The sequence below is a fragment of the Artibeus jamaicensis genome, unplaced genomic scaffold, assembly GCF_021234435.1.
Source record: "Artibeus jamaicensis isolate MK-2021 breed Jamaican fruit bat unplaced genomic scaffold, CSHL_Jam_final contig_475, whole genome shotgun sequence".
Lineage (NCBI taxonomy): Eukaryota > Metazoa > Chordata > Mammalia > Chiroptera > Phyllostomidae > Artibeus > Artibeus jamaicensis.
Window position 1 is genome coordinate 3,079,700 of NW_026521852.1, and position 70,548 is coordinate 3,150,247.

Sequence of the window (70,548 nt, forward strand, 5' to 3'; positions counted from 1 at the left end):
ACAAGCAGAACAGAAACAGACTCATAAATACAGAGAATATTTTGAAGGTTTCTAGATGAGAAGGGAGTGGGATGATGGGTGAAAATATAAGGGATTAAGAAGTACAAATCAGTAATTACAGAATAGTTGTGGGGATGTAAAGTTACAGCATAGAAACTATAGTCAGTAATATTCTAATAACCACGTATGGTGTCAGATGGGCACAAAAGTTATCACATGATCACTTAGTAAGTTATATAATGTCTAATCACTGGGCTGTACATCTGAGACTAATACAATATTTATGTCAACTGTACTTGACAAATAAAAATTATTTTAAAAATTCAACAGAGAAATTGTCAGTTCAGATAGCATGGAAGGGGAGTTTGAGTAATGAAAAAGAATCATAACTTAGAGATAATAATAGGGGCTACAATTTATTAAGTGCTAACGTATCAAGCACCATATTTTCTTATTTTATTTAATGTAATTTTGATCATTCTCATGTTACAGAAGAAGAAATTGAGATTCAAAAACATCGAACAACTTGCCTAGCTAGCGAGTGGAAAAACCAGACCTCTAATCAGGCCTGTGGGGTGCCAAATCTTAGTGGGTGGGGTGGGGGCTCATTTTAACTAGATTGGGCTGGATACTTGAGAGAGAATATAAGTAAATGGAACTACAAATATTTATTGAGCATCTATTACATGCTAGGCTCCTTTCCAAGCACAAGGAATACAGCAGTTCCTCCTGAAAAAAAAAAAAAAAAAAAAAAAGGCTTCCCCTTATCTCTACGAGCCCCAGAGGGAGCTGGGAAAGAAGAGGGAGAGTGGGAGCAAGGAGAAGCTAAAGGAAGAGAGGGGAGAAGGAGGTGGCAGGAACTAGCCAGGAAGGGAGAAGGGAAGCCACAGAAAGGCAATGAAGAGAGGGAAGGGAGCCACAGCCCCTGCTGCCTGGTCCTATCAGCACTATCTCCTCAGGGGGAGGAGCTGGCATTTCAGGGAAGGAGATGGAACTCAAAAGATCCTGAGATAGCTGTCCTCCTAGTGATGTATTTGCTTAACCTCTTCTAAACCAGGGGCTGGTAGGGGCCCACGGGCAGCGGGGGTGATGTGGGGGAAGCCTACTGGGGAAGGAGAACATTATCCCAGGCCTAGAGAGACCTAGACTCAGGCTGTGAGTCCCTCACTGCACAGCCTTTCCCTTTACCTGCCATGACGCTTCATACCAAAAACATTCCAGAAGCAGGCTTAGAGAGGTGACATTGCACTCTGGGGGAGAATGCCAGGGCCCTAGGAGTATTTAGTGCCACATGAGCGCCTCCGGAATGTGAGCAACCCAGACAAAGACCAGGGCCAACTCTGGGAGACAGGAAAGGGCCTTTGGAAACCAAGACAAGAAATGTCTTGGCCAGAATCCTCTCCCGATCTCAGCCCTTTCCTGGGGCAAGTCCATCCAGGCTGTCCCTGAGTGGAAGCCCCCTCGCAGAACCAAGTCTCCCCTGTGTGGACGCAGGAAAGTGACATGGCAGGTTAGCCTGCCCCCAGGACGACCCTCTTCACGGAGGGCTGTTTGGCCCTCCTGATGGGCTCAGGTAAATGAAATGGCGATTGAGGTGTGTCGGGAACAGCAGTCCTCTCTGCCAGGCACAGCGGCCACATCCCGCTAGAGCTTCTGGACGAGCTCTCTGAGTCAGAATCTGAAGACAGACTGGCAGCGGAAGCATGTCTCGAGGTCAGGAGACTGGACTGACCCAAGACAAAGGAGTACCTGAAAAGCTAAGGCATGTTTGAGCAGAAGAGGAGACTGGGGGGAAACCACATAATGGGTGACAGAAAGTGGTCTTCTGAAAAAAGGGAATAGACTTACAGGCTCATGGCTCAGAGAGCAGGACCAAGACCAGTGGGAAGGGGCTAGTGAGACCCAGGATTCAGCTTGTAAGGCAGCCCCTACAGGATGTGTTCATTCATTCTTCCCATAAGTATTTATTTACTGAGTACCTACAGTACATACTGTTCTAGTCCCTCAGGACACATTCGTGAACAAAACTACAAAGACCTCCACCTTCACAGGGCTTTCATTCTAGTGGAGAAAGATAACAAAGCAATAGGCAAAATAAACACGTAAATTAGTGTATCACTTTCTGCCAGTGGATACCTCCAAGCAAGCATCCTTGAAGTCTCCCCTCCCACAGTTGTCATGTCTCAGTCAGAGTCTCCCAAGTGCCCCCAAAGCTGCGAGAGCTCTTCACCCAGGGTTTGAGCTCTGAAGCAACCAATGAGAATCTGTGTGAGAAGCCAGAGGCATTGGGTTTGTCACCTGTGCCACTACAGAGGCCATGGATGCAGCCAGGAGTACAAGGCTGCATGAGGCAGGTGGAAGAGCTGTGGAACGAACTAGTGAGGGCTGTCTCAGGAGAAGATTCTCAAAAGGCCCGGTAACCACGGAACTGTGAAAAGATTTTTGTCATGGTGTTGAACACACTGAAGAACTCCATCTAAGAGCTTAGTCCGAACAGTGTGGGAGAACTGATGTGCTTGAAATCCTCACTGGCCCAGGCAGGCAGTGGCAAAAAGTGAGAGGCTCTGTCTAAGCAGAGACGGCTAGTGCTTCACACGTCCAAGGTGGTTCTGGAAACTCCCATGTTGGTCGTGGAGGTGGTTTTGCTGAGAATGCCAACTTTGGTCACTGAGGAAACTTCAGAGGTGGTGGCCAAGATGGTGGTGGACATGGTGGCAATGGGATCACTATAATAAATTTGGTGATGGTAGAAGCACTTTGGAAGGTGGCAGAAGCTACAATAATTTTGGTGATTGTAACAATCAATCTTCAAGTTTTGGACGCAAGAAAGGAGGGAAACTTGGAGGCAGAGCTCTGGCCCCCATATTGGCAGAGGCCAACACTCTGCCAAACCACAAACCAGTGTGGTCATGGCAGTCCCACCAGCAGCAGTCGCTGTGGCGGTTGCAGAACAACACTGAGCAGGAGCGGAGGGCGAGAGAAGTGACAGGGGATGTACAGGCTGCCACAGGTTTGCGAACTCAGCGGAGCTCAGTGGTGGCAGGGCCTGGCCGCCGCAAAGAAGACATACTTTAGACAATACTCACGTTTGTGGTAAAAAAAACCTGAGGACTATATTTGTGACAATTGCGTAACAGGTTATTTTTGCTTCTGTTCAGTGGAAAGTGTAAAGCATTCTAAGAAAGAGTTTAATGTAGATATTTTTTGGGCACTCGTGTTGTTGATTGCTAAATACGACGCCAGTCATGACTCTGATAGACGTGTCTTTTAAAAAATGTGTGGTGTAACTGATTGGTGTGCTCTGTGGGTTGGGTGTCATCCTGCAAACTGAACCAGAGACCTCTGGTTCGATTCCGAGTCAGGGCACATGCCTGCATTGCAGGACAGGTCCCTGGTTGTGGGCATGCGAGAGGCAACCAATCAACGTTTCTCTCCCTCTTTTCCCCCCTCTCTAAAAATAAATAAATAAAATCTTCCGTTTTGAAAAATGTGCTTTGTAGCCCTGGTTGGGTAGCTCAGCTGCTTACATCATTGCCCCAATATGCCAAGGTTGTGGGTTTGGATCCTAGTCAGGGCACACACAAGTATCAACCAATGAATGCATAAATAAGTGGAACGATAAATCGATGTGTGTAACCCCTTCCACTTTCTCTCTCTAAAATCAATTTTTTTAAATGTGCCGTGTAAAGTTAGTCCATCTGAAGCCATCAGTGTGAAGTGGGAACTCCTTCAGGGTGATGCCATGTTCCATTTGAAATGTACTTACAACCCACTGGGCACAGATGTCACTTTCTTCAGAAACTGTGGTGGAGTTGAATTGGCAGTTACTGTGTCATGACTGGGAGTTCACCATTAAAAGTTTATTTGGTTATTAATGATTGTTGGCATATCCTATGTAATATATCTAAATTGAACGAGGGCACCAGATAAAGTTATAGATGGGAAATAAGCTCGAGTAACATCTATTATCATATCCTCTTGAAAAAATTAGATGCTATATCAACAGGTTATAAGTACCAGGTTATAAATGGGAGTGGGGCATTGAGATGGTGGGGACAGGGAATATAATTTTAAATAGGGACAGTCGAAGAAGAACTCACTGAGATTGCGGCATTTGTGCAAAGACCGGAAGGAGTGGATGTTTGGAGGAACAGTGCTCCAGTGGAGGGAACAGCCAAACATAGACTTTCTGGTGGGAGAGATCAGGCAAGTTGAAGAACAGTCAGTGAGGCTGGAGCAGAGTGTGTGAAGGAAGAGTAGCAGAGGCAGGGTCAAGAGAGATGGGGGTCCTGGCTGGTGTGGCTCAGTGGACAGAGTGCTGGCCTGGGAACCCATTTGTCACCGTTCGATTCCCAGTCAGGGCGCATGCCTGGGTTGTGGGCCAGGTCCCCAGCTGGGGGCGTACGAGAAGACACTGACCAACGAATCTTTCCCACATTGATATTTCTCTCCCTGTCTTTCTCCCTCGTTTCCCTTATCTCTAAAAATAAATAAATAAAATCCTTTTTAAAAGAGAGAGAGATAGGGGTGGGGATCATCACATTAGGCCTGGGAGCCATTATACAGGCTACGACTTCTATTCTGAAAGACAAGGGGAACCAGCCTTCAGCAAGGTGGGTGGCATAATCTGACTTTTTATTTTATTAAGAAATTCCTCTGGCTGCTGTTGAGAAGAGCAGGGGAAGAGGGAGATCAACTCCATGATCTCTGGCCGGAAGTGTCTGGTTAGCCCAGACAGGGGATGGTTGCAGGTGGAGTGGGGGTGGGGCTGGGAGCACTTTGGCCGCAGGCAGGCGGCAGCGGTAAGAGGCGTCTGTGACCTGGGGAAGCTGCAGGAGTTGGGGATAGAGATTTAGGAGTGGTCGCTGGAAGAAATTCCTGCTTGGGGTGGAAATTTGGCCTAGATCTCAGAAGTCTCTGAGTCGTAGAGTCTAGGACTTTATTGAACAGCAAAGCAGTCGTTTACTTAGCTGATCAGTTGCTTAAGAAAGCTTAATAGTGGGGGAGGTGGGGAGGCAGATTTGCCTGGTTGGGACTGTCTTTCTCCAGAGGAAGACCAAAGAGTTTTCTCTTAGGGGAGAGAGAAGGTTGGGGGAAACGGTCCTTCATATATCTGGACCTTCCTGAGACCCAGTTCTTCTCCATCTATACAATGAGGGGCTGCATTAAAAGGCTTCTCAAGACCCTCACCTCTGTAACTCCACCACTGGACACCTTGAAATGCTTTCACGGATTTTATAAGAACATTAGAAACATCATCCTTTGGCCGAGCTCTGCCGAGGACCTTGGCAGAGGGGGTGGGAGTTGCCTTGTACAACTGAGGCCCCCAGAGGATGAGCCAGCTCTCCAGTTCCCAGGCTTCTTCCAGCCTTTCAGAGCTTCCGTCTTCAGATCACTGGGGAGCTTGAGCACAGCCCCCTGAGGGCCCAGGAATCTGCATTTTAACAAACCTGGCAAGTGGCTCTGACCACACCGAAGTGTGATAACTTACTCCAGGTGAAGGCCCTTCACCTGCCTCCACCGACCTTTTGCCTTTAGAGGAATTTCGTTCTGCCAGGCAGGCAGCTTCCCTCTGGGGTATGACCTCTCATTGTTCCTTTCTTTCTCTTTCTCTTTCTCTTTCTCCTTTCTACCTCCTTTGGCTCTGAAATCCTCGCCTCATTGGCTACTTCGCAAAGGAATTCCCATGCTTATCATTCTCTTCCCCCAGCCTCCAACCCTCACCAGGGCTAATCCAGTTTCTCAATTCCAACCAATCTCCCACACCCACCACCACCCCATTTTTAGGTCAAACTGGGGGAATGAGCAATCCTCAGTGGGGGAGGGGCTTAAGTCCATAAATGGGCAAAAACTCTGACTTCAGGTTTCAGCCTCTTAGAAAGGGCCAGCCAGTCTCTTGCCTCTGTCCCCTCCCCCAAAGGAATTTCCAGAGGCAAGGAAGGCTGCGGGACTGGCTTTGACTAATGGAATTCTAAAAACAGCAGAGCTTTTTAGGAGATAGGGCCGGTCTGATGCAGCTTCCGTGATAAACAGACACAGCCGGCCGGGATTTTCCCAGCCTGAGGAGGCAAAACTCCATTTCCGGTGGAAGTGTTCAGCTCTGCCTTTAGAGTTTCAGGCCCAGCCAACACCACCTCCTCCCTGCTCTGCACCACCTTCTCCCTGTGGCCACAGTTGCGGATGATCCAGGCTGCATCGAACCTGGGCTCTGGACATGTATCGGTGCAGCAGGACTGACCGCACACCCCACCTGGAAGTTGGGGAAAGGAGGCGATGACCTTTGGAAGCTCCCCACCTCTGGACTGTGAATCACCCTCCTGGCCGGGTCTGCAGAGTCTCTCAGCCCTCTGACCCTTGGCCTGTGATGACTTGTGTCCAGCAAGCAGGGCCCTGGCTGGTAGCAGCTGGCCAGCCACTGGCATGGATCCCCCATCCGCTAAGGGACTTCTGGATTGTTCTGCCTGCAAGCCCGGGGCCCAGTTCTCTGTGAAGGGAAAAGTCAGTGGAGAGGCTGGTGGGCACTGGGGGGTGCAGGCTGGCCCTTTCACGGAGCTTCACATTGTGGCCAGGTTTCCCTTGAGACCTTCCACAGTTCAGGGTCTGCAGCTCATTTTGCTGGTCAGAAACCTTGCCACAGGCTTAGGAGACGCCAGGGCAGACTCACCTGTCTCCAGGAGAAGAACAGATACAGTCAGAATGCCAACTTATTGATTTATTATGAAAAATAGAACTGCTGTCAAACCAACCAGATACTGGGGGTTGCTGATGAGCACGTTCACCATCTGTTGGCAATTTCATACAACGGGAAGCTCAAGTTCAGTGGGAAGGTTACACAGAGTGTGAGAGCTAGGCAAGGAGAGCTAGCTGAGTGGTCTTCATGGCATGCCAGCCTCTCCCCTGCCAGGGGGCACCAGGGAGCGGCGTCAGCACGCCCTTTACCCGCACAGTCCCGGAGAGCACCCCACACACAGCTGGTGACACAGAGACAAGCTCCCTGGCTTAGCACACTCTTGTCTTAGGCAGAGCACACTGCCAGGGTCACCTCCACAGTCCTCTCGCACCAGTCACGCCGCTGCCAGGATTAAATGCACGAGGCACAGACGTGCTCCGTGACTACAACCTGGACAGAGAAAACCTAAGGAGCGAGAGTAGGTATTCGATAAATGTTTCATAAAGGGCCTCCACCCGCTTTCCTGGCCCCAGCCCCTTACCCCCTCATAAACTGTCAACAGTTTATGAGGGTGTAATCTGATAGTTAAGTCAGTAAAAACCTACCCCCTCATAAACTGTCAACATGTACTGAGACCTTACCATTGTTCTAGGTGCCATGAAAAATACAGAAACAATAAAGAATGGTCCTCTCCCTCCAGGAATTTGTATATAATAAAGTTGGAGCTATGAACTAACACCTCCAGGAGGACCGTGAACAGCACAGACAGGGCAGACAGGTGGCACAGAACACGTGTGAGACGCTCGAGCCCTGGGGGGCTGGTTGTAAAGGAGCCACTGGTGTGGATGGGAGGTAGACCACTGACTGTTTTGGGCCCCCACTCTTCGGTCACCAGATTGGTCAGTAAAGGGATGAGCTTGCTTGGCCAAGGCTTTAGGTGCCTAGGCAGGGTCTCACTTGAGGGTACTCGGCTGAAATGGGACGGTCCAGCTGTCCTTCCTCACAGCCAGTGTTGGAGTTTTCTTCCACTTAGCCATTACAGAAAAGGACAGTAAGGGTCATAAGGAGCAGAGAACAACCAGGGAGAAATGAGGAAGGGAGTCAGTTGGGCAGCCCCCGCTTCCTCACCAGCCATGTTTGGGGGTGGAGAGGGGTGGCGAGCAGCTGACTCTGTTCCGAAGGAGCCCGAGCCACCACCACCAGCTCATCTGCTCGTACCTTCGTTAGGTGCCTCTTAAAGCCTCAAGATGAGGCAGAGTTGCTGCTCTCTCTCTCGCTCACCTGAGTCAGCTTGGTGCTTCTCGACCTGTGCCCCTTGGGTCGGAGTCTTCTTAGACCCATTTTTTCATCTTCGCTGAGGCACTGGGCAAGACCCAGCCTCCCACCCCACTACTCATCTCAGAAATAAGAACCGGTTTGGAAGCACGTTAAATGATGTGTGCAGTCTCACACCACCCCCTTCCAAGTTAACTTTAAGAGGTGAAGGAGCTGGTACTGATCACCACCGAAGCCCCTGGCATTGTGCTAGAGCACGGGTTCTAGAGTGTGGTCCATCTAGAGTGTGGTCCAGGGACCCCTGCAGGGAAGATGCCCAAACTCTTTCAGAGGATAGGCAAGGTCAAAACTGTTCTACTAACAGTATGAAAACATTGTTTGCCTTTTTTCACTCTAATTCTCTCATGAGGGTACAGAGGAATTTTCCAGGGGCTTTATAGTGTACGATCCTACAACAGACTGGATGCTGAAGGAGACACACGGACCCAACGATGTGCACGTACTTGACACTAGTGAGTGTGTGCTGGTGCAGGTGGTGAGTCTCACCCCTGGCTGTAGCTCAGGTGGTTAGAACATCACCCTAATGCACCAAGACTGTGGTCCCCAGTCAGGGCAAATACAAGAAACAACCAATGAGTGCATAAAAAGTGGAACAATAAATTGGTGTCCCTCTCTCTCTTTCCCTCTCTCTCTAAAACTGATTTAAAAAAAGATGGTAAATCTTATGTTAATGTGTTTTTACCACAATTTAAAATATAAAAAAAGTTTTAAAGAATCTAGGTCTTTAATTAAGCCATATTTAAAGTCATTTGCAAAAAGTATAGAACGATGCCACTCCTCAGTAATCGTTTTTGTTTTGCAAAATCTAGTTATGTCATATAGTTTGTATAAACATCTAAGGAGTTATTAGTTGCTTTTAAACTGTTATTTTAAAATAAATTAATAGTCTTTTTTAAAACTTCTGTTTTAACTTCTAACATGATGAATGTCAACTTGCCCACACAGAAACCCCTCAAGTGCTTGCAGTGTGGTCTTTAAGAGTCGGGGGATCCTGAGGCCCCAACATCTGGCAGCCGTCACTCTGGGGGAGGAAACTCAGCAGGCAGGGCTGCCGGGTACCACTCAGGATGCCCACTGAGGTGTGGACTTCGGACAAACACCAGGCACTTTCTTAGTATGAGGCTGCCTGGGACAGCTGAACTGAAACACTGTCGTTTACCTGAAAGTCGCACTGAAATGGGTGTTCTGAATTTTTATTTACTACACTTGGCAATCCTGAGGACAGGAAAGGTTTAGGTGAGACACTGGGGTTCTGACCTAGGGAAGGGTGGAGAAGTCTCCATTTTGGACAGCTTTAAGAAAAGCACGTGCAGCCCTGGCTGCTGTGGCTCAGTGGATTGAGCACTGACCAGCAAACCAAAGGGTCACAGGTTCAATTCCCAGTCTAGGGCACATGGGCACATGCCTGGGTTGCAGGCCAAGTCCCCAGTAGAGGGTATGTGAGAGGCAACCACAGATTGGTGTTTCTCTCCCTCTCTTTCTCTCTTCCTTCTCCTCTCTAAAAATAAACAAATAAAATCTTTTTAAAAAGTTTAAGAAAGAAAAGACAGAAAAGCGAGTGTGCCTGAGGCCCGCCAGAGCAGGCCTCTAAACACTTAGGGCTCCAGGGTCCAGCCTGAGGAAACAAACCTCTTCCCTGAGCGAGGCCTGTGCGACAGTCACCCACCCTCCCGGAAATCCAGACGGCCGGGATGCCAGACGGCCAGGATGAGCAAAAGAGGAGGCAAGGGAAACACATCATCCTCAATGTTGCTGTTATCAAAAGGGGGAAGTGACATTAGTGGGCCAAGGGTGGGTGGGGGCAAGAGACGATGTCAAAAGCATGAGATTCTGCTAAAAATAGCTGTGGTTGCAGCGGGGGCGAGGCCTGTCAGGAGGCTGGGCAGCAGAGTGCATCGGTGTGGGAAGGCTGTGTATAACTACCACCGGGGGTCGGGGGCCGTCAGAAAGGCACACTTGGGGCTGGCAACAAGCACCGGCCAAGAAGCAGCCTCAGCAGCAGCCCAGCAGAGGAGGGCAGCAGCTCCTGGCATCCGCATGGGGGGCTCGAAGAAGCTCTTTCCATGAAAAGAAACAGGGGTTCCTCAGAAATAAGAGTAGCAGGGAGGCTGCAAGGCATGTTTTTTCAACACGTGTGGAGCATCGACTCTGTAGTTGGCATTGTACTAGGCCCTGGAGATCCTGGATTGAATAAAATGTGGTTCCTGCCCCCTGAAGCCTGGAAGTCCAGTGGAGGAGACAGTTGCACAAAATCAATAAGAATGCATCTACTGCGGTACGAGTGAATCACCAAGGGCCCGAGCAGCCACACACATGACAAACCTGAGCCCCGCCCTCAGCAGCTCCCCAGTCCTGGCCCAAGATGTAAACTTGTGGAGGACAGAGAATCGTCCAGCTGAGCACCACACTCCCAGCTCAGGACCCCTCCTCTGCCCATTTCCGCCAACTGTCTGGAGCAGAAGGAAATAATCCAGTTGGGACAGAAATGACAGTTTCCTGAACCTTCTCCCTCACCTACTGGAGCCTGGAAAATGCTTTTAGATTCTTCTTCAGAGGGTTTTAAAGGCCATTATGGGCTTCCAATTAAGGGAGGGGGTATTGAGGGGAGCCAGCTGTCTCTGACCATGGTTTTGGACCCAGCTTGGAGTCACAGAACAAGTGGAAGCAAAAGACACTACACCATTTCTAGTGCCTGGAGCCTGCTGCACAGACATGGCTGGAACCCTTCTTGCCAGCGGCTGGAGTGAGATACTGGGTTCTGAGTTGCAGCCTGCCAGGGGCACAGAGAGGTCAGATAAGGGCCAGAGAGGGTCTGAGTGGGGTCTGAACCCAGACCCTGCGAAAGGAGCAAGGTCCTGGGCCAGAGGGATGGGGGTGGGGGTGAACTGGCCCTTGCAGGCTATTTTCTGGGACAAGTAGAGGGGTTTTTAGGGAACAAGAATTTCTTGGAAACTTGAACACTAACTTCAAGTAGTCAATTTTGGTGCCTGTATGTAAACCTCATACACTCAGATACTCTCTCTGTCCTGACTTCCACCCCACCACACCCCCCACTACATTTACTCTCCCAGATGTGTGGTCCTGCCAAGAGGGGTGTCTGCACCCTTGGGGGAGACGGGGGTCAAAGGCTCTTTGTCTGTCCCCTAGGTTCCTGAGGTTCAGGCGTGTTTTCTGCCCTTATCCTTCCCTTCCCACGGGCCGTAGCCTGACAAGCTGCCCCTTCTCTGCCTTTGCTGAGGAGGCTGCCAGAACCACAGCTCACCACAAGGCCGGGCCAGTCGCACTTCTGTGCTGCAGCAGCAGGAGCCCGCTGGGCAGTCCGGGCCAGTGTCCGCAGCAGCCACGTGGAGCTGACTCGGTGTGTCTTCCCCACTGTGCTGGGCTTCTTTGAGGCCCATATGGGTAGAAGAGTCTGGCCAGACTGGCTGTATGACCTTGGGCTAGTTACTGCACCTCTCTGGACCTTGACGTCTCGTTTGTTCTGTTATGACCTGGGTCCTCGCGGCTGTCTGAGATGAGGTATGTGAACGTGCTTTGTGAGCTGTTGAGCACAACGTTGGTCTGAGAGGCTGTTTCTCTGAATTTGCTCTGGGCCCAATAGTTTGGGCAGGAGGCTGTCACAGAATCTACTTTTCAGGCATCAGCTTATAGATGGGAACCTCTAACCTGGGGTCCAGGGATGGTCTGCAGGAAGTCCTGGTGTCATTTGCGGAACTCTGAGCAGGTGCGTTTTTCTAGGAAGAGGGTGGAGTCCTCCCTCAGATCCTGAAGGGAATCCATGAGTGAAAACCTGGTAAGAGGCACTGCCTGACCATCTGCCAGAAAATCCCCAGGAGGCAGGAGGAGGGGCCTGCAAGTCCTTAGAAGCAGCAGTGACACAGGCTGGGGTGACCCATACGCACCCGTTCGCCGTGGACACGGAGAAACAGCCACTGGGTCCAAACCTGCGGAGGACATGCTCACTGGCCCAGAGACCTGAGCGGGCCAGCGAGGCAGCGGGGCTCCGCGCACCGAGCTCAAGTCTCGGACGTGACATCTGGGTACCACTCTCTGTGCTGACCTGGCCTTGGTTGACACCATGTTACCGGGATAACGTGGGTAAATGGAAATGTTTCCAGGGGACACAGGCCAGCTGTCTAAAGGTCTTGAAACCAGTCTCAGGAGGAATGACAGGAAAAACTGATTTGGCTCAGAGCAAAGAATTATAGAGCAGATGGGGACTAGGAATGGACACTCGATTCTCGTGCTGAAAGTGGATTCTACAGAGAGGCAGACTCAGCAAAAGGAAATACTTTTTTAAAGTATATTTTTCCCATTACCATTTCTTATGCTCTCCCCACCAGCGATTACCACACCGTTGCCCATGTCCACGAGTCTTCTTTCCTTTTTGTTTGGTCCCTCCACTTCTTAAGTGCCCCCCATCCCCCCACCCTGCACACCCCCCCCCACCGTCGTAAGTACTTTCCTGCAGTGAGCTCTGTCCCACATGGGGTGTGAAAGGACTGGGACTCCCCGGTGCCTCACATATTTGGTCTTTCAGAAGGGAATAAATTTGGGGTAGGGTCTGAGTTCTGCCACGGAAGGAGAGGAAGAAATGACAATGGCCAACTTCCCTGGGGCTCAGGGAGAGTGGGTGTTGCCTGCAGAGGAGAGAAGGGAGGGCTGGCCTCCAGCCTCCTCGGGAGACGATCTGGGCTGCCCTGAGCTGGCCAGAGGGGGTGGGATGAGAAGATGGCTCATCGGTGAGTCACCTGTGGCCATTGTCTGCTCCTTCTCCCTCTAGGGGAGGGCAGCTGAGGGAGGCAAGGCATCTGGCCAGCTGGGCCTGTGAGGGCAGGTTCCACACTCCTGTTCTCGCAGCTCTAGGGCCACTGGGGCTTGGCTCCCTGGCCCTGCTTGTCCACCACCCAGCAAGGCAGGGACGGTGAGCTGGCATTGGTGGGTGGTGAGGGCCGGGAGGTCCAGCGCCACTCTCTCCTTGCTAAGGGCCCGGAGGCCCCGCCTACAGGAGAAGCTGCCCTGCCCTGTCTGGCGCAGCAGAGGAAGCTGGCAGGCGTGCCCCCTATAGTGAGCACACCTGGGTCTGAGCGGCACACCCTCCCCACCACACCCTTCCTAAACCTCCTTGCAGACCTGTTCTTACCTAGCAGGCCTGCTGAGCACCCCACCCTTCCTCAGGGCCCCAGGGAGCCTGGGGAGAGTGAGGGTAACTGGAGGTCAGTGCCCGAAGATGCCTCTCCTACCCCTCCCCAGGGTCTGGTCTGGTCTGAGGGACAGAGTCACCCTCAGACCCCCGTCAAGCCCCAGTCTGGGTTCCTGATGCCTCTTTGGGCTGCAGCTCCCAGAAGCTCAGGCTGCCAGGGTTATTGTACATGTGAGGGAACTGAGGTTCGTAGACCAAGACGTGTGCATGGGGGGGGGGGGGCACGATCTGCGGAGGGCGGAGGGCGGGCCCAGGAGGGTGGGCTCCTGACGGGGGGTGGGGGGGAAGGCTGCGGTTTGGGGCCTACATTCAGTTCCGCTGCCTTCCTTGCTTCCTCCTTTCCCGGTGCACCTGAAGGAAGGTGTCCCAGAGCTTAGGGGCGAGGCTGGGAAAGGGGTTGCCCTGTGGGGGCAGCAGCACGGCCTTTGGAGCCCGACAGACATAGGTTAGAGCCCTGGTTCCTGCCACGTCCTGCCGGTGGGGCCCTGAGAGGTGCCTAGAGCTTGCTGTGCCTCAGTTTCCTCATCTGTAAAATGACAATAATAACTATCTCCGCACGCAAAATGTTTCACGTCTATCATCTCATTTAATTCTCACAGCAACCCTTTGAGTTAGATATTATCTCCATTCTTCAGATGGGAAAATGGAGACCTAGAGAGGTTGGCCACCGTGAGTGTCTGATTCAAGACCCCTGCCCTGGACCCCCTGCTCTTCTTGCTGCTGCCCCCAAGGAGGGTGGCTAGGAAAAATGATGGGGTGAGTGAGATGAAAGTACACAGGCACCTCCCCGGGGCCTGATGCAGAGGAGGGAGCAGGGCTGAGTGCAGGAGAGGGGGAGGAGGCTTCGAGGGCAGAGGGTGTTCTCGAGGGTGCAAAGCAGAGGCCACCTGAGTCCGGGGACCCACCCAGAGGACTGTCGGCTGCCCCGGGGCACTCTGGGTGGGTGGAAGGAGAGGGACTGGAAGCCTCAAAGGCAGTGCAGGGAGATTTTGTGGTCAGAGCCGCCCCTTGACGGAGGGTGACTCAGACTGGGGGCAAGTCCCTGCTCCCCCGCTGGGTGTGCGGTCCTCTGGGAGGTGTCTCAGACACACCTTCACTATCCGTGCCGCTGTATTGCCTGTCTGCATTTCTCACAGCGATTTTGTGTTATTTGAATTTTTTTTAAAAAGAAGAAGAATGGCCCTGGTCTATCGGGCTCAGTTGGTTGGAGTGTTGTCCCATAACTGAAAGGCTGCAGGTTCGATCCCCCATCCAGGCACAAATGGGAGGCAACCAGTCGATGCTTCTCTTCCTCAACAGTGTCTCTCTCTCTCTCTCTTCCTCTCTCTCTCTCAAAAGAAGAGGAGGAGGAAATGACTGAAAGGACACACTTCGTTTCAAACGCTGATAATGGGAGGAACCACCTGGGGTTTGGGCTCCCGTCTTCAGTGTTCTGCAACAGGTACTAATGACACTCGGAAAAACCGTCTTTGAAGAAGATCACACAGGTGACACGTCCTGAGCCGTGCCGTCCAAACAGACACTCCCGCCTGACGGAAGGTGCCTGTCTGTGCCAGCCGGTGTCGGCGACGCGGCCCCGCGGCCACTGAGCACTGGGAGTGCGGCCGGCTCGGCCGAGGAAATAAAACGTTAACTTTATGTGACTTCGACTAATTTCTTCAGTTTTTGTTTTTCAGCTGTAGTTTACATTAAATAATATTCTGTGTATCAGGTGTACAGCATAGTGCTCAGGCCAACACATACTTTACAAAGTGGTCCCTGATGTTTCCGGTCCCCGCCTGGCCCCACACGCAGGCCTCACACTGTTGCTGACTGTGTCCCCTGTGCTGTGCTTCACGTTCCCGTGACTGTTCTGGAACTAGCAGTTAGTACCTCTCACCCCTCACCTTCCTCGTCCAGTCCCTCAACTCCCCTCCCCTTAGCGACTATCAGTCTGTTCTCTGTGTCTGCGACTCGGCTTCACTTTTTTTGTTTATTTAATTCTTTAAATTTCATGCATAAGTGAAATCATATGGTATTTGTCTTTTTCTGGCTGACTCATTCCACTTTGCATAACACCCTCTAGGTTCATCGACGCTGTTGTAAATGTAAGGTTTCATTCTTTTTATGAAAAGATATGAATATTATGTATTCATAGAATAATATTCATAGGATAACATTCTATTGCATATATGTAGCATAACTTCTTTATCTGCTCATCTATAGATGGGCACTTGGGCTGCTTCCATATCTTGGCTGTTGTAAATAATGCTGCAATGCACATACCGGTGCATATATCCTTTCGAGTCAGTGTTTTGGATCACTTTGAATATATTCCCAGAAGTGGAATCGCTGGGTCATAAGGCAGATCCATTTTTAGTTTTTTTTAAATAATTTTTTTAAAGATTTATTTATTTATCTTCAGAGGGGAAGGGAAGGTGAGGAGGAGAGAAATATCAATGTGTGGTTGCCTCTTGTGCGTGCTCCACTGGGAACTGGCCTGCAACCCAGGCATGTGCCCTGACTGGGAATCGAACCGCGATACTCTGGTTCGCAGGCCCACGCTCAATCCACTGAGCTACACCAGCCAGGGCCCATTTTTAGTTTTTTTGAGAAAACTCATACCATTTTCCACAGTGGCTGTGCCAGTCTGCACTCCCACCAACAGTGCACGAGGGTTCCATTTTCTCCGCATCCTCGCCAGCACTTGTTGTTTGTTGGTGTATCGGTGACAGCCATTCTGACAGGTGTGAGGTGATTTCTCATTGTGGTTTTAATTTGCATTTCTCTGATGATTAGTGAAGTTGAGCATTTTCTAATACATCAATTGTCCATCTATATGTCCTCTTTGGAGAGGACATATAGATGGACAATTGAATGTTTATTCAAATCCTCTGCCCATTTTTTAAAAAATTCGGTATTTGGTGTTTAGTTGTATGAATGCCTTATATATTTTGGGTATTAACCCCTTAGTGGATATATCATCAGCAAATATCTTCTTCCACTCAGTAGGTTATTTTTTCACTTATTTTAAGAGCTAGGGGAAGGGAGGGAAAAATACAGGGAGAGAAACATCAATGTTCAGCAACAAACATCCACCAGTTGCCTCTCGCTCGCAAACCCCCAACCGGGGACCTGGCCCACAACCCAGGCATGTGCCCTGACTGGGAATCAAACCACTAACCCTGTGGTCTGCAGGACAATGCCCAACCCACTGAGCCATACCTGTTCAAGCTATTTTTTATTTTGTTGATGGTTTCCTTTGCTGTGCAAAAACTTTTTAGTTTGATGTAGTCCCATTTGTTTTTTCATTTGTGTCCTTAGCTTAAGTAGATATATCAGAAAAAATATTGTTAAGTATCAGAGATAATTTTGACTAATTTAAATTTAATTTTAAATAGCCCTGGCTTGCAAGGGTTCAATAAGACTGACTGTGAATGATGACGCTGGGCCTTAGGGTGGGCTTTCTGCCCCGTCTCCATCTGAGCCTGCTCTGACAGGTGCTTCCCCCGCCACCCTCTCTCTCCTCCCTGGCTCCAGAGCTTTCTCTCCCCAGGGCAGAGTCCTGACCCCTCTGCCTCCCTGCATACCCCTTACCTTCCTTCTTTAACCATGTGCCCAGACCACGAGGGTCCCTCAGTTATACCCTGCCCCCCTCCAGGTCTGGTTGTTATGGTGGGGGCATCTCCTGCAGCACCACCTCACTGTGGGGACAATGCAAGTCATCTCCCCTTTTTGGGCCTCAGTTTCCTCATCTGTATAATGGGAGCATTGGCCGGAGATTCCATGAACGCCCCATGGGTTCTCACCTAGCTGCTGAGGTTACAAGGTGCCATCACTGGGCGTGGCCAGGTGTCCTGGGCACTGCTGGGCACGAGGGACATATGTGAGGTAACAAAGAGGACTTTCTGTCTGGAAGGCTCATGAGGCACTGGGACGAAAAATGGGTGGAAAATGGGTGACAAGGGGTGTACCCTGGAGCGAGGGCAGTGTTGCGTCCAGACCCCTCCAGCAGTCAGTTGCCTTCCTCAGATCACATCTCCATGTGAGAGCAATTACCAACTTGCATTGTCATTTACCCATATTTGTCCCCGTCTTTTAGGACAGATTTCAAGAGGTTTGAAGAGAAAGGGTTTTTCAAGCTGACCTCAGCATTCTCCATGCGGTTCACAAAGCAGATGTTCCTACAGTTTTGACAAACAGGTGAATTGAAGGGCCCAGCCTTGGGAAAAGATAGAAGAAAGTCAGTGGAATTTGTGGAAGTGTTGTCTTCCCTTTGTGACTCTTGGAAAGTGTGTTCACCTCATGCCCACAAACCCTAACCTTCTCCTTCTCTGGCAAAATAGAGAAAAAGTGTTCAATGGGATGAGCTAATTCATACTAAGATGTGAATGGCTCCAGGTTTACCCCCACTGGGGGCACCTGCAGTTGTATATTGCAGAAGCAGCAATGTTAACCTAACTGTAGGTATCAAACTTCACTTCCAGGCAGCGGCATTGTCAACAAGCTCAGGCTTCTTCCTGGTCTGCCATTCACCCACTGTGTCTATGAGTAAGTTTTCCCCATCATTGTGAGACTCAGTTAGCTTGCCTGCAAAATGGAGTTGAATGACAAGTCTTTAGCCACCCCATGGTGTTGTTGTGAAGATAAAATAATTGGTATATGCAAAAAGCATTTGCTGGCTGGAAGATCTTGGGTAGGAAAGGGGCTTGATATTGCCATAACTTTGGCCGAGGCAGGGCCTGCCCACACCTTCAAATCACACCTGAGCAGATGATGGCTGTGTATAGGCGCCGCTTCCTTTTTAATCTTCCAGCTGCCGACCAGAGAGGAGAGCCCTGGTATCTGTTGCATCCTTGGCCTCCCCGCTGGGGGAAGGTGAGAGGGCAGCCAGAGAACCAGCCTCCCTCCCCTCACACTCCCGGAGTCACCAGTGCTGCCCTCCCCCCAGCGTCCAGCGGTGGGACCCCTCTCGCTGTTTCCCCCACTTTTCCGCCAGTGCGCGTTCTCGCTCACAGACCACATCCAAGCCGCACCCTCCCACCACCACACCGGGAGCTGCAAGCAGAGTCACCTTCCTGGATCTTCTTTCTAGAGACTGACTAACCTCGCCAGTCTCTCCATCCTGAATTCCCCATTTGTGTGGAGACGGGGACCCCGAGGCCCAGGAGGGTGCCTGGCCTGCCCGGTGGTGTCTGTCACACAGCATGTCTGAGTGTCAGCCACGTGCTCCGCTCCTGCCTCTCCCCCAGCTCCCCGCAGCCTCCCTGCTGCTCCCAAACACAAACAGGCCCTCCGAAGCCCCCGAGGCCCAGGAGTTCTAGAGTGAGGGTCTTCTTCCCTCTCTGAAAGATGCCCTCATTCCCACTGCTTCTCCCTGGAGTGGACTTGGAAGCCCCTTCCCCCGAAATGGCCGCACATCCCCTTACAGCATTCTATGCCACCTGCAAAGCCAGGCCCTGACGAACACCAACCCCTACAAGGGGAGACTCTCCCTCCTCGCCTCCTAGCCACCCCCAGTGCTCTGAGAAACCTCCCCAAAGCTCCCCGGCAGAAGGAAGTTCTCCCTCCTCGGACCTCCCACCCCGGCTTCTGTTGCAGCATTGATTTCTGTATCAGAGAGGGGTGTGTGCGTGTGTGTGTGTGTGTGTGCGTGTGTACCAGCTGTCCAGTGTCTCTGTAAAAGAGAACCATGTCTTGCTTTCCTTTGTGACCCCAGTTCCTGGCACAGAGCAAGTGCTATAAACCATGTTTTTGCATTCATTTGCTGGGTGGTTTGGGGGTCACACACCTGGATTCTAGGATCCAACTGTGACGAGAGCTCCAAGACCAGCAGAGCAGGAAATAGAGAACAAGAGATGGGACCCCGCCTCGGCACCTTCCGCGTCAGAGGCCACGTGGCCATCTCTCAGGTCACCCGCCCCTGGCCTGGCCCCACTTGGCTGAGAAGGTGAGGAGGGGCAGCGGCCAGGTCCGTCTGGGTGGCTTGTCTCTGGCATGAGTTCGTTTAATGCCCAGTTTCATGGGAAATTCTTCCTCCTCTCCTCCACTCTTACTGTGGGGGCTTGGGGCTGACCTCAGCTAGAAAAAGAACAAGGGGACCCAGCTCCAGCTGAGAGTGGGGGGTTTCTGCCAGAGAGACTCAGCCTTCCTACAGAAGACCAGAGAAGAGAGCCCTCAACCCAGCCAGGGACTCAGCTCTCTCTAAAGTGTTTACTTTGGTCTTATCCACAGTGAGCTGAAATTGCAAGAACAACCAAAGTAAAATAACAAGAGAACCTCTAGGCGGGAGGTCAGCAGGCAGCAGAGCTTGTGGGATCTTCTCTGGGTGCTTTTGGCAGTAGAGCCAACTGGATGGGTGGCTGCCTGGAGGCAGTGGTACGGCAGAGGTGGCCTGCCCAGTACTACTGGGCCCAGGAGACCTCAACTGGACAGTTAGTTGGCCCTGGGAGGGTAGGGGACTAAAGACAGAGATCGGCTGCTGGGGAGGGAGAGATCTCCTGGGAGGACCTGAGTGTGACAGCCACCAACCTGGACTGCCCTTCTGGTCAGCTCAGGTCCTGCCAGCAGGTCTGGATGTGCTGAGGCAAGCCCCGGCCTTCCCTCCCTCCCCACCGCTGCCCCAGCGTGCCTGGCAGGGCCAAGCTAGCTTCTTCTCACTCCATCTGGAACTGGCTACCTTCCTTCAGGCCAAGAGCAGGTCAGAACCGTCCCGGGCGCCCCAGACGGTCCAGCAGCATCCTGACAGGTATCTCCCCCAGGGAGAGATCTAGGTGTGTTGGGCGAGGGGCAAGCACCCACATCTGAGATCTCCTCTGAGCCTTAGGAATGGGCTCCACGTGGGTAGCACGGGTATCATTACCATGTTTCAGATGAGGAAACTGAGCCCCAGGGCTTCACAGCCAGCAAGAGGCTGAGCCTCATGGGCCCAAGCCCAGACCTCTTGACGCTGGTAGCCACACCCACACTGCGGCCCGCAGTCTGGAGGAGGACACCGTGTGCTGACCTGCTCCGGGACCAGCATGCGGGCAGCCAGGCAGGCCTCAACAGTCCTCTGTCACACTGGCGCTGACCCCTTGGGACTGGGATGCCTTCTGTCTGAGGCCGAAGGGAAAGACTCTCAGCTCTCAGGGAAGGTGTCTGAAGCCGAGACTCCTGCAGTGACCCTCAGCCTGTGCAGCTCTGCAAGGTCCGCCTTAGCCATCCTTCTGCGAAGGTTCCTCAGCACCTGAGGAGGCCGAGTTCAGGAAGCAGGAGCAGTCGTGAGTGCCTCCCGTTAGTCCTGTCAGGTGTCAGGTACCCGGCTCAAGTCCTGCAGAATGTCCTTCGAGTCCTGCAGAAGGTCCTCTCCCTTGCCCCCCAAACCTGTGAGGCACATGTCATTTGCTGTCCCATTGGCCGATGAGGTGACTGGTGTGAGAGCAGTTGGAACCTTGTCTAGAGAGAGGGGCAGCTCTGAGAGAGCAAGTCTGCCAGCTCCCAAGCCCATGCCCTAAGTATTTTGGAGTCCAGTTTCCCACTGCTGGGGACGTTAAGCCTGCCGTGAGGATCCTTGCAGTGCCTCGGTGATAGCTCCTCTCTTCTCCCACCCTGTGGCCCCGATCTCTTTTCTCCTCTGTCTCTCCCCACCCTGGAATCAACCCAGAATAATCCGGATGGCAGGGTGAAATTACCTCCCGTTGCCCGTGCTTTTGAGGAATTCGGTGTTTGCTCAGGCTGCACCTGCTGCAGCTCCAGCGTCCACAAGGTTGGCAGGGAGGGCCAGCTCTGCACGGGCCCAGTAAATGTGCCAGCTCCTGGCCAGCCACTTGCCCAGGTGCTGCTGCAATGGCAGAGCATCACGTCCAGGAAGAGGTGACTTCTAAGCTGCTCCCACCCTGGGCAGGTCGAGGCTGCAGGGGTGTGCGGGCCTGGCTGAGCCCTCTGAACCCGCAGTGTGGGGCCAGGACCAGCAGCACAGATGCCCTGGGAGGAGCCTGCCTCTTGGCCCTGCAGTCTGAAGGAGGATGGTCCCCCACAGAGGAGGCCACCCTGTGCACACCTGGCAGGAGACGGAGGCAGACTGAGTGGGGACAAATCACCCCCTTTTTACAGAGGGTGGAGGCTCCAACACAAGCATCAGGGACCATCAGCGGAAAAAACCCAACTCCCAGTTAGGGGAGGGCTTTACTAGACACCACACTGTCTCGATGAGGCTGACATGGGCCTGTTCGTCCTTTTTGAAGAGATGCCTCTGGAGCTGAAGCTGATCTTAGCTCTCTTCTCGGACTCTTTGCTTTGCAGCCTCAGAATGGGCTGAGAATGATGTCTTCCCTCCCCCTCTCCCTCCTCCCACCTCCCTTTCAGTGTGGACTATGGCTGACAGTGACATTAAGAGCCAGTGCGGTGAAGGCACCTGACCTTGGGGAAGAATGCAGAAAATGTCTGCAGCTTGGAGCAGCTTGCCCCCACCTGGGGCCCAGGAATGCAGGCTTCTGGCCCAGCGGCGCCCTCCTCCCAGTCCCCCCCAGGGAGATGTGCATGCAGTTGGAAGAGAAGGGGGGTAACACTGTTGGAGGCCCCGTGAGGTCACCTGTAACTGCCCAGTTACGGCAGGCAGAGGCAGCTGTGAGCATTGCCTCCCTCACGGCACCAGCACAATGCCATTTATGGTCTTGTCAGGGCCAGGCCCCTGACTCCTGGAATCCCCTTAAGCCTGAGGTCATGGACACAGCTAAACTTTTGACTTCTCAGACCTATAGAACCACAGAATGTCAGAGCCCTTTGAAATCAGCAGCTACTGCATCAGTCCCACTTTACAGATGTGGAAACTGAGTCCCAGCGAAGAATAGGGAGTTGGCCACAGGTATACACTAATTACAGGCCAGGACTTCAGTGTAGGTGCTTTCCCCACCTGCTCCTGCTTCCATAGTGCTAGAGGCCAGCATTGCCTTCTCTCATGAGGGAGATTCAGGTGACCCCCTAAGCTCCCACAGGGTACTTTGCTGGACATCCAGTGACTTCTGTGGATGCCCTTAACTGCCAAGGAGTGGGAGATGCAGCCACATTGGGCCTGTCCTCTATATTCAAGGCAACGCTGTAGCTCCTGGTGATCTGTGCTCTGCATGGACAGCATCGGTAAGGCCGAACTAACTCCAACAGAAGCCTCTTGGGGGCTGAACCCTAAAAATTAAGGACTCTGCTGCCCTCTCGTGGTCACCTCTGGGCATGACTGCTGCCATCCAAGCCTCTGGCAGCTTATCTTCTCCAAGCTATGGAAACCTCCCTTCCCTTCCTTTCCACTCCCTTCCTCCCAGAAAGCACTCCAAGACGGCTGGATGGGGTGAGTGTCATCTCACCTCCCTCTCACCTAGGCCAAAGCCTTGGCTGAACAAAGCAGATGGGAAGGGTGGAACAGCCCTTGTTCGATGTCAGATCCTGGAGGAAGAAGACCTCAGGCCGGCAGGTGAGATCCAGCTGGTTACCCGGACACCTGAGTGTGGGAAGAGACGTGCGGATTCCATGGAGAAGCCTAATCATTCAACACAAGACGGGATGGTTGAAAATTCAGAGGATATTTATTTCTTGGGAAGGTCCACAACAGCTGGAAGCCACTCCCCTCCCTGTCCTAGGGGATTTCTCTCTCCTTTTCTGAGAAATCCCCTCTCTTCTTGGAAGTGCTAATGGGGAGGCTGGGATGTGAACAGAAACCATACACAACACTCTAGAGCCTTAAAAAAATAAAGCAATAAACCACCTCTTCCACACAAATACACACATACAAAACAAATAGACATAAAAGAGAAGCTTTGCTCCTCCTATCCTGGCTCCAAGGCTGCTTGGGAGAGGGGCTGCGGGGCTCTGCCCTACTTCTCCCAGCCAGGATTATTATCCAGAAGCCGAATGGTAAGCAAGTGCCCGGCAGCCCAGAACAAGCCCTGGCTTCAGTGAGAGGAAAGGGACAGACCTCTCCCTGGAGCTCAGCAGGGATTAGGTACAACTGAACAAATAAATAAATAATAAATAGAACCCAAGTGGTCCCAGAGGCCTAAGGGCCCCGTAGGCTGAGGCTCAGGGCCCCTGGGCCTGTTTCCCTGAAAAGAGCAGGTCCAGTGACAGGCGGAAAGAACAACAGGGAAAACACAAGTCCAAAGCCACACCCACCTGACCTCCAGAGCCTGCAACCTTTGGCTCCCCAAAGGGCCCAGCCCAGAACCCTGCCTCAAACCAGCTCTGGAGGAAGGAGGGGTGGGTGGGCTGAGACTTCCCTCTGGCCCAGAGATGCCCTACCCTCTCTGGGGCCAGCAGAGCCTCCCATCGCCCACCCTCCTCGTCTTAACCATCTCCACAGGGGGGAGCTGTGGCTGCCACCAGGCGGGCTCTCTGCTGGGAAAGCTGAGGCATGGCTCTCTCCTGCTCCTATTCTCACTGGCCTCCAACTGGCAGCATTCAAGTCAGCGGAGATTTCTTGTGCGACTATAATCCAAACAGTCCATCCTGGTGACCTCTGCTCCATTTGGCCACAGATGTCCCCACTGCCTCAAGCCAGGGCTTCCTTCAAAGGCTCCCTTTAGGCCAACAGGTACAAGGCGTCAGACGGAAGCAAGAACAGAGAAGGGACAGGAGCCGCTGGAATGGACGGTTTGGGCAGGAAGCCAAACCAGACACGTGAAAAATCCAAGGGAGCAGGGAGTCCCCAGAGGGGGCCGGGGGAGCACGGGGTGGGGACCAGCTGGCCACTCAGCTGGGCAGCAGCACGTGCTCCAGGAGGTAGGTGAGGGAGTCCCAGTGCTTCCAGAGGAGGAAGAGCATGAGGACCAGGAGGGCGGTGCTGGTGATGCGCAGGCGCGTCTTCATGAGGGGCGTGATAAAGTTGGCAATGGTGGACACGAACACCAGAAGCACAGCCATGAGTGCCAGGATCACGTTGATAAACTTGCCCAGCAGCGCCCTGGCGTTGGCGTTCTCCACACCCTCCAGCTGCACCACTTGCTGCTGCTGCTGCTGCAGCTCCAGCTTCGTGACCCGGGTCAGGCAGGACTCCACGGCCTCCTGTGGGGCAGAGGGGTGGGTCGTGGGAGGGGCCGTGCACAGCGTGCCCCTGCTGAAGGCCAGGCAGGGACAGGCTGAGCAGCTACAGCTGGGGGAAGAGCCCTTGACTTGCGACTACTTGGGGAGGCTAGTAAAAAAATGGAGTCCTGACTGCCATGGAAGAGGAGGAGCTAACCCGACCCAACTTCCTCTGGAGGCACTCGGAAACTCCTACCATTCACTGGCGAGGCGGCCATCAAAGGTCTGGGTGTGCACAGCAGCCCTCGCCAGTCAGTTCGCCTGTGCACAGGGCACACTCTCTGCCCTAGGCCTGCCTTGCTCCTCTCTCCACCCCACCATCTTAGTCCATGGGTCCTCTTCATCCGTGGGTCCATCTGCCCCAGCTGATGGAACTGTCGGTGCCCATCATCCCCCACTTGGTAAACCCTCCCCCTCTGGCTGCTGCCGGCTCTATCGGCACATCTGGGACCTCCCCGGGCTGGGGCCCTGGTTGCACCTGGATGTCCCGAGCCCTCTCGTAGGACTGGTAGGCCACCTTCTCCTCCATGCTGGCCAGCTCCTGCTTCAGGTTGGTCATCTCGTTCTGGTGAAGCTCAGTCAGGTCGTTCAGTTGCTCCTCCAGCCGTTCGTACCTGGAAGAGGGAGAAGGCGTGACACCGGGCCTGGCTCCTGAGCCCCCCTTCTCTCCCCAGGACCAGGTCCATTTGTTCTCAACAACGATGCCACCAGCCGCGCGTGTCAGCCCCACCGCAGATGCAACACGAACGGCTCCGCTTCCGCAGCACGTCAGGGGGGCCGCACGGAGCACGCCCCCAGGTGATCTCGCAGGGTCATCCCTACAACCCCACAAGGTGAGCACTAGTCACCCCCATTTTACAGATGAGAAAACGGAGGCACGGAGAGGTCAAGGCATTTGCCCCGAGCTCAGGTGCTCTCCTGCCACCAGGCACACAGGGGTGTACAGTACGGCCCAAGCTCTGAAAGCACAGGCATTGCAAGACGACGCTTAGGTGGGGGTGGGTAGTTTTCCAGCAGGGCTTCCCCGAGGTTTTCCAAGCCTTCTTCACAGATGTAAATGAGAAAAGGCACTAAGGATAGAACCCCGAAGGGCTCAGGGAGCAAGTGCCAACGCCACACTAGAGGCATGGAGCAGGAGAGTCGGTGGGCAGAGGGGAGGAGGGACCGACTCGAGTTACACTGGCCATGACAGGTATTTACACCCTCTAACCTCACAGGTTTGGTCTCATTTCATTCTCAGACGCTTCAAGTGGAGATTCATGTTATTCTCACCTCACAGACAAGGAAACCAGGTGCAGAGTGCAGTTAGGACTTTGCTCAAGGTGGAGAGAAGAGTAGAGCTGGGATTTGAACCCAGGTAGCCTGGCTCCAGAATCAGTGCTCGTAACAGAGGAGAAGCTATGTAGCTGGTCCCTGCCTCCGTTTCCCCTTCTGCACACTGACCACATAAGCAACAGTGGCGATGCTCACAGCCCCCGAGACAGGCAGAGACTTCCTTTCACAGGAAGGAGGTCTCTGCACACCCGCCACCCAGCTGCTCAGACTGGTCTGCAGGAAGGCTCCTCAGCGCCTCTCCCTGGTGCCTCCCAGCAGCCCGGGACCCTTCTGATGCTCTTCCACCTGCCCCCACAGCCCTGCGTCTGAAATTACCGGGCGGCAGCAAGGGTGGAAGCAGCACCTACCTGTAGCGCTCCTCCTGCAGGCACTGGGTCATGCAGGTGTAGTCCCTTTGCAGCTGAGCCTTCAGGTCCTCCATCGAGTCCTCCAGGTGGGACTGTCCCTCCTTGATCTCTCGCAGCTCTTCCAGCAAAGCATCCAGGTTTCCAGGGGCCCCATACAGCGTGTTCGACTTGGGGCTCCCCAGCGCCCCAGGGGGCCCAGCCCCAGAGTTGCTGCCGGCCCCGGCAGAGCTGGCACTGGCGCTGGAGCACTCGTCATCGCTGCCGTACTTGGGGCTGGACACGAGGGTGGCACTGCCACTCAGCGCCCGGGCTGCCTCCTCGGGGGGCCCATCCTCCAGAGGGTCCTTCAGGTGGGCAATGTTGTCAGCACTGCCAAACTTGTTGCGGATCAGGCTGGCGAACTCCCGGGGCTTGGACACCACGGCGGTGTGGGTGGCCTGCGAGAGGCCGGAGAGGCTGCCCTTGACGCCCTCCACCACACCGCCCCCAAAGCCACTGATGCCCGCGCGCATGTTGGCGCCCACGTCCTTCAGCCCCTGCTGCATGTCCCGCAGCACGTCCTTGGGCTGCCGCGAGGGCCCGTTCTGCTCGATCTCCCGCAGGCGCCGGCGGTAGTGCTCCAGCTTCTTGTGCAGCTGGGCGATGGTCTGAGCAGACTTCTGGTTCTTCTTCTCGAACACCTGCTTGATGCGCGACACCTGCTGCTTGTCCGCGTTGTTGGCCAGCTTTAGGTACTCGGCCACATTGTCGTCACGTGCCTCCTGCTCGATCCTGATCTGCTCCGTGATCTTCAGAATCTTCTGGTGCAGGTGGTCGATGGCGGCCTTGGTCCGCTGAGGGTCTGGGGTCCCGTCCGGCACATCTAGGCTGATGGGGATGTCAGTGTCACCATGGCCAGGGCCACCAGGAAGGCTCAGGGCCACGAGGTCCCCCTTGTCCACCTAGGGAAGAAGGCAGTAGAGGAAGCCTGGGTAAATCATGAAACCAGGAGAGGGAGCCAGGGTTCGCTCAGGGGCCCCGACACCTCTGGACTTGGTTTCTCTCCTAGGAAATGGAGGCAGATGAATGGAAAACTTCAGAAAGAGCGTTCAGAAGAACAACAACGATTACAACAGTATTCCCTTACCGCTGCCACCTGTCACCTCACTAATCCCCACACACCAGAGACAGGCTGTCCAGGCAGCTCTGTTCCTCCTGCAGGTCAGAGAGTTCAAGCAAGTTGCTCAGGGACACACAGCTGCGAGAGGACAGAACCCCGGCCCGGAGCTCCCGCTGCTCCGCCCCACAGACTGAGCAGGTCTGAGACTTCATCGGAGAGTCACGGGGCCAGTTTCTCAGGGATGAGGCAAACTGTCCCTCCAACCAGCCTCCCCAATGGCTGCTGCCTTGAGCAGGCCTCCCCCCTCAGAACCAACCAGCACCTGCACTCTGGCCCCAGAGCCAGCACAGAAAGCCCCTCCACGCCCCAGCTCCTGATACAACTCTGTGGGTCACCGCCTCCGCTGACACCCCTGCCGGCCCCCCTTACCTCCCAGCTCTCTGGAGCTGTCAGCAACCTCTTCCGCTTCATCATGGTGGGAGCACCCACCCTGCCCATCCGTCTCCCAGAACTGAGACAGGCGCACCCCCTGCCCCCGCCCTGATGGCCAGGGCCCTGAGACTCAGGTCCCAGAAGTAACCAACAGGCTAAGACAGGCACAGACGTGGGGGCCCGGGGCTACCAGCTTCCCGGCTGGGAAGAGGGTGAATGTGCAGGAGAGGCGGCAGTCCCTTTTCCTTGCCAGAAGGCACACAGGCTCCCCCAGCGCATTGGGGTGGCAGGAAGAAAAAGGAGAGACTGATAAAGGAGGTGGGGTGGGGGAAAGGGGAAGGTCTCAGAAGACGGGAAAGACGGAAAGGCAGGTCAGGTGAGGGCAGGTGGGCCAGGAGCCCTGTCCCGGGGCTGAGCCCCCTGGCCGACTGGAGGGTCTAGTTGCATGGCCGAGCCCCCAGTGTCTTTATCGCCATGCAACAGCGGAAACAGCAGGAAATGGCTAACCCCAAGTATTTTTACACACCGCACAGCCCAGTGTGGCCGGGTCAGATCATCGCTCTTTGTGTGAAGGGGGTGGGGCAGGGCAAGTGGCCCGGTCACGCGCACCAGGACTGGAAACAGCCAAGGTCAAAGGTATCAGAAAATACTGTTAAGCAACAGCCCCGCCAAACTCCGGGCGGCCCCGCATGGGCTTCCTCAGGGGGCCCTTCCAGGTCACAGCATCCTCCCCTGTGACACAGGGGCAATCACAGCTACTCCCAGGTCTGTGGTGAGGTCGCCAGATAAGCCTGAGCAGACCCCGTGCCACGTGCAGGGTGTGCAGGGTGTGCAGGGCGCGCAGGGCAAGCAGGAGGCACCCCCAGCTGCCTGGTCTAGGCTGGGCAACTCTATGTTGGGGGTAAAATTTATTTGAGACACTATACCTGCAAATTCACTCAGTACTGATGTGGTCATATAGATGTTGAACTATACAAAATTAAGTTCTGTGTGCAGCACACAGTTTTCCAATCAAGGAACTTGATCCTTTCATACGGCCACTGCGCTGTCCAAAAAGACCGGACTCTTTCCCTTTCCCCAGGCTCTGAGCGGGGCAAGGACGCCCGGAAGAGGAGTCTGGGTCGGCCGCAACGCCGCCCGGGGCCCAGCGCGCCGTCCTCTGCTCAGCTCCATCAGGCGAGGACTGGAAAATGCTGTGGAAAGGGAGTGTGAGACAGCTCTGCGCTGGCAGCCAGAAGCTGTGCCCGGGTCTAGAGTCCATCTAGCTTAGAAGTGGAAAGCGGAGTTACAGCTGGCTGTGAAATCCCCGTGGATGAGAGGCAGACAGACACCAGGAAAACCAGCTGGGGCCTCCGTGGTGCCCTGCCCGCCCCTTCTCTGCCCTGGGCCCCGACTCAAGCCTGGGGATCCTGCAGCAGGACACCAGCCCCTCACTGCCCCTCCACTGAAGCCTGCCAGTCACAGCACATCCCCTTCACTGTCCCAGCCATGAAGGAAGGCGACATGCAGGAGGGAGGGGTCCGCCCTGCCCTGCCCTCGGCACCCCCAGAGCAGTGTCCTTTCAGGACTGAAAGGGGATGGGGCGGCTGAGGGACAAAGAGCCAAGGAGCAGGCAGGAGACGGGCAGAGGTACAAGAAGGGAAGACGCTTTGACCAAGAAGGACAATGAGAACACGACAAGAACGAGAAAGCCGTGCCGAGGAGTGGAGAGAGGAGGAGGCAGAGATCCGCAGCAGCAGCAGTGAAGCGTGGCCTCGTCCCGGAAGCAGAAGGGGCCTGAACCTGCAGTCGGACGGCGGCACGCAGTCCTGGCTGTCACTCGCCAGCTGTGGGTCCTTGGATGTGTCAGTAACTTTTCTGGGGCCCGGTTTCCTCATCTAGAAAAGGAGTATGATTCTACCTGCATCCAAGGGCTGTCCGGAGGGTGGAGCGGGACATGGCGCGTGAGGCGCCAAGGACAGCACAAGCTCAGAGCCTGCGGAGGTGCTCACAACCAAGTAAGAGTAAGTTAAGCGGTACTCCATATGCACTGGAATGGCTGTAATTCTAAAAAGGAAGGCAACTGTTGGCGAGGCTGTGGAGAATCGGAACCTCACGGAGGGAATGTCAAGTGGAGCAGCTGCTGTGGGAAACAGCCTGGCGATTCCTCAAAAAGTTAAACGTAGAATCGCCGCACGACCAGCTGTTCCACGCCCAGGTGCAGACCCAGAGAACTGGAAGCAGGTGTTCAGGTATCTGCGCACATACACCTGCTCACAGCAGTAGTGACTCACAATAGCCAGCGGGCGGACGGGACTCAAACGCCCATTAGCTAGTGGGTGGGCGAACAAAACCAGTCTGCCCACTCAAAGGACATCACTGGCCATAAAAGGAGTGAGTGCCCTAACACGGCAAGCCCCAGGCCGTCACACTACGTGACAGCACCAGATCCGGAAGGTCACACACTGAGTGGCTCCCTCTATATGAAACGTCCAGAACAGTTAAATCCACAGACACAGAAGGCAGAGTCAGGGTTGCCAGGGCTGGGGGAAGGAGACAAAAGAGTGACTGCTCAGTGGGCACTGGCTTCCTGTGGGGGGTGACAGTGTCCCGAACCCAAGGGCTGCACATCCTGGGTACGGAAGGCCCGGCCTGCCAGCCTGGGCCCAGGGTCCTACCGTGGAATGGTCTGAGGGATGGCGCCTGGCCTTCAACTTACAGTTACGTTTTCGCCAGAGCAGAAGTTTTGGTCTAGAAAGTTCTGGGAGACTAACAAGAACAGCAATGCTGATCACTCAACCCCCAGTCGCCAACAGGTGAAACTCCCGGAGTCCCCCAGCCAGAGAGCATGGACGTGGGTGGGCCGCAGGGGCAGCATGTTCCCCTCTCAAACCATCATGGCCTCACAGGGCCCAGCCACCAGCACCACACCCGGAGCTGTGGCCCCAGCACTGTGGCCCCAGGCCCCACTCTCCTGTCTGACAGGGGCTGGACTCTCCACAGGCACCGGGCCCCTGTGCTCAGGCTGAGCAACTTCTAAGAAGAGACTGTGGAGGGAGGCCCACGCCTCTTCCACCAGCCCCGCTATGCCAGGCAATCATGTTGCGCTCCCTGTGTAGCATGCCCACCAGCCAGGGCTGGGATCAAAGACCTCGTTCCAACAGAGACTCGGCTCCAAGCTGATGAACACTCTGCAAGGGCCAGAACGGGGACGCTGTCTTAAGTGTCCAGGGCCCGACTTCCTCTTTTTGTCCCCCTGCCCCGGGAGACCTGCCACAGCTCGGCGCCCCTCCACGTAGCCTCCCCGGTCCTGGACTCTCCTCCCCACCCTCTTGCAGCAACTCAAAGCAGAGCCAGATTAGGCACCCAGCCAGATCTGAGGGCCTCCCCGGCCCTGACTCCCAGGCCTCCCGCCTGAGCTCATGTCTGCGTGTCAACCTGGCCCAAATACAGGACAGCGGCTCTTCCTCTGAACACTAGCCCAGCGGCCTGCGTCCCTGCGGCCGGCAGTACCCACACTGCAGACAGAAAGTGTCCAGGCCCCCACGCCACTGTGGGGAGAGGCCCCCACTGTGTGAGAGAGGGAAAGGGCCCTAACTGAAGGTGTGCTCCACACCTCTAGTCCCTGGTGCCTGGGGGACTTGGGGTGGGGGGGCTCCTAGGCCGACGCCCCTCCCCCAGGGACAGGCAGCACCTCCCTGGATTTACAAAGCGCTCCTGCCAGGGCTCCCAGAGCTGGCTGACACAGAGATGGGGCCCTCCTGACCATGCCATCTGCTCCGGGGTTGCAAAGGCAGCACTAAAGCAGGTCCCCCTTACACACGCAAAAAGAAAAGAGCTCTGGGAGTCCTATGTCCCCTTCAGGAGAGCAGGGCAGCCCTGTATTCAGGAACAGGTGGCCCTCAGGTCCCCTCCCAGGGCGGGGAACTAGGGGGGTCAGGTGTCAAGCCTGCCTTGCCCATGGGTCTGGCCAAGCCGATTGAGGTCCATGCAGATACTGCCCTAAGCAGGGAGGGCTAGGGCTTCTGGGGCCTAAAGGCCCAGCAGGTGAGCTGTGCTGGAAGCTCAGTCCCAGGTGATAGCACGATGCTTGTGTCTGCTGACTTCTGGCCTGAGCTTCTAAGCACCCTTCTTGGGACGGAGAGCACCCAGACCCCTTTTTCTGTGAGTTTCAGAGGGAAAGAGAGGTCGGCCAGGCCAGATGGGGAGGAAAAGCTGCAGCCAGCGAAAATCCTTCCGCACAAAGAGGCAGCTGGGAGGGAGGGAGTCTGACATCTCCCATGCCAACCTGGCACTGCAGCCGGAGCAGGCAGGAAAATCACCCGGCTCTCTGACCTGGCATCAGGGGCTGCCCATTCTCCCAAACTGGCGGCCCAGCTGCTGGGTGGGCTGCTCTCTCTCTTCCTGCCCGAAACACTGGGGCAACACTGCAGACCCAAGCATGGCCAGGCGAGGAAGGTGTGGGGGAGGGCGCCAGCCCACCCAGTTGTTCCACCGGTCCTGGGAGCCTAAGCGGCTTTCCTGCAGAGGGCTGCGAGGCGAAGGCTTGGATAACAGTGTGCATGTGAGGCCGTGTGCGTGTCGACTTGGGTCTGCTCACAGGGGTGGGGGGAGCAGGGTGAAAAACTCCTGCAGGATGCCCTAGCCACCACAAGGGGGATTCGAGGGGCAGGTGCACAAGGTTCCTGGCTCTCCCGAGGCATAACAGGCCTTCAGTGGTTTACTAGCAATCACGCCCTCACACGGACTCTGAGGCGCAGAGTGGAGGAAACACATTCACATACCCTTTTATGATCTCAGGAAGGCTGGGCACCAGTTGAGGCTTTAATCGGCCTCCTCCTGCAGCCAACGAGCGCTCTGTCCCACCCTGACCCCGTGGGCTGCTCTTTCTTCCTAGGGAGCAACACTCCTCTCATCTGGCCCTCAGCTTCCAGACCTTCCACCAGAGGTCTACCCAGGGTTCGACTCAAAACCACACCCTTCCCCCAGTTGCCTCATTCCTACCTTGCTGAGAACAGCGCCCCTCTGTCCACACAAATGGCTTACAGTCTCCTCACACCCACAGATCCCTGATCAGGACCCCGGAGCGGCCCCCCAACCTCCTCTGAATTCTCCAAAAGCCCCAAGAGCCCTGCACTTTGCTCCTTCTGGACTCCTCCACTGCCCGCCTGGGGTCTGTGTTCACTGGACCATCACACTCCCCTCTCCCTAAAAACTGCTTCTCTGGGGACAGAAACGACCACGACCAGGAACACGCCTTCTATTGAACATCCTGTCAGCTTCTCTGGCACCAGGTGGAGTTACTCATGGCCACCAGTTCTGGAAACACCTGTGCCAGGCTTCTCTCCCCTCTTGCAGGAGGCCCCCTTGCCTGACCGCGGAGGCCCTCCCAGCACTAGTCAACCTGCGCCTCCTCCCTTGTCCCACCCAGAGTTCTCTACATCAGAGAGGAGAAAGTGCCGCACCCTGAGGCCGGGGGGGGGGGGGGGAGGAGCACAGCCCTCCTGACACTCTGCAGAAGCAGCTCTCTCCCTTCACCCAGCCACACCTGTGAGCTTCTCTCCTTCCACCCCCTGGGGCCGCACCTGTGTGAGTACCATTTCCCGAAGCTGTCCTGGTGACGAGGTGCCAGGGGCTCTGGGGCCCCAGCTTTCTGCAGGCTGTGCCAGGGCCCCAGGGTCACAGTCCCTAGGCAGCACCGGGCTTGCCGAGGAAAGCCGGGGTCTGTGAGCGGGGATGCCAGAGCTCCCAGGCTCTGCCGCCGCCATCTCCGGTCTGCGCGCGGCCTGGGATTAGGGTGGATTGCTCGGGGAGATTACCCCGCCTCCGGGGCCTGTGTGCTCCTTCCCACCTGGGAGGAGACAAAAGGGTTCACCGAGCGGATAGACCAAGCTCCGATGAGGTACTGGCCAGCATGCCTTGCCTGTCCCCGAGTCCAGCTGTGAGTTCGGTGTACAGGAGGACATCCAGGTGTGACAGGAAGCAGCTCTAGTACACATGCACCTGCATCACTCATCCTCCCAAGTGGGTACTCTGCCTGTCCCCTCCTGGGGTGCAAGCCTAGAAGTACCTCCCACCATCACAGCCCTGCTGACAGAGGCACAGGCCCCTCACCTCCCTTCTTCAGCCTTCTAGTGGAACTCGGCCTCCCGACCAGGCTCCCAGGACTCAGGGCTCTCCAATGTCCCAAGGGCTAGAGCCTTAAATAGCTCCCCCAGCCAGCTCAGGGGGAGTCCTCTGCCTCTCTCCCCACTGCCTTGCCCACTGCCTTGCGGCGCTGCCGCGCTCAAGGCACGCTCCCTCTGCGGTAACCAGACCGCGGCCTGCCTCATCCCTCTGCCCCGAGAGCCTCTCCTGGAAACCCACTCTCTGCTCTGGACACCACTGCAGCTGCTTCTCCACAAGCTTCTGCTTCCCGTTCCCTGCCCTGCCCCCACCCCACCTCCAGAGTACTTCCCTGGAAGTACACCCAAGATAAAACTGAACTGTGAACTCACAGCAGCCTCTTGCTCCTTGGCCTTCATCTTGACAGCCCCAGCAGGAAATCCTGGGAGTGTCCAGCAGAGGGGGTCAGAGGTTCACAGTTGAGGAGAGCAAGCTGTGAGGAGGGTGGTGGGGAGGCCACAGACCTCAGGGCTCTGCTGAGTCTAAGGGCAGCTTCGCTTGGCAGAGTCACCAGTCAAAGAAGACATGGATTCTGCACCCACCTGAGCCTGGTGAGGGACTTGGTTAAATACTGAGGGTCAACACGGATCGTGCTGACAGGTGGCCCCAGCCTCAAGAAGGTGTGGGGAGATAAGACGGGCCCAGCACTATCTCGGGCCCGGAGCCAGGCCCTGCAGTCAGAACACCAGGAGCAGGAGTGCCCACACCCGGGGCGTGCGCGGAACCTTACAAATATTTGTGGCGGTGGATGACTTGGGGTTTGTGAGGACAGGAGCCTAGCAAAAGCAAAACACAGGCTCTGGTTTCCGGGGCCAGCTAACACGTGGGGTCAGGGAGCACTCTGGCAGCCCTCTCTCTGTCTATAAAAGATGATCTCCCTCAGTTTTCTCTCAAGCCTTTGGCCCCGGGCACTGGTGCTCTTACACTATGGTTATGTATAAATAGGCCTTGGGTCTCAGTCTCACTGTTCCTAGGAAGGTGGGGATCAGATCTTAAAGATGTCCCGACCCTTCCCTGGGCCTAGCAGAAGACTGACCCTCCCTCGACATCTGTGTCTGTGAAATGACTGCGTGGCCATCTCACTGAGCGGCAACAGGAGACAGTCCCTCTCTGTAGTAGCAATGGGGCAGCCAGGCCTCTCACATTCATGACCATGCCCCTACCTCCTCCTCTCTGGGGCCCCAAGCTAGGAGCTGTAACCTTTCCTTACAACCCAAGAAAGAGAAGAGGGAGAAGAGGTGGCAGCAGGAGACTGGGGTGGGAGGGGCTGCAGGAGCTGAGCCCTGGGGCTCTCTCCCGAGACCTCGTAGGCCTCACTCCCCAGGCTGCCGAGGCACCCAAAGGAGCTTTCTACAAGGCCACACAGCACGGCCATAGTCGGCTAAGAGGGAAGGAACAATCAGGAACCAGGGGGATGCCTGCCAGGCAAGCCAGCAGGAGAGAGGTCCCTTTTCCTTTAGAGTCTGTTTTTGTCTCTGCGTGCAAGAAATGTTCCCAAGTCTGCTTCCTTCTCTGGGGTGGCGGTGGGAGGGGGCACGGGCCCCAGGCCTCAGGATGGGAAGGTGCTGCCAGCCCAGCGTCTGGGTCCCAGTTCCAGACTTGCTATAGGCCCTTGGTCAAGTCAGCACAGGCTTTGATGCTCAGTGTTCACAACAGTGGGAGGGAGTACCTGAGGACTGGGGACTTGGGAAGCCCTGGCTGGAAGTGCGTGTGCAGCAGGAGGACATGTCCTTCCCTGGGTGCTGGCCGAGACTTTCGGTGGCACAGCGGAGGGCGGGGAGTCGGAGGCTGCTGTCAGTCCCCAGCTATGTGGCCTCATACAATCTGCTTCTCCACCACAAGAGGAGGCCCCAAGGAAGAGGCCCCCGGGAGTGAGCCCCTGGAGTTGGGAGATCGGGGAGAGTGGGAATGAGCTGAGCCCTGGAGATGCTTTCTGAAGCCCAGCCTTAATTTGCTAGCTGCTTCTGGGCTGTAGCGAAGTTGAAATGGGAACATGACAAGTCACAGGTTTCACTGAAATAGATGGCTGGTCCTGAGGCCTCCTTACCACCTGTGTACACATGCGCCACCCACCCCCACACCTCAAGCACAGTCATTTTAGAATGTACTGGGAAGACTCTGCAACAGAAAAATGGCTGCCCTGGGAGTACAGTGAGTGGGGCTGGTGGCCACAGGAAAAGCACCGGGGGGGGGCGAGAACCACAGGCTCTGAAGGGACAGGCACCAGAAAGCAGCTGTCCTTTGGCAAAGAGGAGGTGCTGCTCAGGAAGTGCCGCTACGTGTCCTCTCTGGTAAGTCCCAGCCATGCCCTGGCTTCCCTCCCGCCTGCTCTGTGGCCCAGCAGAGATGCAGGCCCCACCTTGGTCAGGGCAGGTAGTTGCTGCCAATGCACAGGCTCAGGCGGCGGAGCGGTGGCAGGTGTCTCTGGCCTCGCTCTCTCCACTTTTGTGAGTTAGCCTGAGTCTGGGGGCGACAGATGGGCTTCTGTCGTCCTGGAGGGACCCTGGACAGAAGCCCAGGGCCTGCTCACGGGGCCGTCCTCTCTGCCTGTCCAGCAGCTCCAGCCCGCTCTTTCACTGGGTTCCCTTAGTCTAGTTTTCTTCTCCCCTCCCTTAATTTTCATGCCATACATCTTCTTTCTTTAATACTCTAAACATTAAATTTTTTTCTTGTCTTTCTTTGCCCTTGTTATTGCTCTTCATTCCCCCACAACTCCCTCCTTTTTAAGTCTTCCCACTTACTTTTTTGTCTTAGGGAAAAAAACCCAAAAAACCATGAACCACACATGCTGGATAATGGGAAACCTGAGAAGTCATAGGCTTTAGGAGCTGAAAAGCAGCTAAATTTAGCAGCTTAGAACATAAGGTGAGGCCTTAAAAAAAACCCTCAGGCTCCAAATGTGCTGTGAAGGGCTCCGAGTCAGGGTCCCCTGCGAAGGGCTCTGTTCTCTCTAAGGCTCGTCTGCTGGACTCGGGTTTGGGAGGCGGCCCGTACTCAGAAGCCTCTCCCCTAACACTAACTCATGGACCCAGCCAGCAAGTGCATTTTCTTAGAAACTAATGTCACCAAGGATCAAGGCCTGCCACCCTCAGGGGAAATGTAGGAGGAAGACTCATCTTCTTTAAGGTGAGCTGGAGAGCCAAGGTGGGCATGTTTCCTAGGAGCACGTGGAGAGGCCCAGCTGAGGGGCTGGAGACACACACAGAGAGGCCCCCGCAGACAGGCCACGGGGCAGCACCACGAGCACACACCACGCCACCTTTCAGCGGCTCCCGCGGAGGGAGGAGACCATTGCTGCCACCCACTGGTCCTTTGCCCATCTAATGCCACCCCTGTCTGGGGAGTCCTCGGGCACAGTCGTGAGCTAGACGCTGGGCAGTGGAGAGAATCACGCAAGTAGGTCATTTAAAAAAAATCAGAACTGGTGCCAGGCAGGTCGGAAGGATGATGCCAGGACTTTCACAGCCACCCTGTTTTCCTGGGGGAGGGGATGTTGAGGACAGGTCCAAGGAAAAGTGATCCGGAGAGAAACCCTGCCTTTTTCTGGGGCAATTTTTAGGAAACAGTGCACCCTCCACTCCACCCCAGTTGCCAAGAATAACTTAGAAGGGTTCCTCACTGAACAGAGAGGGCTGAGGCATCCTCCTGTCCCACGGCTCTGCCGTAGGCTGGCACGAGCGACCGCGGGAGAAACCTACAGGGAAGCACTCCGTGCGCCGCCGAGCTCTCCGGGAAGGCTCAGAGAGACGCATCCCAGGGGCACGCCCAGGACGCCACTGAGCCCCCGAGGAGTCATAGGACCCAGATAATATTTGGGTGTGAAGCTCCTGCCTTCTCAGGCAGGGCAGAAACCTTATATAATGAAGTTACCATTACAGAGCACTGGTCTTTCCAGGGCAGGGCTCGCCTTTCCAGCCGCCCCGGGCAGCCTCCTGCCACAGTATCACTTCGGATCCGAGTTAGCTTTTGCTGAGCGTGCTGAATTATTCACTAGCTATGGATGCTGGCCCAAACTCTGGGGTCCTGATGGTGGGGTATCTGGAGAGATGGGAAAGGATACAGTGATTATTCCCCAAACCCAGACTTGGGCGAAGGTCAAAAAGGACGAAGGAGCAGAGGCATCTGAGTCAGCCTCTGCAGGAGGCAGGAAACAGGAGCACCACGAACAGTCACACCAGATGCTCGCAACACCCCAGCACCTGTTGCTGGGGAAAGAAGGGGTGTCGGAGACAGCTACTGTCCTCAAAACTTCACTCCTTGCCTCTAACCCCCCCCCCCTGCAAAGCAGGGGAGCCCTTGGTTCCCTGGGAGCCTAGAAGGAATGCAATAGGTGGTGTGCACTCATCACTGCTTCTATCTCAGAGCCCTCTGCCCCGAGGGATATAAATAGAGAAAGCCCAAACTGTGCCTTTGAAAAGAAAGAAGAGGCAGAAGCAGGGGTCAGGTTCATGATACTGTATTTCCATTGCCTCATCTGGCACCAGAGGGAACGAGGCTCATGTTTCACAACTCAGGGATGTGCTGGATCGGGGAGGAATGTGCCTGGTAGGTAGGGAGACTTGTGCCAGCTCCCGTGACCCATGCCCACAGCACCAGCGCCGGCTCCTTGCCGTCTGGAACCAGATGACAGAGCTCCTCTTGCTGTCGACTGCTATCATCTCTGGCATGGGGGCTGACACCTGAGCCTCCAGCGCAATGTCCCCTGGGCAGTGCTGGGGCACACATGTCTGAGGGAGACCAGCATGAGGCTGAGGCTGAGGACCCTGAGGGAGAAGTCTGGGGATCTGACTGGTGTCTCCCACCTGTGTCTGGGGGGCATCATCTCAGCCCCCAAGGGCTGTAGAGAGCCACAGGGTCTCCCCCAGGGTTTAGGCCTGAGCTCAGAGACAAGTAGGTTCAGAATGCAAGACATCAGGTCTCAGCTAGGTAATTTGGATATTACCTAACTGTACCCTGGGGAATTCTGTACTATCAACAGCCAGCACTCATCTGGAGAGCACTGGGTACTTTCTATCTAGAAAGAAAGGCATGGCCCTGGCTGGTGTGGCTCAGTGGATCGAGTGCTGGCCGGTGAACCAAAGGGTCGCTGGTTCCACTCCCAGTCAAGGCATATGCCCAATGCCTGGATTGTGGGCCAGGCTCCCAGTTGGGGGTGCACTAGAGACAACCACACGGATATTTCTCTCCCTCTCTTCCCCTCTCCCTGAAAATAAATAAATAAAATCTTAAAAACAACGACAAGAACAAAAAGGCATGGATGTCAGTGGGAAAAAGATGAATAAAGGCTAACTCTAGAGGTCAGTTATCTGCTGGGCAACTAACTGAGCCCACAGTCCTGTTCTAGAAGTAAGTAGGAAGCTGCTGCTTATGCTGTCTGGTGTCAGAGCTTTAGGCAAGGGGCAGGGTCCTCGTTTTCTGGCCCCTCTCCTGACTGGGCAGGACCCCTAAAAGGCAAGAGCCTTCCCTTGAATCTGTGTAAGTCAAGTCACACTGAAGGGAGAACCTTTTTAAAAACCGAAGTGTAACTGACATACAATATTGCATGAGTTTCAGGTGTATAACATGATGACTCAACATTTATATGCCTTCCAAGCAACCGCCACAATCAGTGTACCGTTTGCCACCCTGCAAAGTTATCATGACCTCGTGGACTGCACTCCCTGGGTTGTGCATTACTTCGCTTGCCAGGTACCACGAGACAGGCTGCTGTGGTGGGGCCTCTGGGACCCTGGGAAATAGGGGCTTTTAATCACCGGAGCAGGAAGTGAGAGTTCATGGCCAATCACAGAGCTGCCTTGCCTTGGCCTTGGAGGCTCTTCTGAGGCCACTGGGCTGGCTGCCTCTGGCTCCACTCTGCCTGAGAAACCTTTCCACACAGGGAGGAAGAGAGACAGGAAGACAAGCTGAGATGCGTGGAGGAGGGAGAGACGGCAGCTGCCCTTCCCAGCAACTGGGTGTGAGTTCAGGCTGGCAGACTCGAGCAGGCACACGAGCGAGTGACTGTGAACAGGGCAGCGCACACAACTCTAGAGGGTGTGCACTTGGCGGGCAGGCTGAGGCACCCCTGGCCTCCCCCGGCCGCCACAGGGACAGGGTTGGAAACCTCTCCGAGCAGAGCTGACCCCGCCCAACACTGAACCCAGCAGGCTCCCAGACATGAATAAACCAGAGACCCTGGCACCTGCCAAGGTCTGTCTTCCTGGTGAAAGCCTAGGGCAGAGGGCAGCCCCTCCCGGGCCAGCCCCTCGGAGCACACAGGGGTGCTTCTCTGCACCAGGGCAGAGGAGAAATCTTGTTGTGGGATAAATCTGGGGGAGGAGTGTAACAGGCTTCCAGAATTTGCTCTGGTTTACGTGATAAGCTGAAGGCAACTGTTTTCCCCACCTGGGGCCTGGAGATAACACTTCCTGGAGGCCGCAGGGAAGTGTCCAGTCATGACATCATCTCTCCACCTCCTCACTGAGTAGCACCTGGTCCTCCCCCCACCCAGCCAGCCCTCAGAGCCCTGGGGCAGCAGGCTGGCCTGTGAGGAGAAGCCCTCCTGCCCCTAGGCCTGTTCATGCTGGTCTCCTGAGGCTGCCAGCTCCCACCCCACCACGGCTCCTCATCCTCAGAGGGGACCAAGGGCCCTGCACAGCAGGGAAGGGCGAGCAGGGCAAAGCCAGGGGCTCCTCGCAGAGTGAGTGGTAAACCCAGCACCTCTGTGCAATCCACCTCTGCTGGGCACGCCCCGCACAGCCCAGAAGGGGTGGGAGGAGCGTGGTGACAGCTGGGAAGAGGCTTTGAACCAGGCCGAGAGGGAAGCCCTGAGCCAGCCAGACTTGGAAGGGGCAGCAGGGCAGGGACACAGGCCGCTGACCCACTCCCAGGTAATGAAAGCAGGACGGAAGTTACTCAGTTTTCCCAAGGCCACTTTTTCCAGGAAGTGCTGCTCAGCAAAAAACAAAACAAAACCAAGCAAAAAATAGAGGGTGGGGATCAACTGCTGAGGAACCAGCGGCCCACATCCACCGCCACGGCACACGTTACCGAGCTCCCCACTGCCAGCCCTCCCGGCAGTTAGGGCCGCGCACGGATGGAAAGCCCCGGAGTCACATCACCTGTGCGCTGTCTTCACCTGCCAATGCCCCAGTGCGCCAACAAAAGACGTTTTTTTCCACTTTACAGGTATAAGACAAAGTGGTTTCCTTGCTTCAGTGTCCCATAAATAACAGAAAGCAGAATGGTGAGGCTAAGATGACAACTTCTTTTTGTTTTACAGGGAAGTCATTTAAGGTACAGCCTCAAAGACGGCTAACTGGGTGTGGAGGGAAGAATGACCAACAGGCTCCGCCACCAAGGCTGAATCGCTGCTGGGACCGAGGGCCCCTAACTGGCCCTCTGTCGAACCCCAGCTCCAGGTCTCCTACTTTCTTAGGTTGGGGGCAGGGTAAGCCTCTCCAGGACAGCTCAGGAACTTTAGCTGCCTCCAGGGTGTGTTGCTGACTCAACCACCCCACCACCCTCAGGGCTCTGGTCCGAAAGCCAGCTGACACATTCTAAACAATGACAAGGGGTGTGCACAATGGGGGAGGCTCTTGAATTAAAAATAGATGCTAGTAGCTTGCAGAGAGCACGTGGGGCTGTGTTTACTAGACAGAGAAGAATACCTTCTATTCATGCCCAGACACCAGGGTGGAAGCACCACAGCCTAGCACACCAACCAATGGCCTCTGGGTCTGGGCAAGTCAGCTGAGAGAGCAGGCCCCTCCCCTGACCTGGAAGTAGCCCCCGCTCAGGAACCCCAGGGCCACACCTGTCCCTGGGAGGACAGCCCCTGGTTAAGAAATCTGTATAACTGAAGGGAAGAGGCAGCCAAGAGATCCAGTCACCCTCCCTGGCCTGAGGCAAACCTGTGGATCTTGCACAAAACGGTCTCTAGTGGTTTGGGTGACTTCAAATCTCAGTTCGATCTTGTGGATGCACTAGAAACGTGGGGTCTAGTCTTCTCCCTGCCATGATCGAGCTAGGTGCCCTCGGACAAGCAGCCTCTTCATTCCTCCAAGCCTCAGTCTATACGTCTATAAAGCGGAGATCATACTACCTGCTCTGGCACCTCATGGAGATGTTGTCAGGATTAACCAGGCAGCCCTGACTCGTGTGCTCAGGGGGCTGGGTGTCTTCTGGTCACCAGTATGATTCCCACTCAGGTCCACACTGGGGGCCTTCGAGAAGCATTAGATAGACATTTCTCTACCATATGGATGTTTCTCTCCCTCCCTTCCCCTCTCTCTAAAAGTAAATAAATAAAATCTTTGGGGGAAAAAAAAGATGAACCAGGCAGCACTCATGACAAAGCTTGGAAAGGGGAAGGTTCTAAATAAGAACAGAAAACAATCACAGGAGCGCCGTGTTTCCCCTGTCACACCCTGAGCCCAGGGAACCACCCCCCAGTCAGCCCACCCGAGTCTCTGGGCCCGGTCTTCACCAGCAGCAAGAAGAAGCCCTGCCTGCCCTCCGGGTGTCCCCAGGGCAGTGCTAAGGCCAAACGTCAGCCATGGGGAAAGCCCCGCAGGAGCTCCCCAGCTGTCTGCACCCACCCCAGCCCCTGCCCTGGCACTGCCAGTCGGCAAACATCTACAAGCCCTCCCAGCTTTCCGGGGGACCCACTGCCCTCCAGTTCCATCTGCTCCAGGCATGGAGACAAATAAGGTTCACATTCTCTTTCTTTGTAAAGTGACTGTAGTACCAGAGACCTTCACTTGCCAGGACTGTTCTAGTTTGATTTTTTCAAATATTTGCCAACTCAGCAGTGAGTGGTGGGCCCGGCTGCTTTACAGGCAGAATGAGTGCCCGTACAGGGTCGAAGGCTGTGCTGGCCCGGCCCCCGGGAGTCTGCATCCGCAAGGCCATATCGCCCTTCTGGTGATACACCCAGAGCTCACTCTTGGAACAGACTTCTTCACAGTTGAAACTTTGCTTGCAAATGGTCCAGTGCCATCATATTAAATACTATCTATAAACTGACAACTCCCAAATGTACACTTCTAGCCTGGATCTCTCCCCAAGACTCCACATTCATTCATCTGACTGCTTAGCATTTCCACATGGGTGTTTAATAGTTACCTCAGATGAAACACATCTCATACCTGCTCTGATTTCTATCCCCATAGCACTTGCCAAATATCTGTTCCACTTGCCCTTTTCCCCCAACTCAGTTCATGGCAATTTTTCTTCTTTGCAGCTGCCAGGCCAAAAACATGTATGCCACCTTTGCCGGCTCCCCATCATGCCCCGCATCTGTCAGGAATGGAGGTAGCTCGGTCTCTGAAGCAAATCCAGATCCAGCCACTTCTCCTTACCTCCAGCACTCCCACCCGCTGCAAGCTGCCACCACCCCGCCCCTGGCACATGCCAACAGCTTTCCAGCGGGCTCCATGCTCACCCCCTGGCTCACAGCCGGTTCTCCCTGCAGCAGCCATAGTGATCTCTTAAAAGGTGTCACTCATCTGCATAAAACCTTCTAAGGACCTCCTGTCTCACTTGAGAAAAAAAACCAGAAGCCCTTTTCCTGGCCTACCAGGCCCTATGGGATCTGCAGCCCTCCTTGTCCATCTCTTAAACCCACCAAAACCCAAACTGCCTCAGGCCACTATCGCTGACCTCTCTCCTCCCCAGACTAGCTACACAGGCTGCCTCCCCTTCCACCATCTCCGCAATGCCCCAAGCTGGTTACTTGCTGGTTACCAATGACCCCCTCCCTTCATTTGAGACTACTCATCTGCATTTCCAAATTCTGATCTGACCTGTGCCCCTGCCACATTCCCTCTGTTGATTACTTCCTCCTCCTCCAAATTTGCCTTTTGCTCTCCAGGTTTACTTCTGCATGTGGCTGCTCTGTCCCTTATACGTCAGATCTGTCCTTGGTCTCCTTCTCACTCAACACATGCCCTTCCAGGGGCTCATCCACACCCATGATTTCAAGCTCAGTGCTGACTTGCAGGTGCTAGCTGCACCCGGGACCTCGGCCCATAAACCCGTCGGCTGGCTGGTGCTCTGTAGTTGATCGACAGCAAAACTGAGTTCCTCGCTTTCCTCCCAAATGTGCTCCTTCCCTGTGTTTCCTCAGCTAGAGAATGCTGTCCCTAAACCCTGGGCTCACCCTCTACTCTCTCCCTTCCTTTGCTTCCATACCCACTTCTCAACGTGTATGATTGATTCTAACTACCAAAAGCCTTCTGAGTTTGTCTCCTCCTCTCCATGTCCCACTGGCCTTAGCCTGTCAGTCCCCCCAAAGTGCTGGACACTCCAGCCGCTGTAAACTCCTAGTGGCCCCCGGCACCAGAGCTTACTTGCTTTGGTACGTGCTGCACTGTCCAGCCCCCGGTCCCCTCCGCCCAGTTCTTCCCTGGCTAAATTACATTCCTCCGAGAGTCATCGGGACGGCTTCCTCCGGAACTTCCCTGCTAACTCCCCCTCCCACCCGCATTTCCCTGCAGTTCTCACAGCCTCACCACCCCACTCTGTCCTCTCACCCAGCTGTCTCCCCTCTATTCAGTGAGCTCCATGAGGACAGCACTGCTGGCTTGTTCATTCTTACAGCATGTAACAACTATTCAATAAATACTTGTTACATGAATAAAAGAATGAATACAGAAATTCAGGAAGTACCAAATTAGATTTTCTCCTTACTAAACAATACTTCATTAATTTCTCTCCTATCTTCTTTGGTTGGTGATAATAATAAAAATGATACTGTACCACACTCCATTCCAAGTATTTTACACAGATGAACCCATTCACCAGTAATTCTACAATAAGGCTACTATTAGTACCCCATTTGCAATTGGGGAAACTGAGGCACGAAGAGGTTGAGTGACTGATGCAGCTGCTACGTGCAGTCCTGAACCAGGATTGTGCTCTTAACCAGCACATTGACTGCCTCTCAACAGCAAGTTTAAGGAAAGCAAGCAAAAAATTAGTATCAGCCTGAACAAAATGTAGTTGTGAAAGAAACAAAAATTAGTTCTTTGGGATCATCTCTTGCTTTGGGCTTAGTTTACCTCTGACTCCTTCAACCAGGTGGACAGTTCTGCAGGCAGCAGGGTGCTCACACCCACCAGGCAGGGCCCCCAGCTCAGCTCTCCAGGTCCTGAAGCCACCCCCTGCCCCAAGGTGGCGCTTGCCTCTGAGTAGCCGCCCACCTGGAAGGCCCTCCCCTGCCCAGTCTCACCTTGTCCCCGAGGCCCTCAGCCTCCTCGGCCAAGAGGTACACGCTGCCACCATCTGCCAGCAGCAGGGCTGTGTCGGTGGTGGACGAGGAACGGGGCCGGCACTGGTGTTGGTGCAGGATGGCGGCCAGGCTGCTGTCCTGGGGGGCCTTGCGCAGCAGGTGGGGGCTGCCGCGCTGGGGCTCCAGGGAGCTGCTCTTGGCACGCCTGCTGCCACCCCCGCTGCTGCCCCCACTACTGCTGTGCAAGCTGGCGCCCCGCTTGATGGAGGGCCGGGAGCGGATCTGTTGCAGCACGCGGTTGAAGGCGGTGGGCCGGGCGGGCAGGTCGTGCAGGGACATGGCATAGGAGACCCGGTGCATCTCGGGGGACCGCTCCTTCTCGTCGGGGGAATCATGGTCAGACACACCCTGCTGCTGCTGCTGCTGCTGCTGCTGCTGCGACTCCTGAGACGTCTGATGCTCCCGCTCTCGTGACCGGCGGCGGCTGTGGAACAGATGCTTCAGACCGTGGCCAAACATGGAGCCCTCTGAGAGCTGCTGGATTTTCTTAAGAGGGAGAGACAAAGAGTCCTGGTGAGTGGAAAGCTCCTGAATGTCCAGGTGATGGGGACAAAGAGAGGCTTCTGCTCTTGGGTGACCAGTGTCGCTACTACGGCTGTCTGAATCTGGAAGACCCTATAAGTAGCGCATCACACCTAAAAGATCACACCTTGCAGAAAGGTGGTGACCCAGACCTACTCCTTTCATCCCAAAGAAATACACCTGTGGCTCCCCACAGGACGCTCCTCGTCCACACATAAGTTCACGGCTACTGGTCATGGGAGTCAGTTCATGGCTACTGGTCATGGGAGTCTTGTGGCTAGTCTGGGGCTCAGAGGCACACGCAGCCAGCGCTGGGCTCGTGAGGTTGTATCTCTCTGGCCCAATTCTCCCCCCGCCCCCAGTTCTTCCCTCATTTTGAGTAGGTCCTTCTTCAAGCTGCACGTGCTCCTCTAGACCAGTGGTCCCCAACTTTTTTGGCACCAGGGACTGATTTTGTGGAAGATTTTCTACAGAATGGGGACAGAGGGGAGGGATGGCTTTATAGCTTGCCACCAGATGCAGCTTAATTGTCGTCTGTCACTCACTGATAGGGTTTTGATATGAGTCTGACAGCAATGAATTTTTTAAAAAGATTTTCTTTATTTATCTTTAGAGGGGAGGGGAAGGGAAGGAGAGAGGGAGAGAAACATCAATGTATGGTTGCCTCTTGTGCATCCCCTGCTGGGAGCTGGCCTGCCACCCAGGCATGCGCCCTGACTGGGAATCGAACCGTGATCTTTTGGTTCGCAGGCCCACGCTCAATCCACTGAGCTACACCAGTCAGGGCAGTAATTGATTTATTATGGTCTCAGTGCAGTCAAACCTCTCTGCTGATGATAGTCTGTATTTGCAGCTGCTCCCCAGCACTAGCATCACTGCCTCAGCTCCACCTCAGATCATCAAGCACTAGATTCTCACAAGGAGCGCGCAACCCAGGTCCCTCACATGCGCAGTTCACAGTGGGGTTTGTGCTCCTATGAGAATCTAATGCTGGTGCTGTTCTGACAGGAGGCGGAGCACAGACAGTAATGTGAACAATGGGTAGTGGCTGTAAATACAGATGCAACTTCACTGGCCCACTGCTCACCTCCTGCTGTGCAGCCCAGTTTCTAACAGGCCACAGACCAGTACTGGGTTGGGAACCCCTGCTCTAGACCACCAGGCATCCATTTGCAGAGAGGCCTCATTGCTACACTGTGGGAAAATCAGAATCACAATCAGGCTACACTGTCATAGCAGACACTGCTGATTGCCTGCTCAATGTCTTTCCCATTTTCTTTCTTAACCAAACTGAATAGCCTTCATGTAACTTGCTAAAAATTCTTGCTTCATCAGACTCCTCTGCAGCTAGGAGTTGCCACTTGACACAGTTTTGACCAAAGAAAAACAAGGTGAGAGTTTCTATAGACTTGTTTTCCTGATCGAGGGCCTGGCCCTTCCTACTGCTTCCTAACTGGAATGTGGAGGAAATGCCTAGGTATGTAACAGCCATCCTGCCACATGATAACTGGCATGATATAAAGGCACATGTGTGCACGTGTGTGCTCATGCACACACATGAACACATATGTATTCGTGTGTAGAGCCCCCCAAAATAGGACGCCTGGGAACTTGACCCTATCATGCCACCAAACCAGTTGTAAATGCCTATCCTGGATTCTTGCTGCATGAAATAAATAAACCTCCCTTTGTCTATAGAACTCTAGCACAACTTTCTTCTATTGGGACCCAATCTCATTCCTGACATGGTTGGCAATAAAATAAACTTCATTGGAGCTCCTGAGTCGGTGAATACATCCACATGCCAAGAGGGTGCGACACACCCCAGTTCTTTGGGATAAAAGCTCCTATACTTGGGACCTTCCAGACCTCACTCTTCATGAGATGAAGATGTACCGCTTCATCTGGCTGCTCATCTCTGTCCTTTACAACAAACTGTTAAACAAGTAAATAAACTCCTAGGGGCATACCTTTAGTGTAGTCAGTAATGCGACCACTTCTTTAGCACACATATCAACACCTGCTGTCCAAATGAATGTCCTTCCCCTCACATTGAAATAAACCAAAGCGGCCCTGGGGCCCCTCACTGCCAGGCCTCAGCCTGCCCTCTCAGCTCTGCTGCTGGGACTCCCCAGCTGCTCCCAGGCGGGGCTGCTCAGGGAGGCAGCTGGACCACTTGGCCAGGGCGAGGCAACATGTGGTGTGATTCCAGAAAGCTGCTTCTGTCGGGGGGGGGGGGGGGGGGGCTGACTCATCTGGCCAGGCAGAGCTTCAGAGCCACGGGAGGAGGGCTGGAACTCGAGGACCAGGGGAGAGCCCACAATCTGTGACTTCTAAGCGAAAACTCTGAGCCTGGTCACTGGGGCTCCCTGGGCCACATCTGTGAGGAACAGCCCCTGATCACACGAGGCCACCTCCGTCGCTTTAAAAAACATCCTGAAGACTTGCATGTACTGGATTTTCTTTTTTTTGGAACCAAACTTACACAGCAGAAAACAGACCATGTAGAAACCCAGAACACACCATCTTTAGATCTTCTGCACCAGCTGCCCCCCACTCTGAGACCCTCTTAGTGTTGTCACGTTCATCGCCGCACTCACGCATGGCCAGCAATAGCTACACCATCCCATTATTTGTGCACAAGTTTCGATGCTTATCTTTTACTCACTGGGTCCCACCACAGTCCTCCCAGTGGGTGGGCCCTTGTGTTGCCCATTTTACAGATGAGAGAAGTTGCACCATCACAACTCACCACAAACGAATGGTTCACAGTTTTTTATGTGCTTTTTCTCCTGCATTATCTCACTTGATCTTCCCAGAAACTAACAAAAGCGACAACAGTAACATTTCCATTTTTAGATGAGTAAATTAAGGCTACCACCTTTCCTCTCAGACATTTAATCCTGAGGCTGCCCAGTGCCAGGTTTTCCCGCGGTCACCACCATCCCCTAGGGCCAGCCCGCAGCAGGACCGCAAGTCTGCTCTGGGTAGAACCAGGACACCCAAGGCAGACCGGACTAGGAGTAGAGTCACCAGGGGCTGGAAAGGGCCAGACTCGCCGTTTTCTGACCAGGCACAAGCCAAGACACCTCCCTCCAGTGTCGTGGATGGGGCCAGCTGGCGCTGGCATTTGTCCAGCTGCTTCACCAAATGGTCACATTACATATTACAGATTCTCTTTCTAGAGTTCTATTCCAGGTCTCATTCTCCTCTCCCCACCACTCCTGACCTAGCTTCTCCAACACTGAGAGCAAGCTTCTACATTAAAAGGAAAATAGTTCCTTTCAAAAGACCTCACCGGAGATCCTGGCGCCGGGAGACATCTCCGCTGCTCAGCCCCAGAAAACGGGCTGAGGGGCTACAGGCAGCAGCTACCACTGTCTGCCCTATTGCCTGGGATCCTAAAATCCTTGGTCAATTTATTTTTAATGTTATACAACAGCATTTTTCAAAGTGCTTTCCAATGTAGGCTGTCATCCCAGCCTACCCTCAGGAAGGAGGCTGTAACAGATACAATGGTAGCGTTTCTATTTTGCAGATGAAGAAACTGAGGCCAGCACAGTTATGTGGCTTGTCCAAGTCACACAGACAAACATCTGGCTTCTAACTGACCCTTCACTGTTACATACACTGATCCCAACAGTAAAGTAGGTGTCGTACCTGTACCCCAGAACAGCATCAAAGGCAGCTTCAAAACAAAACCTGGGCCAGAGGGAGTTCTGTCCCCTGAACTGTCACTATGGATCTGCCCATGACATATGAAGCACTTGGACAAGACCTTTCACCACTGTGGCCTTTAGGTCCCACTTCCCCACCTGTTTAGCAGGCGAAGGAAAGCAGCACCTCTGGTCCAGCAGCACAGAGTCGTCTGCTAAAGTCTGTGGTAGACACGAGGGAAAGGAATAAAAAAGTCAAAGAATAATGGGGGGTGCGGTACTCTCCAAAAGCAACGGTTTTTCCTCACAAGGTGCAGAGCAAGAGAGTAGGGTGACATTCATCTAACCAGCCTCAGGTTTTAGAAATGAGGAAAACCATGGTGACTAGCTTGAGGGAACTTAGCCACCAACGCAGCAGAAAGCACCACCTGCTCTGACTAACAGGTTCCAGCTACTAAATGTCACTTGCTTTTCCACACTCACTTTCTCTTCTCCCCAGCTGCTAGAAACCATTTTGGGTGGCCGAATGAAGCCATGCACCAGGAAAAGAGAGCTGCCATGTTTCCGAGTTAGGGGTGGGACACAAACACAGCTCTCCTGATCCAGGAGAACAAGCAACGGCTGTCCCCAGAGCTGCCCAGAGGCTGCGCTGAGGCAGAAAGCGCACTTCCAGGGCCACGTGCCTATACATGGGGAGATAAATGAGGGAAGGTTGCTGTCGCTTCCCCTGGGACTACCTCTAAGGGGAGGGAGGACCCCCCTCTTCTTTGGGTGACATCATCCTCTCCAGAAGAAAGGCTGGACTAGATGGTTTCTGAAAGATCCTTCCTGAGAAGACTGTGGTCTCAGAACGGCTGGGCTTCATCTGTTCTCCTCCCTGGGTGTGGGTCCCCCAAAGAGGAAGTTCGCTCCCAAATCTGCAAACACAGCTGCATGAGGCCAAAAGTAAATGCTTTGAGGCACGAGAGTCCATGCCACCATCTGATTAAAAATAGCCAAGCAGCTTCTAATTCCTACAGGTTCCTGTGTTCCTAACAACTCCCAGAAAAGCCGAACAGATCTTAAGAAGTCACACTAACCTACAGTTAATTTATCCCACCTGGCAGCTGACTGCATGTCCCTTCCTCCCACCTGGGTTTGAAACTCCCTCTACTCCCCCACCCCCCTAAGATTTGGCTGTGAGGGTTCAGTGGGGTGACTGGGTCACAGTGAGCCTTAGCAAGCCTAAGTCGCCAACGTTCCTCTATTTATAGGGTTTCTATGGAAACGGGGCCAGCATTAGAGAGCTAATCGCTATAAAAACCCACAGAACCCTGCTCTCTCTCAGGATACAAAGTAGATTGCTGAAGTCTCCAACTGCCCTTCGGAAGCTCTGGGCGGGGAGGCTGAGGCTGGAGCCAGGCAGGAGCCGTCCTCACCCCGGCCTTGGCACTGAGGACCACAAGGAAGAGCGAAGTGAGCAGGTCTGTTGAGTGTTTCTACTAGCAGCACAGTGATGAAAGATTCTTGGAATCATTTTTGCTCCAACATCACAGCTGACACTAAACAACAGACCGCAACTGAGGGGCAAATGATTTCCCCATTTCAAATTTTATTTTAATTCCTCGTTTCTTTAGTTGCTTACAGAACTCTGCGTAGAGCCAGTGTGAGTAGGGAAAGGTGTCCTCATCCACGGGGTCTTTAGGCAGAGCAGACTCAGCAAACACCAGCTCAGAAGGCTGCAACTCAAGTTACTGGCACGGTGTGCCCTCTCTCTGTCGCCCCTGACGACCACACCAGTCTGCAGTGAGCTCACCACCCTGCTCTGAACTCCAGAGAGCACATTATCGGCAATCAGTCGTGTACTGACTGCCTCATGACATGGCTTCTCGTGCTTCCCCAGTCTGTCACCCAGTTACCTATGGACAGCCTATGGATGGAACCCTCAATGGGAAAGAATCTGAGGGAACAGAGGACACGACTCTTATCATCTACGTCTTCGGGTCTCTGATGTGCTAGGCAGAGGCCTCAACACGAATATGGTGAATGCTGCTTAATGACTTTCTCAGTAGGAACTACCTAAGTCTGCAAAAGTTATCCCTATATGGTGATTTACTCCTTAGACAACTGCTTTCCAAAGATTTAAAGTGCACAGTTGGGCCATTTTTTCTTGCATCTAACCAGGTCCCTCCTACTGCATTCTAAACTTCCTCTCAGTCTACTGACGTAGTAACTGCCGGACCGAGCTGACCTAGAGGAGGGTCGACACTGACCCAGGAGCCCCACTGTGTTTACTGTCTCCACACGCAGCTTAGCTAGGGCTCAGGTCCTTAAGCCATCTCTGCTTTCCAAGGTGAACATCATTCAGCTAACCTGGCCGAAATAAGGAAGCCATTAACCATTTGATCTGAAAAGTCAAATACTGCCTTTTTCACACAATCACAACACATGCCTGCTATCCCTCAACAGCTTTGTTCTAACTCCTTAGCATGGAAAGAGGCTTAAGTGTTTGGCTGAGAGAGATGGCCCCTGTCCAGTAAAGTCCGTGTTCTCAGAATGACCCTCCTGGCCTACAAGAACGTCACAGGGAGATGCAATTTCTTACAGGAGAGATGAAAATGGAGATGAGGTTCAAGTTGGTCTCCAGGACCATCACCAAGAAGACCACTGAGCTTTTTCCCAGCCTCTGACATCCACGCTTTTTTTTAAACCTCAACCTCAAGTTCAGGTCCTATTAGATGTTTTCAATCCCTGTTTAGGGAGAGATTCTGGTTAATGGGATTGGCAGTTAAGACACAATTAGAAACACAAAAAGGACATTCTGTAAATACTGAGCCTGCAAGACAGTTCCCACTGGAACTAGGCAGCTGGGAATTCATCTAGAACCCAGTATGTGGCAGGAGAACAGAGAGCTTCTTTTGCCACATGCTTTTCCATCGGGCGCCAGTTCCCCCCGAGCACACATACGGGGCTGCTCTGGATATTACTGAAGACAGAGTGAGTGGGGGTAGGGCAATCCCAGGCCTCAGGATCCCCTGCCCCCTCATATTAAGTGCAGGTGGGACAAAAATAGGCGGCCTCACCATTCTTCAGCACCCTCCACTGTCCCTGACCAATTTACAGGACAGAAAACAACTGCCATTCCAGCCAAAAAGGGCACTGGCCCGCACCACCTGCCGCTTGCTATTTGACTTCCCATCTGGAAAGTCCCGATCCTCTTCTTGGGTAATTAACATTCCACCCTTACTTTAATATCTTGCTTCATGTCCACCTCCCCCAGGACATCTGTCCATGTGATTCCATCGCGTCATGCTCAAAGCAACTTTAAACTCATGTGTCCTTCCATGGATGACTTTCTTGCTATTTCATCATGTTTGACTGGGAGCTCACCTGGAGGCGGAGGCAGTGCCTGTTGCTAAAGAACTAATTTTCCATTTCTTTGTTCTTAGGTCTACCTCAATTCTGCGCCCCTCCCCTCCCCCAGGACCCTGTCATGAAACCTATCCCAGCGGTGTAGCTCCCACTGCAGGAATCTTCAGGCCTGAGCACATCACTTCTGAAGTAGAACTCGGAGCCCCAGGGTGCACAGAAAGCCACACTCCGCCATGGGCACCTCCCCTCAGGGCCAGGAGCGCACACGCGCCTTCATCCCACCCACATTCTTGTAACTAGTTTTTCTCCACTGAAAAGGTGGAGAGACTGAGACCTATTGGTTTTATCAAAATCCTAGGCCTTAAAAAACAACAACAAATAAACGGCAGAACAGAAAAAGAAGCAGGAGTTTCTTGAGAATGCCGAGGGGTTCTTTCTTGACTTGGGCAGTAAAAAGATGGGGTGTCTGTTTTGTGCTTGTTATTTAAACCATGTGTGTCTTTTCAGACACGTGTATGTGCATGACATATTTCACAGGTTAAAGGTGTGCCTTTCCCCAGAAGGCACTTGGTACCTGGGGACCCAGGACCCCTTCTCCAGTGGGCTCTCTACACGAGTCAGGAACCGGGGCCTCCTTCGGGGGCTGGAGCACCTGTGCTTGAAAGTAGAGGCGGAGGATTCAGCTGTGCCTCCCCCTCGGCTCCGGGGCTTCTGCCTGCTTTTCCTGATCTTCCTGGGAAGGCTGCACGGCCTATGGAGGGAACTGAAGCACTCCCACCAGAACCCAGAGGATCCCTGAGTCAAAAGCACTTCGAACCAGGACTGGAATAATGGAATTTGGATCTGCTCCCCCCCTCTTTTTCTGGGGAGGGAGTATGAACACCGCTTGGAAATCCCTGGGGAAATTATTCGCAGGGGCTTTTGTGAGGGGAGAGAGAACCTGAGGGGAAGTCCAGGGGAGGCCTCTGGACCCTCCCTTTCAGGAAAGGCTCAATTCCTCCTGCTGCACCACAGGGGGTGGGGGAGGGGAGGGGGTGGGGGTTCCCTGCTTTCCGGGGCTTAGCAAAGGACTGGATGATGATGACGACGAAAGAATCAAGACGAGCTCACGTGGTTAAACAGGGATTCAAGCCACAGAGAGTAGGGACGTGACTCTGGATTGCTGGGCTTCTGCCCCAGCAGCGTCTGCTGAGCCCTCCGGCCCCGACCTAGCTGCCTGCACAAGCCTTCTGTGGGGCGATGTTCATGGTCAGGTCACCTTTCAGTTCCCACTGTATGACTGCTCTTCTAAGATTGCTACTTAACAATTTTCCCTTCTTTTCACTGGCCTTTCCCGCTGCATAATCACAGAGCCCAGGCCACCTGAGCAGAACTTTTCAGTGCAGAGTGGGATGCCCCACCTCACCCAGGGAGGGGAGGGAGAACACGGGAGCCCTGCACACCTCTGGCTGCCACCAGTTAGGGCATTATTCAGATCTCTTTGGCAAAGACTAAAATTCTCTACATTTTCTCTTCTCCCTACCCGCCACCTCAGTGGAGGGACTTCAGACAAAGCCTCTTATTTTCTCGCCCCTTTCTCAAGATGATTTCCTCCAATACACTTAAATCCATCACAATGCCTGAAGCTGTGACAAGAAAATAGAAGTGGACTAAAGGGCGGAGAGTTCCTATCTCCAAAGTTTAAAACAAAAACAAAAGCAAGCCAGAATTGCTGGTCTCCCTAGGTGGAAGAGAGGTACAAAGTAGGGAATGTTCAAAATTAAACTTGCCCCTTTCTGGTACCACCATTAAATCTAAAACAGGTCAGCTTCTACCCAGTGCTGGAGCCAATGATGGAATTTTTTCATTGTTGGAAAACTGTGCCAGCATTGGAAAACAAGTTTGGACACACTTCAATATTTCTAGTCCCTTTCCCCAGAAAAAGGGCTCAGAAAAGCTGAGTGGTTTGCCTGAGATCACAGAGCAAGTCAAATTGCAAGAGACCCCAAGTTCATGTCTGGTTCGGAAGTCCCTATGCTGTGAACATGTGAGAAAGCAGACAGATAAATAGCTCCACTCGTCTCCCCAGACCCTCCCTGAGCAGGCAGCAGCTCTGTTCGTCCTCCTTGCTGTCAGCCTGGGTCCACATGGCTGGGATCCACCTCGGTGGTATGTTTTTTGGGGGGTGGGAGTGTATGTGTATGAGGGGACAGCCAACACCTGGTCACACCTGGTCTTAATTTTGGCTCAGGGAAGTTCAGCATTTCATATCAAGCTGCTACATCTGCCGAAACCAGCGTGAAGGTGTCACCAGAGAGAGAGAGAGAGAGAGAGAGAGAGAGAAAGATGACATAGGGCGGGCGAGGTGGACAAGCTTCTGAAAGTAGCTTTTTATCTACAAAGACAGACACTGCAACCCTCTCACGCCACAACCAGCCCACCCTGGGGCAGAAGGGGTGGAGATGAACAGAGCCCACAGTTTCCACCGCTGGCCTAAGCTGGAGCGTGGGGAGTTTCTGAGGCTGCCTCAGCTGGACTCAGAGTGAGGGTCCATCTGATTAAGGAATCAGAGTTTGCTGGCCAGACTCATCTGGATTTGCCCAGAACAAAGCTTAAGTCTACAGCAGAAGGCTGCCTCCCCACCCAACAGCATTAAGGGCACCCCTGTCCCTTCACCATCATATTTAAAATAGGACCCACACCTCCTGAGCAAACAGGGTGGGTTGAAGCGTGACAGTGGTGGGGCCAGGCACCCAGCTTCCTGTGTACAGACTAGCCACTGGAGCTCACCTTTAGATGTAAGGCTGGCCCCAAACCTCTGAAAACAGGGCAACAGAGGAACCAGAGGCCACATCCGAATAACTGCTACAATTTTTAAAAATTACACACAGGAGCTAGCTATTCCCTTCTCATCCCTCCCCACGGAATAAAGACAGGTAACACACACAGGTAAGAACACACTCACCTGCGCTCTGACTTCCTGACTCTGAGTCGCTCAGGCCAAACGAGGAATGTCATTGGCTTATTTGGGCGAGCTCCTTAGTATCTGCTGCTATAGGATACAGGCTTTATTTAACATATCGGAGTCCTTTCACTCCCCTAGTCAAGACCTTGCACCCTGTCTGGAGAAAGTCTCGCCCGAGGCATCAATCTCCAAGGCATCTAAATTCCTTCCTTGGGCTGACATCTCCTCGCTCAGCCTGGAGGTGAGCTGGCTTGAGAAGCCTGAGCCTGCAGTCCCTGTGGCAGCTCCAGCAAAGGTGCATTTTTATCCCAGCTGCTGTTCTAATTAATATAGAGACATATTCAGTACAGCTCCACAATTGTCTCGGCAACCCCAGGCTGAAAAATAAACGACTCCCAGCCGTATGTGATTGGCTTTCTCCAAGTCTGGTTCTAACTGCCGGCTCAGCGTGTGTGCAACTTGAACCGACGCCCTAAACCAGCCCAAGCCTGGCTCCGCCACCTGTCAGTTCCACCCTGGGGATTGGTTCCGCCAGCAGCGGGCAGGCAGGGATCTCCAAGCACTATCTTAACCTCTGGCTCCACCTAATGGCAAGAAATCCACACTCCCCTTTCACAGATGGATAAACTGAGCTTCATCCAGGAAGGTCCCCAAAGGAGGAAACTAATTCAGCAAACGAAACTAATGGTCCTCTGCTTGGCTTTCCACGTTGTCATTTTCTTCCCCTACTATCTCACAGGAGAAAAAGTGATGTTAACTTTTGGGTTAGCATCTTGGATTTCTCCAGCCCTTTGTCTGAGAATAGCACTTCACACATATCGTTCAAACAGTATTGTATGGGTGAGTCACTAGAACGTCTGCTGAATAATGAGGAAGAAACACAGAAGCCCGAAATGGAGCTGAAAGACCGAAGCACAAACGGTGCCTGAAGTCCAGCCCAGGGTTCTGGCCAGCATCCTCTCTGACCTTTGCCTGGCTTCCCCATTACTTTTAAGCACTTCTGCGTGGGGTGGGGAAAGCTAAGTCACCGTCTGAGCTGGGATGGCCAGGGGAGGGTCTGAGCTCACCTTTAAGTCAGGAGGCTTGCTTCGGGGACCCGGGTTGGGCACCGGAGCAGCGCCCACGTCTGAAGTTGGCCCGCCAGCAGAGTTAGCACCCGTGGCCTCCCCAGGCCGGAGGTCTGCGCCCGGCAGGTGGCCAACGGCATCTTCCAGCCCTGCAGCTCCATCCTCCTCTGCCTGCTGTTGCTGCAGTTCGTCCGATTTGCACCGCTTCATGGTGTCTGTGGGTCGGCCAGGGGAATTCGTCCTTCCAGCGAGCCGTCTTGGGGGTGACCGCGCCCCCTCTTACACTCAGAAACGAGGCCTGGGGTCTAAACGATTAGCGAGGAAAGGAGTGGACGGATGACAATTCCTTGAATTAAAAAATAAATCTTCTTAGAGGAGGAAGAGCAAGGGGCGAGGAAGGACAGCCTTGGTTACAGCTTGGAATAGTTCATTACGACCTGGGGAGCGAAGGCAGGGCACAGTCGAGCTGGCCAGCAGGAGTCCTTGGGCGGTCATTGGAGCGGGAGGAGGGCTGCCCCCAGACCCCGAACTTTCTGCTTCAGGGCATGGCCAGGGTGGGGGAGCTGAGCAGCGCAGCACATGCCTCTGGGTTGGCCCGGCTCCGGGCGAGGCAGAGCAGGGGGCAGCCGGGCGGGCAGGTCCTCCGCGACCGCCCTCGGCGGCGGCTTGGGCCCCGGGCCCTGCCGCCGGCCCCCGCCCCGCATGGGCTGGTCGCGGAGCCTGCGCCACGCCCGGCTCCCTCGCTCCCCGCTCGCGCCCCGGTCCCTGTGGCCCGCTTCCCGCCGGCGCGCCGCCTGCTGCAAAGCCGCGACCGCGACCAGAGCCAACGGCGAGTGCAACCTACCCAGCCCGCCACCTCCGCCCGCGAGGGGAAGGCGAGGCAAGGAGCAAATGACAACGGCGACCGGCCAATGGGAAGCCCGGAGGGCGGAGGGTCGTCGCGCAGCCACGTTTTAGGGTTGGTTGCACTGTGCGAGCCCCCGGGAGAAGTCTGGAGGTCTGTGCTGCTGCGTTTTAGCACTGCGGAGAGCGGCTGCGGAGTAGAGGCAGGGGACGGCGGGGGACGGCGGGCCACCCGGGACCTGTCTTAGCAGACTCCGGAGGGACCCTCCCAGGAAAGGCTCTCTCGGATCTCCCCCGCCCACTCGTTTTATTTGGTGGGGAGGGGGCGCAGTAGGGGTGCTTGCCATCACTGCTTTTTTTACTCTAACTTTGCACATTATATTATTTACATCCCTCCGGTAAGGAATATCCTGATCCCCTTTATAAACTTGGTCTGAAACACAAACCTATAGCTACGTTCCACGCTGCAAATGCTAAAGGACGGAGTGTTCTACCCCATCGCCCCTTCCCCCACTTTAATAAGTCTTAGCTTTATGCTCGGGAATGACAAAGTATTTCATATTTAAACACGGTAATGAGTATGAGAGTTCCTTGCAAACTGTAAAGCAGCTTTTAAATAAAATAGGGTATTAATGGCAGGAGATTGAGACATATGGAAGAGAAGGAAAAGATTGCAAGCTCTTTTTTTCCGTAAATCTCAGACAAACTGCAGTGAGTAATCTGAAGGCAGAAGAGAGTACTGCGGTAACCAAGGTACGGAGTCTGGTAGTAACGAGGGCATCTGCGTGCCTACCGAATGCTCACTGTGGATAGGATTTTGGGCCCATCCAACGGCCTAGGCCAGTGGTTCTAGGGACCTGCAGCATCTGCATCACCTGAAAACTTGACAGAAATGCAAATTATTGGACATCAGCCAAACCCACTGAATCAGAAATAGTGGACCCAGAAATCTGTTTTAACAAGCGCTCCAGGTAATTCTGACACAAGCTAACATTTGAGAACCATTGCCCTAGACGGTTAGTGAAAGGGACGCTGAGTCTGTGTGTCACAGTGATAATCTCTACTGCATTTTGCAGTGTAACAATCTTTTTTACACCCGCGACGCCATACTGGCCCCCCTTGAGTCCTACTAGCCTGTAAGTTTCTTGACTGTTTTATTCTTTCCATTCTAACCACTCATTTTAATGTAGAATATCCTAGGAGAGCCTGAGTTGTTAAGAATTTACTTTGTAAACTACCCATTTTTACAGGATGGGAACATAGAATGGGCTGGGAATGTAGAACCACCCCCAACATCTGCTACACAGTATGAGGCACAGTGTAGAAACACAGTCTACAGGCCTTCAGCATTTTCATGGTGAAGGAAAGGCAGAATGCCATGAAGACCCAGGCAGATCCAGACAGAACCAGGGAGGGCAGATTCCCGAGGTACAACGGCGGGAGATGTACCCAGGAGTACACTGCCCACTGACTGGAGTCTATTGCCCGCTGACTGGCCGGCCCCAGAGAAGTGCAGGGACTCCACAGACCCTGGGCCAGCCTTGGGTCTCCACAGACCTTGGGCAAGCAGTTGCCAGCAAATGGTGAACAGAGCTGAGTCTAAGCTGAAGTAGAGGGAGTTGGCATGAAGCTTGAAGGAAGCAGAGACGGTATTATTTTGACTTATGTCTCAGTCTCACTTCTGTACTAGGTTGAAGTGGCTTTATTTTATTTTTATTTCTTTTTTAATGGACTTCTTTTTTATATTATATTTATTTATTTTTAGAGAGAGGGGACAGGAAGGAGAAAGGCTGGGAGAGAAACATCAATGTGTGTTTGCCTCTCATGTGTTCCCTACTGGGGACCTGGCCTGCAACCCAGGCATGTGCCCTGACTGGGAATCGAACTGGCGACCCTTTGCTTCACAGGCCAGTGCTCAATCCACTGAGCTACACCAGCCAAGGCTTGAAGTGGCTTTACGTTTGATTTTTATATTACCTTACACAGGAAATTTTCTATTTGTGGTCACATTTGCAAGGTGTGATGCAGCTCAACAAAGTATCTGTGGTGTGTTTCATTAAATCAAATAACACTCTACAATCCATTTTGGAAAGGCAGGGTAGCGTGGTAGTTAGGAGCCCAGACTCTGACCGGATTGTCTGAGGACAAATCCTAGCTTTGCCCTCCACTAAGTATGTGATAGCAGGCAAGATCTCTAACCTCTTAATGCCAAGACTACTCGTTTTCAAGGGAGGATACTAACAATATCTATCGTAGAGGGTGTTGGGTAATGGGGTGGGCAAAAAGTTGTTTGTATGGGAAAAGGCATGTCAGTTATGATTATTACAGTAATTAGCTCAAAAGAATGTCACTCACAAATGCAAACCTACAAAGCACTCAGACATTGCCTGCACGGAGTGAGGGCCGCACCTATAATCTGAGATGTCATTCAGTTTCAAAAGCGTTGCACGTTACACTGCAATGGTTCTATCCTTGGAAGTTCACTTAAATGTCTTACCCAAGTCTGATTGTCACTGAATGTCACATTATGGAGCAAATACGCCGCTGCTGAGGGAGCGGGAGTGGGAAGTCTGTGTAGAGAGCTGTGTGACCTGCAACCATCAGTCTGAAGCTGACAGCAAATTTTCATTAGCCATAGTAAATTCTTGAGTACTGGAGATGAATAGAAACTGAAAGTATTTTGATTGCAATTTTGTTTAAAGGATTGGAACATTCCATTTTTCCCAGGTTTCTTTGGGAAAATATAGGCACATTCTATGTTTCAAAGTTCAAGATAAGACAAAAAATTGCACATTTACAATGCAAGCAATTATATTTGTTACGTAGGAGTAACAATTTTCCTTTCTGCTTTGGCACCACCAGTTAATTACGAAGAAATAATGTGCTGTAGTGGGAAGAACATTGGTCTTGGTGTTAGAAAATCCATGTAAGAATTATGGTTCTGTCACTCCCTGTGTGTTCTTGGGTAACCAAATCACTCAATTTCTCCCACCCTGTTTTTTCTCAGCTATAAACAGGGGCTAATAATATCTATCCGCACGTGGTTATTGTGAGGATTAAACTAGATAATGCATGTGAAAACGCTCGACACATAGTATGTGCTCAGTAAACCTGAATGAAACAAAAATATTGACCTTGTCCAAGCCTCTTGGCTGTTACATGGGAAAGGCAGAATTGTCTCACTCGGCTTAGTGCTTTTTCTGAAAGGAAGTCCCAGTCAGGCTGATGAAAGGGAGCTCCCCTCGTAGTATCGAAGCTGTTAAACCAGCAAGCTGTACAAATCAGATAACTATCCGGGTTGTGGAATCCTGTCCCCTGCTCAACAGGCAGTTCCTTTAGCTTGATAAACTGAAGAAGTTTGAATTACAGAGCATATATTGCTGAGATCAACAGGTAAGCATAGAGTAGGTTTTAGTTTCTGTTTGTAAAATCAATTAAGTCTGAGAAATAAAAAGCCAATAGCAAGAGGCTTATAGATTATGCAAGAAAATTGTTTCCTATTCTGTAGGAATTCTTAAAAAATATTTTCTTAAAATTATTTTATTTTAAAAAGCTTAATTTTAATTGAAAAACATGTTAAACATAAAATGGGTAGGTAGTTTTCAGAGAGCTATTTTAAGCATACTAAGTAGACTGCTTTGCTTGAAGGTGAAAGTATCCTCTAGAGAGACTAGAGTATATAATCATTTTGATCACTGTATTTTGATACCAACATCATTACAAGTATTCCTTTGTTGATGTAATTTTCTCCCCTTTCTTTTAGAGAGATCCACTTCCCCCACACTGTTCTCCTTAGAAGAAATTTGGTTCTGTTGGATTAAGAGAAGAAAACTATGCAAATAATCATCGGGGAGATTGGCTAGATTGTTGATTACATCACCATCCCACCACCTAAACACAGGCTTTTTATTGGCCATTGTAAAAGGCAGACAGGACTGGGAAGGCTCTGCTTCACTCGTGAATTGTAGAAGGCTCTGTGTTATAAACAAATTTTATCCTGTTTTTCACTTGAAATGTACTCAGAAGCATTTTCCATGTGTTATTGCATTTTTCCATGTTACTTAATAAGTAAACATTTGAAATGAATGCTTACCATTCTATCAAGTGACTATATCAGGTTTTATTAACCACTACCCACCTTATTCTTACATAATTATTTTAACTTCTCACCCTCAGAAATAAAACTGTAATTACTATTTCTATTTAGAAATTGTATGTATTTTTCTCCATAGAATAGAACTCTAATACCTGCCAATGTTTTAAAGGGCTGGACAAACCAAACAGATTGCCCGCCTTGTGACCCTTTCTCTCCCAGCATCCTGAGACCTGCGTGGGAGACTCCCACATCCAGCTGACCCTGGACCGCTACCGCTGAATCTCCTATCTGTAGTCCAAAAAGCTGGAAGTGTCTGTCTCTCATTTCAGGTAGGACACATATTCCTCATTCTGGGTGCTTGTTGCTCCTCAGTAACAGGACGAAGTCACAATAATCGTGCCTGTGAACAGAGGAGGTTTGTGAGGCATGAACTTAAACCCCGATTGCACTGCTCCGGGCGAAAGCCTGCAGCTGGCAAAATGGCTGCTTTGTGTCCTTTCCCATCCCTATAGGGAAACCATACAGACTCCTGGACAATCTGTTACTTAAAGCTGAAAATGCTAGACCTTAAAAAAATACGGAGGAGAAAAAAAAATAAGAAAGAGAGAAAAGAAAAGACTAGCTTTGCTCGGAAAGAATCAGTTCTTTATTATTTTGCTTCTGAAGAAAAATATCTGGGCAGTTCCATCTATTATTCTATGTGGCACTTTTAGATATAATAAGAGCAAGCAGCCTCATTTATGGAGAATCGCAGGCATTAAGCATTTGGCTAGGAACCTTGTGAACTCTCTTACTCAGTCCCCACAACAGCTCTGCGAGGGCAAGTGTCCTTCCCACACTACAGCAGAGGGAACCGGCCAGGACAGACTGCAGGGCATTCACAGGCCTGAGATCTGCCCTGCACTCTGCCTGACGCGACCCCGAAAAGCCTAATAGCTCCCCCTTTCATGACTAATTCTGAACTACCCTTGTGGTGAGTGGTTTATCAATGAGTACTAGTCTGCAGTGAAATATGCCTACTACATTCATTCACATATATTTATGAAACATATCATATCAAAAGCTTTACAACATGCCTGTGGAAGGTGGAGAACAAAAAAGTCACTGGTCCCTGACTTTTGACTTTAAAAAAGTCTGGTTGGAGGAATTAGACACAAACGAAATATAAAACAATAACACAAGAAAAAATAGCAATGTCTGTCAACACTCAGAAGAGGAGATAATGAAGAACCACAGTCCGAAGAGGAGCTCTCTGTGTCAGATTTGAGATGACTCCAAGAAAGATGTGCTTATACACATTCATCCACATCATTACTGTTAAAAGGATAAAATGTTGTTTTAGGATGGTTCAGAAACATTTAAGTCATCTTTTAAAAATTTTTATTGATTGAGCCCTGGCTGGTGTGGCTCAGTGGATTGTGTGCCAGCCTGTGAACCAAAGGGTCACCAGTTTGATTCCCAGCCAGGGCACATGCCTGAGTTGCGAGCCAGGTCCCCAGTAGGGGGCACACAGGGGCGACCACACATTAATGTTTCTCTCCCTCCTTCTCCTCACTAAAAACAAATAAATAAAAATTTAAAAAATTTTATTGATTGATTTTAAGGAGAGAGAAACATTGATTTGTTGATCCACGTATTTATGCATTCATTGGCTGTGTCTCGTGTGTGTGCCCTGACCAGGGGGCAAACCAGCAACTTTGGTGCATCAGGACGATGCTGTAACTAAATGAGCCACCCTATATAGTCAGGGCCTATATCAATCATCTTGAATACGTACTCATTCAGTAATTGGATCTTTTTAATTTAACATCTGCATGTGACTGAGTTTTTATGGCATATTAGTGATGAGAAAAACACTTTTTTCTTTTTATTCTCTGAAACCATAGGGCAGTTGTTTTCAAAGTATGGTTCATGGACTACCAACAACATAAATTACCTTGGAATTTCGGTACACGTGCAGATTCCCCAAACCGAAAGAAACAGAATCGCAGGGGGTGCAACCTGAAAACCTATACTTGAAACAAGTATAGGGGCTCTTATGCACACGGAAGTTTGAGAAACAATATGTAGTGGAAGACTTAGTGGGTCACATATATTGATAGCTTTTTTGTTAATACTATCTCCTATTTATTGAGCACTTACTGTATGCCTAGCGCACACTCACATTTAGTCTGTAAAACAAACTTAGTAGGTAAGTATCATAACCTCCATTTTACAGTTGAAGAAACTAAGGCCCAAAGATAATTAGAATTTGCCAGAGCTCACCTGTTGGCAAGAGCTGTGACTTTCTAACCAGTTCCAAACTAGTTCTGCTTGCCCTCAATGTCTACACTATTCCCACAGTGCCTACCTACCTCACTGTTGCCTAGGGACTGAGTGCCTACTGTGCCATATCATTTCAGTCCAAACCTTTGAATACCCTCACTTGGTACTTCATGCCATGTAAGATAACTAAGATTCATAGATATTAATATATAATCTCAAAATCGCCTTCCACCAGTTAGAATACAGCTTTCTTTCTTATTCTAGTATGGCTTTTCCTCGCTTTTACTTTCTCCTGACAGGTCCTAAAACCTTTTTCAACTCTGGCTGCCAGGGCTTCCATTCCTTGGTGTAATTTACCCGACCCTTTCACACCTAGTTTGGAAAGACAAATCATGACTTGAAGTTTAGGTTCCTTTCTAACAGATACCACAGCTTCTCTGAACAGGAACGAGAGCTAAAGTCTGAATCAAGAGGGAAATATTAGTTGCTTAAATTGAAAAACCTTGATCAGTAGATCAAGGAAGCCTCTTCCGGGAAGGAGAACCACACTGTCCCACGTGAGATCTCACTCTAAAATATGCATGCTTGTAAGTCACTTTCAGAGCGCCTCATTTGGCCTGGGGCATATCCAAGCAATTAGAGAGACAAAGGGCTGTTTTCATTGGTGGACCCACCCAGGCCTGCCTTGCACCTCTCACAGGGTGCTGGTGTAAGAAGATAGTACGCTCTTTCAAGATGCAATGACAGTACAGTTCAGTAATGTATAGCTAAAGCCATATACATATCTGTACCCTTTTTACCAGGTAATATCCTCCTGGGCAATATGCTGGGAAAATAATTCAAAAGAAAACACTCAATGGTACAAAACCAAAAAGAAGTTATAACAATGAAAAATCTAAACAACCTCAATGCCCAAGAATACAGGGCACGAGAAACAATGTTATAACAATACAATGGAATGTTATGTTTCCATTAAGCAAGATACATAAGTATATTGAAACACAAAAGGACATTTTTACATAATGTAAAATGAAAACATTAGAATACAGAATTTGCATTGAGCTGGAATACGTGCTTTGGAGTACAAAGAACCTGTGTTATTAGCTACATGGACTTAAGACAAATCACCTAACCTGCATCCCAATTTCCTGGTCTATATAAAATAGGGATACGCTGGCTGGTATAGCTCAGTGGCTTGAGTGCAGGCTATGAACCAAGGGTCGCCAGTTGGACTCCCAGTCAGAGCACATGCCTGGGTCTCTAGTATGGGCTCATGAGAGACAACACACATTGCTTTTTCCCCCTCTCTTTCTCCTTCTTTTCCTATCTCTCTAATCAAAAAGAATAAATAAAATCTTATTTTAAAAATAGGGATAAAAATAATCCATCTTGCCCTGGCCAGGTGTCTCAGTTGCTTGGAGTGTCATTTTTCCTATTATTTATTTTCTTTTAATATATTTTATTGACTATGCTATTACAGTTATCCCATTTCCCCCCTTTATTCCCCTCCAACCTGCATGCATATCCCCTCCCACCCACATTCCCCCCCTTTAGTTCATGTCCAAGGGTCATATATATAAGATCTTTGGCTTCTACATTTCCTATACTATTCTTACCCTCCCCCTGTCTATTTTCTACCTACCATCTATGCTACTTATTCTCTGTACTTTTTCCCATTCTCTCCCCCTCCCACTCCCCTGCTGATAACCCTCCACATGATCTCCATTTCTGTGATTCTATTTCTGTTCTTGTTATTTTGCTTAGTTTGATTTTGTTTTTGTTTTAGGTGTGGTTGTTAATAACTGTGAGTCTGTTGTCATTTTACTGTTCATATTTTTTATCTTCTTTTTCTTAGAAAAGTCCTGTCCGACTCCACCCCTCCTACCAGTCTGTATGAATATTTCTTCTTTAACTCCTTGGATGTTGGACTTCCATACAGTTTGATTTCCTGTCAGTTCTGGTTGTTATTTGTTTTTCACTTGTAGTCCTTCTTTTGGCTGTGTGAGGAAGCACATTATGTTTACCTACGCCTCCATCTTGGCTGGAAGTGTCTGGAGTGTCATTTTGTACACAAAAGGTTACAGGTTTGATTCCGTGGTTGGGGTGTGTACAGGAGGAAACCAATTGATGACGTTTTCTGTCTCACATCAATGTTTCTCTCTTTCTGTTGCTTCTAAAGAAATTAATAAACATTGATTTTTGGTAAGGATTAAAAACATATGTATGCAGGGTCTGACAGAAGTAAGACCTGCTTGAGTATGGTTGGTGAAGTAATAATATAGGTGTAATAATTTATAGGTTTTTAAATATATTTTATTGAGTATGCCACTACGGTGTCCTGTTTCCCCCCTTCATTCCCCTCCACCCTACACACCCCTCCCCAACCATTCCCCCCTTTTAGGTTATGTCCATGTGTCACAAGTTCTTTAGATTCTATATTTCCCATACTATTCCTGCCCTCCCCCTGTCTATTTTCTACCTACCATCTATGCTACTTATTCTCTGTACCTTCTCCCCCCTTCTCCTCCTCCCACTCCCCTGTTGCTAACCCTCCATGTGATCTTCATTTCTATGGTTCTGCTCCTGTTCTAGCTGTCCTCTTAGTTTGCTTTTGTTTTAGGTGTGGTTGTTAATAATTTTGAGTTTGCCGTCCTTTCATTGTTCATGTTTTTTATCTTCTTTTTCTAAGATAAGTCCCTTTAACATTTCATATAATAAGGGCTTGGTGATAATGAACTCCTTTAACTTGACCTTATCTGAGAAGCACTTTATCTGCCCTTCCATTCTAAATGAAAACTTTGCTGGATAGAGCAATCTTGGATGTAAGTCCTTGCCTTTCATGATTTGGAATACTTCTTTCTAGCCCCTTCTTGCCTGTAAGGTCTCTTTTGAGAAATCAGCTGACCATCTGATGGGAACTTCTTTGTAGGGGACTGTTCCCTTACCTTATCTCTTGCTGCTTCTAGGATTCTCTCCTTCATTTTAATCTTGGCTAATGTAATGACGTGTGCCTTGGTGTGTTCCTTCTTGGGTCCAACTTCTTTGGGACTCTCTGAGCTTCCTGGATTTCCTGGAAGTCTATTTCCTTTGCCATATTGGGGAAGTTCTCCTTTATTATTTGTTCAAATAAGTTTTCCACTTGTTGCTCTTCCTCTTCCCCTTCTGGTACCCCTATAATTCAGATGTTAGAATATTCAAAGATGCCTTGAAGTTTTCTAAGCCTCTCCTCATTGTTTTGAATTCTTGTTTCTTTATATTTTTCTGTTTGGTCATTTTTTTCTTATTTCTGGTCCACTCCCTTGATTTGAGTCCCAGTTTCCTTTCCATCACTATTGGTTTCCTGTGCATTTCCCTTCATTTCAATTAGTTTAGCCTTCATATGTTCCTCTAATTTGTGGCAAAAATCAACCAGTTCTGTGAGCATCCTGATCACCAGTGTTTTGAACTGTGCTTCTGATAGGTTGGCTATCTCTTGGTTGCTTAGAGTTATTGGCTCTGGGCCTGAATTCTTCTTGAGCCATAAGGTTTTGGTGTGTTCACACCTGTTACATATGAGGGGCGGAGCCCTAGGTGTTCACCAGGGTGGGGCAACTCAGTCGCTGGTTTGTGACGCTGCATGTGGGGGTGGGGTCAAAGAGGGGCAAAAGCGATCTCCTCTGCTGCTTCCTGCCGCTGGGGCCTGTGCAGTTCATCTCACTGCTTGCTCCATTGCCTGATTTATCTGCTCACAAATGTGTGACCACGGTCAGCCAGCCGCCTTGCGTCTTCACTGGGTCTGCCCACTGCAACCCCACACCTGGGATCCGCCGATTGCCGCCCTAGCCTGAGTCAGTTCAGCTGAGTTTTCCTGTGCAGCCCCGCTCCACCAGTTGCTGGCTCCACCCCTCTTACCCATCTGGCTAAACGGTTCGTTGTTGTTGTCGGACTTCAGTATAGTTCAATTTTCTGTGTTTTAGCTGCGTTTTTTTGTTACTAAAACTTTGTTGTGTTTAAACTTGGTTGTGCGAGGAGGCACAGTGTTGCCACCTATGCCTCCATCTTGGCCGGAAGTCCTATAGTTTTAATTAGAATATTTCACCTAAAATGTCACATGGTGTGCTTGAGTGTCATATCGTTGTTACAACATTACAAGCTTATGAATTTTTAATGAAATGGGTGTTATTTGTGTTGGACCAATATATGTATGTCGTATTTTTACAAGAACCCTGAAAAGAGATGTGTGTGTATAAATATGTAAATATACATGCTTTTATATAAAATAAATATATATTTATAAATATATATTATATATTATATTTGTTAATATATTTATTACACACATTCATATATTTAATATTATTAAACATATAAATGTAATATAACTGCAAATATATTTATATATTTAGAATAAATTTATATTTATAAATATATATTTGTATTTAGTGTATATTTATTAGTATGTTTTTATATATGATATATAACAAATATATATTTATAAAAATGATATAAACTCTATGGATAAAAGTTGTATAAACCATGATGGAAAGGAAGTGCTATTGAAAATTTTCTTTGAAATAAATTTACCTTTATGATATTTAAAGGATTTTTTTAAAAGATTTTATTTATATTTTTAGAGAGAGGGTAAGGGAGGGAGAAAGAGAAACATTGATTTGTGAGGGAAATATCAACCAGTTGCCTCTCACAAGCCTCCAACCGGGACCTGCCCTGGCTTGGAATTGAACCAGCAAACTTTTGGTCTGCAGGCCAGTGCTCAACCCACAGAGCCACAACTGCAGGGCTATTTATATGATTTTTAAAAAATTTAATACTTTCCCCCTTTATTCTTCCACACCCTTAGAAAAGCTCATACTCCCTGAGCTAGGGCTGTGCATATGCCATCTGGAAACTTGCTGAAATGCATCACTAACCCTTTTTTGAGAGGGGCCCTAGATCAATGCTTGTGAAATCAGCTCTAGGCCCCCAACACAGACACATAGGAAGGTGGCTCAGCCAGGTTCCTGGGCCTGTTTTCCACATGCTTAGAGGTCTGTACGAAACTTGTTAGGTGGAGCTCCCTCTCTCCTCCACAGTTGGAAGAAGGCATGTTGTCATGACCAGGATGTCTCCCACCCACCTTTGCTTCAGACCCCTAACCCTCACTTCCATCAAACCACCTCTCTTCAGAGCTGGGTTCATGAGAAAGGGGGGCAGCCCGGGGATAACATAAAAGAAACGTTCTCTTTCAGATGAAAGATATTAGCACACTTTGTTTCAGGTATTATGTTTGGCATATATGGATAGAAACATACTAAGCCAGTTGGAATGTTTTAGAACTCAGGCTTCAGAATCTTCCAGAAAACCTCTATCAAGAATGTTGACATAAAAAAGGGCATCAGCAGGTTTTCATCTATCCATGTTCATTTATCCAGAACCAGTCCAGAGATGTAAAAATACAACCTGATGCCAGGTTTTATACTGGGCAGGTAAAAAAAAATTAACCAAAAATGAGTTCCCCTAAAATGTCAGGCAACATAGTGGAGAAAGAATCAAAGTTGTTTAGACTTGGAAAAGCAATGCCAATCTTACTGAAGAGAAATAAATTGTGGCAAAACTGTGTAAGGACTTCTGGAAAGATTTGGGTAAGTTACTCTAAAAAATTTCTAGAAACTTTGTTCTACTTGGCAAAGATCATATCTGTTTGGGGTTGAACCAAATTCCTTTTAATTGATTGCTTTCCTCCCCATGCTGTGCACCCCCACAGCCAGGATGCCACTGATGAAATATTCAGTATTGGAATGATACTTGATGCATAATTAAATAGAATGCATTTAGCAGTTCAGTTTCATAGAACTTCCCTTTAATCTCCAGGAAAGAAAATATTTATTAAGCACTCCTATATGCCAGGAGCAATTTTACTAATTGCTTTACACATTATGTCATTTAATCTTTACAACCAGTGAGGTAGGTGTTACTAGCTCTACCATACAGGTGAAGGAACTGAGGCTCCAAGAAACTAAGCCATTTTCTTAAGATCACAAAGTACATAGCAGCACAACCAGTCCCAGAACTGGGTCAGATTCCCTGACTCTCATGCTTTTTCCCTAAAATTTTACAAAATATTATTTCATTTCCAAAGCACTTTTATTTACTGTGGTGCATCCCGACCACAAACTGACATTGGGCATATCACAGGATTCTTCCCTTAACAGAAGTCACAGAGCCAGGACTGAGCCTACATTACAGCGACCCCCTTCCTGTCACGGCTACCTTTTATTGAGTGCCTTCTACGTGCTGAGCCCTGTGTGGAGCATTTTTTAAAAAATATTTTATTTACTTATTTTTAAAAAGAGGGGAAGGGAGGGAGAAAGAAAGGGGGAGAAACATCAGTGTGTGATTGCCTCTCACCTGGCTCCCAAAGGGAAACTGGCCCGAAACCCAAGCATGTGCCCTGAGTGGGAATCGAACTGGTGATTCTTTGGTTTGCAGGCTCGTGCTCAATCTACTTAGCTACACCAGCCAGGGCAGTGTGGAGCATTTAAAAAAATATACCACCCCATCTTAATCCTCATAATGACCTATGAGACAGGCACTATTATTATCCCATTTGGTGGATGAGAAAACCAAGACCCAGAGTGGCCAAAATTTGGCTAAGATGATAAAGTAGCAAGTTGGCACTAAAGCTCAGGTTTGTCATAATAATAGCATAATTAATAAAAGCAGCAGCCACTTAATGAATGCTTATTATGTGTCAGATACTGCTTTTTAAAAACTGACATAATTTGAGATTTGCAATTGGCATTGCTGTTTCAATGCTCAAGTAAGCCTATGAAGAAGGTACTAATACTTAGAGAAAATAAGTAATGTCTCCAAGGACATATGAACAGGAAGGGATAGAGGTAGGATTTGAATGCAGGCCTCTTGGACTCCAAGACCTATTTTCTTAACCCAGAGGCTTTGCTG

The 70,548-nt window shown here is 51.7% G+C and overlaps 1 protein-coding gene across 4 annotated transcripts; it reads right to left on the reverse strand.

Annotated features, from left to right (window-relative positions):
• Positions 1-23,463: 23,463 nt before the first annotated feature.
• TMCC2 (transmembrane and coiled-coil domain family 2) lies at positions 23,464-57,235 on the reverse strand. 4 transcript variants are annotated; one of them, XM_037155394.2, is made up of 5 exons: positions 56,406-57,235; positions 44,806-45,351; positions 25,919-26,859; positions 24,715-24,850; positions 23,464-24,218 (listed from the first exon to the last, which is right to left on the reverse strand). In XM_037155394.2, the coding sequence occupies exons 1-5, from the start codon at positions 56,613-56,615 to the stop codon at positions 23,907-23,909; spliced, it is 2,145 nt and encodes a 714-aa protein (XP_037011289.2). In that variant the 5' UTR covers positions 56,616-57,235; the 3' UTR covers positions 23,464-23,906. The 4 variants fall into 4 exon arrangements, with proteins under 4 accessions (XP_037011289.2, XP_037011290.2, XP_037011292.2 ...); XM_037155395.2 differs by lacking the exon at positions 56,406-57,235 and adding an exon at positions 55,339-55,760; XM_037155397.2 differs by lacking the exons at positions 44,806-45,351; positions 56,406-57,235 and adding an exon at positions 33,926-34,147.
• Between the last annotated feature and the right edge of the window lie 13,313 nt (positions 57,236-70,548).

Bases quoted from the DNA above. Each gene is read 5' to 3' on its own strand.
- TMCC2 (XM_037155394.2), bottom strand. From the start codon at position 56,615: ATGAAGCGGTGCAAATCGGACGAACTGCAGCAACAGCAGGCAGAGGAG. The intron at 45,352-56,405 runs GTGAGCTCAGAC...CTCCCTCTTAAG, and splicing joins GCAAGCCTCCTGACTTAAAG to AAAATCCAGCAGCTCTCAGA. The intron at 26,860-44,805 runs GTGAGACTGGGC...CTTCTTCCCTAG, and splicing joins CTGAGGGCCTCGGGGACAAG to GTGGACAAGGGGGACCTCGT.